Raw genomic sequence first — 72089 nt, 5'->3', positions numbered from 1 at the left:
AAGTATACAAACTGAACAGCAGCGCAGAGTGCACATCACACACTTTGTGGTAAAAGTTTCAGCTGCTCGGAAAGGGCCATGAGTATTTCTAGCGGTCCAGTCTGATTGATGAGATCCAGGGTTGCACTAATGGACATTCCTATCCTGTGCATCATTATGTGGGGCAGACACAGAGGTCATTGGCCAATAGAAATCAATCATTCAATCAGGGTTGGTGAAGTACAACTACTCACTAGTAAGGGTCTCAAGGTGCTGGGGGGCAGGGTGTGGCTGAGTTGAGTGCTGGAGTCATATGAAGAGCCAGATCTTGAGGTCCTTCCTGAACTCAGGCAATGTGGGAGATTCCCGGAGGTGGATGGGGAGGGTGTTCCAGGCTTTGGCTGTGAGGTAGGAGAAAGACTTTCCTCCTGTTCTGGTCTTGTTGATATGAGGGACGGTGGCCAGAGAGAAATGGGCTAATCGGAGGTGTCTTTTATGTGTGTGGAAGGAGAGGCCACTGTTCAGGTATGCGGTCCAGTGTTGTGATCGGCCTTGTATACGTGGGTGAAGAGTTTGAAGCTTATTCTTCTTTCAACTGGAAGCCAGTGGAGATCGTGGAGGTGTTGGTTGATATGACTGCGGTGGGGGAAGTCGAGGATCAGTTTGGCTCCAGCGTTCTGGACAGTCTGTGGTTTGAGAAGGAGTTTCCTAATGATTCTTGCGTAGAGAGCGTTGCTGTAGTCCAGTCTGCTGCTGAGGAGCGCGTGTGTGACAGTTTATCTGGCTGCAGAGGGTGTTGAGGCAGGTTGACGATACGACGTTGATCTGGCGGTTCATTGTGAGCAATGAGTGTAGTATGATGCCGAGGTTTTGTGTGTGGTCCATCGGAGTGGGGAGATTTCCATGGGCGGAGGGCCACCAGGAGTTGTTCCATGACGGGGGATGGAGCCAAGGATGAGGACTTCTGTCTTTTCTGAGTTGAGTTTCAGGCAGCTGCTCTTCATCCACTTGGCGATGGCTTTCATCCCTTGTTGGAAGTTGTGTTTGGTGATGTTGGGTTCATTGGCAAGGGAGAGAATCAGCTGGGTGTCATTAGCGTAAGAGACAATGTTGAGCCTGTGCTTCCTGACAATGGTTGTTAAGGGGGCCATGTAGATGTTGAAGAGGGCGGGACTGAGGGAGGAGCCCTAGGGAACTCCTCAGTTGGCCTCTGTCGGTTCCTAGAGGTAGGGGGGAAGTGATGTGCTGGGTTCTGCCTGCGAGGAATGAACATTTCCAGTCGAGGGCCTTGCCTTGGATGCCGGCATCATGGAGTCTGGTTGCTAGGGTGCAGTGGGAGACGATGTTGAATGCAGCCGAGAGGTCCGGGAGAATGAGGGCTGCCATTTCACCCTGGTGGAGGGAAAAGCGGATGTCGTCGGTGGCGGCTAGTAAGGCGGTCTTGATGCTATGGTTGCTTTGGAATCCGGATTGAGAGATGTCCAGGACATTACTGGCTTCGATGAAGTTCCCTAGCTGGGTATTGACGGCCTTTTCAATGACCTTGGCTGTGAAGGGAAGCAGGGAGATGGGCCTGAAGTTCTAGAGGTCCGTCGGGTCTGCGGAGGGTTACTTCAGGAGGTGGTTGACTTCGGTGTGTTTCCAGTTGTCAGGGAAAGTGGCGGTCTCAAAGGTGCAGTTGATCGTCTGATGTAGTTTGGGTGCGATGGCAGAGGCGGCTCTGTGGAAGATGAGGGGTGGGCAGGGGTCTGATTGAGCTCCAGAGTGCATGCTCTGCATGGTCTTCAAGGTGTTTTATGTTGTGAGCGGGATCCATTGGATCAGGGTCTGTTGGGTGCCGTTGCATGAGGGGGGAGCTGGAGCGGTGAAATGGTCTTGGATGTCGAAGTTGTTGTAGATCATCTTAATCTTGTGGTGGAAAAAGATGCTGAGTCTGTTGCAGAGGTCTTGGCAGGGTGGGATGGCTGTTATTTCACTGCAGGGTTTGGTGAATTCCTTGATGATGGAGAAGAGCTGTGTGGCAGTGTGTGCGCTGGTGAGGATTCTGTCTTGGAGGGATTTCTTCCTTGTGGATTTGATGAATTGTTGGTGTAAACACACATTCTAACAGAGGACAACCCAGGACAAGTACTGTCCCCAGCACAATAATTCAACTCCACCATCCCATTACCACCACCATTACTGCATTACAAATATTACGGTGACCATTCTACCAGCTCACAGCACCACCCACAGCATTACACTATTACCCTATCACAGCACTCCCTCCTCATCCCTCACTGCATTTTATTTAGTGTGAACTGTACTGAAAAGTCTCAGAGGCTTTACATGAGCACCAGTTGCTTTACAGACAGACACATTCATCTTTTTTTGTTAGGCACTGGGAGATTAAGGGATTTGCCTAGAATCACAGGATGTTAGTTGTTGCGAGACTCGAGCCCAGTTCCCCAGCTTTGAGGTCGACTACTCTAGCCATTAGGCCACATCTCGAGGATGTGCGGTTTCGTCACTACAGTATGCCACTGTGCTTCTGCTTACCGACATTGTCACTGCAGCCTCTCACACCACACGGTCTCTTCCAGTATTACACTACAACCCCCTCACACACACACTACTACTGCCACTCAAAATACCCCTCCCGAGCGTTATTCTCCATTCGTCAGCACCACACTACCACCACACCGTTAGCTTTAAAAGACACGTTGCCTCCGCCCCCGCACAAAACCCTCACTGACACATTCACTCGAATGGTGCCCACCTTCCTGAATAACCACCCAAATCACGTTCTACTGAACTTCCGCCCTCGACTACCACATCCAGAACTGCACTGCCAACCTCAGGGCCCCCCACCTGCCGCCCCCGCCATGGTATGACCGCCTCCACTCTGCTACCGCCCATTCACCGCCACTGGTTCCAGGCTATTACATTATGTTGTGTTACTTTTTTAGTAGAATTAGGGATGTGAAGTCAAATTGATTCATGTTGGCGCTGCGCTAAACCATGAAATATTTAACTCCGGGTCGATGTGTTTCGTTTTAGCGAATGACGCAAAAGTGGAGCAAAATGTATTTGAGGCAACTACTTCCGGGTGGATGCCTCAAAGCCACATGTAATGTCTCTGAGGGACAGATTTACAAGCCCCTTGCGACACTTCTGCGTCACTTTTAACATGGGAAAAGTGACGCAAATGTGGCGCAAGGGGTTTATAAATCTGCCCCTGAGTCTTCTGTTTTTGCAAGGAGTTTAAACCATTTAAACGACTCCAGGCGCGCGCTTGCCTCGGTGGTTGAGCGCAATGAGAAAAAGTGGAGGCGGCTCTCATTCGAAGACAGGCTCTTTGAAGCGCTACAAGGAGGAAGGGACCCAGACGTTAAAATACGGAGTGGTCAACTGGCGCATTGGTGGTTTTGTGCAACTGAAAGAACTTGTGTATAGCTTTACTGGATTGCGCTGGCTGCTGCTTCGTGGCGCTGTGTAACATAAACCGGCTCCTGCCAGATTAAACATGGTTAAACATTGCTGAGGGGATTATGGAAAAGCGGACCCTTAACCTGGGGGTGACCTGCAAATTATCGCCCCCCACCCCCATGCTCGGGCCTCTTGAGCCTAACACCATCTCCAGGCTTCGGGGCCCCCCAGCAGAGAGCTCCTTCTGGGACATTTGCAAGTGAAGCCTCCGCGGGACGCCGGAGCTGGGCGAGTCCCCGAGGGCATGTGATGAGCCCTGATGGCCAGTGACAGGAGGCGGGAATGTGTGGCTTCTGTGTGACTCCCCTGCAGGGGCGGGGCGCCCGGCCACTTTCAAATGCGGGAATGTGAGGGTGATTCCTGAACTTGATTAACTGGCAGCTGTCCTGAGGGGGGCCCACTGCCCAGGAGTCGGAGCGCTTGTGGGCTTAGAGTTTGGTCCATTGAAATGCACACACCTTGCCCCCCCCCCCCCCTTCCCCCCTCTACAATCTCCTCTTAATCTCGGAACACAAAGGGATGATTAAAAACAAGAGCCGATGTGTGGTAGGGGGTAGACCCCACCCCAAACACTCATGTGGCCTTCACTGCACCCAGAAACTCCTGGCACTGTCCTTGTCGAGACATCTGGCCATCCCGTGGAGACTCTCCCTGTCTGGGACCCTCTCTCACAGCCCAATGTTGCTGACACCCCCAAACCGTCACACCCCCAGGATCAAACACAGTTCAGAATATGCCCTCGGAGTGCCCTGGGGCCTCTGGTACAGCAGGCCTGATGCCGGGCACTGGCAAACATGCCAATGCTGAAACGCTTCATACACACCTTCCCCTGCCTCCCCAGGGTGAGGGCCCGGTTGACTAATCCATTGCCCCGCTTTTTATATTTCTATTTCTTGATGATGCTGAGCAAATACTCCCATTTACTGACAACTGCTTATTTACAAATAAATCCAACCCCCCCCCCCCAGCCCCCCCCCCCCTCCCCCCCCCCCCCGACGCTGTCCACCTCGCGGCCGTTGCTGCACCTATCAAAATGCTCTTCTGTCTCGTGCGACTATTCTTTTTCCACGGCTTCTGTTAAAGCCTCAGGCCACTGCCTGTGGGATTACTGTGCCATAGGCTCTCTGTTCTATATTCCTTCCTGGTCATTTCTCGTGACAATGAACCTACAGTGTTGTCTCTTTTAAACTGTCCCAGTATTTGTTTCCGGATCTCTCGTTTACTGTGGTGTGCCTTCTGTACACTGCAGCTCTCTTTGCCGCAGTAATTCTAGCGCAGCATTTCATTGTAAACAAGCATTGGCATTGCCAATAGGTCTCGCCTTTGGGACCTTATAAGTGTTTAGCCATGCAACAGTTGCATAACTAAATACTTATAAGGTCCCAAAAGCGAGACCTATTGGCTATGCCAAGCGGCCGCGAAAGTGAAAGTAATCGAGGTCAAGCGCGGCGCGCGCACCCGCGCACATGCACTGTAGCTCTAGGCTGGCCATGGTAGCACTTTTTGGAGCCCTCTCAAAGACTCTCGCCAGACCAGCGCATGCGCTGGGTCAGGCTTAGACCTAAAAACTCTTCCCTGGCATATCTGTCCGCGCACGCTTGAGCGCTGTCAGACTCTGTTCCCATAGGAAATACATCAATCAAAGGCTTTATTTCGATATAGATATATCTTAAAAGCATACATGTAAAATACACACATTAAAATTTTAAAAAACATCAGTACATTGCGAAAAAACCAAACAATTCAGATCCGCTACTGGTGTTGATAAATTAGATAAAAACCAGAGAACTAGAATAAAAACAAATTAAACGAGATAGGCAAGCCTAATTGATCTGATACGCCAAGCCCAACCAAGGAACTTGGCTAACCCACAAACAAAAAGGGGACGGGGGTCACTTTTTAGTATTCGGATGGCCTCTATATGGAACCTGGTGCCCAATATTCTGCAAAGAGGCTTGAGCCATCTCCTTCGGGGGGCTGAATAAGCCAAACATTCAAACAGTAAATGGGGCACAGACTCAAGCCTGTTTTCGCAAAAGGGACAGGAAGAGATTGTCTGGCTTGGGGCCTTCCACCTAGATGTCAGTTCACCAACAGGGAGTAAACCTATTCTAAATTGAAAGTACAAAGCCCTATCCTTGCGGTTTGTAATAATGTCCACATAAGGTTCGCAGAAACCCATATCCTTGATTAGGAGAAAATCCATGGATGTCCTACATAGATTGACATCACTATTTCTAGTACCCGCTACCCAGGCCCAATAAATCTTTTTCAGCTCCAACTTAGGAGGAGCAGATCTGTTGGTCCAATATTCGCCGAGGCCAAGGTTGTAGAGAAGACGCTTGACTTCCCTCAACCAAGGGATCTTGGCCCAGGCTGATGAACCCAGCACGTCAGTTAGGCCGTCTGCGTAGCTGGATAGTTCTGGCGTTCTCCAAATTCTTGCCCATAAGAGAAGAGGGCGAAGCCTTGCATGGTCTCTCAATGGGCGGATTCCTGTATCCAGGAACAAGGGGAGGTTTGGGGTACTATACGGAAGCCCCATTAGATCTTTTAAAAATTTGTTTTCTGAACGAGAAAGAAGATCTGCCTTTTGGACCCCCCAAAGTTCAGCTCCATATAGAGCGGCGCTTACAGCCTTTGCCTTGTAAATGTCCAGGGCAGCAGCGATAGGTTTTAAGGATGAGGCACGATGTTCCTTAAGCAAGGCCCCCACTACCCTCTTATGTGTCAACAACATCTTTTGGAGGTGGCAGTTCCAGCTCATAGAGTCACAGAGTCGGACGCCCAGATAATCGAACTCTGAGACTCTCTCCAGCGCGACAGAATCTAATGTCGGTGGTTTGGCCAGTTTTTTAGGGGGATTAAGGACCAGATATTTTGTCTTTGCAGTGTTAATGACCAACCCTCTTGCATCACAGAAGGACTTAAAATTGGTTAGCAAGCTCTGCAGACCTGCCGGGGATATTGAGATCAGGAGGGTGTCATCTGCGAATAGAAGGGTAGGTATTCTTTTGCCAGCCAGGGATGGTGCATCTGCTGGATGTTGGAGCAGGTGCTCCACCACTCCATTAACGTATAACGAAAACAAAGTAGGAGCAAGAACACATCCCTGGCGTACCCCTCTATTTACAGGGATGCATGCTGTTTTTTGCCCCTGGCTACCCCACCTGATCTGAGCAAAGTTGTCCGCATGTAGATTAATTAGCAGGTTTAGTAAATAGGGTGGAATACCCAGTTCGTTTAATACTCTCCAGAGTTGGCTACGGGGAACTAGGTCGAAGGCAGTCCGCAAGTCTATAAAGGCGAGATATAGACTGCCCCTAGCCAGGAGAACGACCTTCCAGTAAAGCATCATTAATCTGAAGGATTGCTCAATTGTCCCCGTGCCTACTCTGAACCCTGCCTGGAAATCAGAGAGGATGCCCTTGTCCTCCACCCACTGCAGTATCCTGGTTAAAACCACCTTACCAGCCACCTTTTGAGAAGTGTCTAGAAGACTTATTGGACGGTAGTTGGCCGGGTCGTTCCGACAGCCTTTCTTAAAAATAGGAACGACCTCAGCACCCTTCCATGAGGTCGGAAGAGATGCCCCTTCGAAGTTGGAATTTAGTAGGGCAGAGATAAGTTTTCCCCAATGATCTGGGTTAGCACGTAGCAGGTCTCCGGGAATTCCGTCCAGGCCGGCTGCTTTGGGGAACAACCTTTACAACGCAACTTTTACAACGCACTACCATTACAACGCATTTTTTACAACGCATAATCCATTACAACGCATGACATTACAACGCATGACACTACAACGCATTTTTAAAAACTACCTTTACAACGCATTCCATTACAACGCATACTACCATTACAACGCATACCATTACAACGCATAATATTACACTATACTATCCAACACTTACCCTACTGATGCACCCCCTGGAGTTAGAATAGTAATTTTTACCCCTACACTATCCAACACTTACCCTACTGTTGCACCCCCTGGAGTTAGAATAGTAATTTTTACCCCTACACTATCCAACACTTACCCTACTGTTGCACCCCCTGGAGTTAGAATAGTAATTTTTACCCCTACACTATCCAACACTTACCCTACTGTTGCACCCCCTGGAGTTAGAATAGTAATTTTTACCCCTACACTATCCAACACTTACCCTACTGTTGCACCCCCTGGAGTTAGAATAGTAATTTTTACCCCTATACTATCCAACACTTACCCTACTGATGCACCCCCTGGAGTTAGAATAGTAATTTTTACCCCTATACTATCCAACACTTACCCTACTGATGCACCCCCTGGAGTTAGAATAGTAATTTTTACCCCTATACTATCCAACACTTACCCTACTGATGCACCCCCTGGAGTTAGAATAGTAATTTTTACCCCTATACTATCCAACACTTACCCTACTGATGCACCCCCTGGAGTTAGAATAGTAATTTTTACCCCTATACTATCCAACACTTACCCTACTGATGCACCCCCTGGAGTTAGAATAGTAATTTTTACCCCTATACTATCCAACACTTACCCTACTGATGCACCCCCTGGAGTTAGAATAGTAATTTTTACCCCTACACTATCCAACACTTACCCTACTGTTGCACCCCCTGGAGTTAGAATAGTAATTTGTACCCCTACACTATCCAACACTTACCCTACTGTTGCACCCCCTGGAGTTAGAATAGTAATTTTTACCCCTACACTATCCAACACTTACCCTACTGTTGCACCCCCTGGAGTTAGAATAGTAATTTTTACCCCTATACTATCTAATACTTACCTTAAATGTAATTTAATATTATGCGTTGTAATGGTATGCGTTGTAAAGGTAGTATGCGTTGTAATGGTAATGCGTTGTAAAGGTATTTTTTAAAAATGCGTTGTAGTGTCCTGCGTTGTAATGTCATGCGTTGTAATGGATTATGCGTTGTAAAAAATGCGTTGTAAGTGCATGCGTTGTAAAAGTGTGCGTTGTAACGTCATACATCCGGCTGCTTTATTGGGGACCAAATTATTTATTGCCCCCTCCACTTCCTTAGGTGTAAACTGAAGCTCATCCTTAAATTGGGCAAAGTCGTAAGGATGACAGGGACTCAGGGTCGCCCCCGCTTCCTGAGGCGTTGAGTAAAGTTTAGTGAAGTGATCAACCCATGCAGTCTCTGGGACATTACAAGTAATCATTGAGTCCACCGGTTTCTCCCTGGATCTCAAGAGGTCCCAAAAGCCCTTTGCATCTTTTCTTGCGCTTGCGGCTTTGAGATCACTCCAAAACTGGTCTTCCCAATCTGCCTTTGCTTTTGCTAGAGCTCTCTTATAGTTGCCCCTGGCTATGCATACTAAATTTCTGTTCTTGGCTTTTACAGCTTTTAATAGTTCCCTTTTAGCTAATCGACAAGAGTCTGTAAACCAACCGAATGGGCCCTTCCTTGAGTCTCCCTTAGCCCCCTTACCCGCATTCTTAGCTATAAATAGGTCACCTATAGCCTTTGTGGTTTGGGCAAAAGCTACAGATACCTCTAGTGCACTTATGGAGGGAGAATCTAGGCGCAATGAGATATTAGCCATTACTAGTTGTGCCTCCCGCATCTTGGTCTCGTTACCACTGAACGTCTTCCACTTCAGGCGCCTGCCACAGTTAGTAGGGCATACTTCGTGTGAGGATTTCCACACATGAGGAAATAGAATAGAGGGGCTGCTCTTCCACAAATGAGAGAAGGATAAAAACAGGGGGTTGTGGTCACTTTCTATAGACGGACGAACCTCCATATCCTCCAGGAAGGGCCACAGGCAGAAGTTCAACATGGCATAGTCGATCCTGGACGAATGGCCTATTCTATTAAATGTATGTGCCCCCTTTTGATCAGATTTAGATCTGCCATTAGTAGCTCTCAAACCGTATTCTAGACAGAGCGCGTTAAGGTCTATGGCGTTTTGAGACCATCTTTTAATTGGAGCGATGGACAAAGATGGAATGCCTCTTCTAGCATCGTCATCTCTACAACCCAACACATCCTCAACTGCGAGCGGTTCGAAGGTACAATTAAAGTCCCCCGCTAGTAGGACAAGGGAATTTGAACCACAATTTTTGAGTTCCTCATCAATGCCAGTTAGGGGGAGAGTGGATCCTCCACCCCTAGAGCCTCTAACATAGATATTCAGTATTTCGAGTTCCGGCCCTCCGCTCGGGCCTCGAAGTGTTAGTCTCTGTAAATCTGGGGAGATAGTGGCAATGCTTTTAACTGAACACCGCAGGGAAATGTTTATCCAAATTAAGAGCCCGCCAGAAGGGCGGCCCTTACCCTCCTTGGATCGAACAGCTGGGACAAAATAGGTAGTAAAGCCCAGTTTATGCTGTGGTTCTAGACACCACGTTTCTTGGAACAGGCAAATCCCACAGGTTTCAATAAATGCGTTCCACTCAGGGATGGCTAAGTTTCTCGCCAGACCAGCAATATTCCAACTGGCAACCTTCAGAGGAACAATTTGGTCCTTTCCCTGGCTTGGAGTTGTTGCTCCTATATTGGGAGTTGGATTGGTAGTGTTGGTTACCTCACCAGCGCGTATGGCCACATCGTGAGAAGACGAGAGGCTCGGGCTCTTCAACGTATCCAATGAGTAATAAGAATAAATTTTGGGTGAGCTAGGGCAACCAACGAAAGATGTGGGGGCAGCCGTTATTAAAGTTGCGCATGGACTTGTGTGTGAAACCTGCGAGGGATCATAAATGGCCGGCTTCTGGATCGAGGGAGTGGAAATAGTGTCTGTAAGAATGTTTGGGTAATCATCAGTGGATAATGAAAAACTGGTAGGGATGTGGTCCAAAGCCACCATACTCTGGCTTATAGACGTTGATGGTCAATCCACCGAGTCCAGGCAACTAAATCTGTTAGACAATGGCAAGTCACTCCAACCTAAGGTGAAAGGTACCGTCCTACCCCTTTGGACCTGCCAGCCATCCCACGCCCTACTGCCAGCCCACTTGGAGTCCTTAAGACCATCCCTTAATAAATCAGGATAACAATAAGGGGGAGGATAGAAGAAGGAAAGCCTTCGTGTCTCAATTTCATCCTGCTTAGCACTTCTGGCACGGCGGCAGATATATTCCGCTGTGTATGGATTGTCAAAATTTACGACAACACAATCCCCGCGGACCCGCTTTTTTCCACCACCTACCCAGGACACCCTGCGTACCATTAGGATTTTACTTGCGCAAGAAGGTGGGAGCGGTCTGTTTTGGGTGAGCCAGTGTTGAACCTTGTTTTTTAGGGAGTCCAGGGGTTCCTCCATACTGGGCCTTAGGACTGGGACACCTGTCATTATGATGACATAGGGGTCAGCTTCAGGTGGTAAATTTAAGTGCTGGCCATTCGAATCCCTGTCGTTGTCAGAATTATTATTCGATCTCCCAGGGGATTTGGATGGAACAGAATTCAAATTAGCAACTGGGGGTTGGGGTTTGGCTGGTTCAGCAGCCTTCCTACAATCACCCATGAGGGGCTCAGATCCTTTATTCGAGTCATTAGATGATAATAATAACGAGCCCAACCCGGTGGGTGGGTTGAGGGGTTCCCTAGAAACAGTCAGCTCGCCGCCTAACCCTGCCTTAGGAGGTATAGTCGAGAGAGATTTATTCCCAGATGTCAACAATTTTTCAATGTTCAGGAGTGACAGTTCCAAAGGTCGTAAAAGAGATTTAATAAGATCATCCATTCTGGACAAAAGATGATCATTGGCCTCACAAATCCTGCACCCCTCTCCCAATCTTGTAGAAACCCCAGGCATAATTGAATTCAAAGGGGAGGCTGGAGCATCCAACGGTCCTCCCTGACTGAGGATACTGGTTCTGTGTTGGTGAGAAGTAGGGGCTATTTTGGTAGATTTGCATTTGCGCTTGGTTGCCTCCCTAGCTTTCTTAAATTTGGGGATAGCACCTTCCCTATTGCTCCTTGACACATTAGTAATCGGGGGCGCCTGGCCAGGGCTCCTCAGGAGGGCTGGCGTCCTAGCAAGGGTCGTGCTAGATTGTGAGTCTAAAGATGTTAATGATGCCGAGAGATCAACAGTATTAGGAACTCCGTGTGTCTCGGCCTGCACTAACATTAAGGGCCTAGACTCCCTTTGGTTTACAGGAGACTTGGATAGAGCTAGTGCCCCCAAGGAAGAGCGTCTTGCCATAGCCAGGTCTTGGGACACCCTACGCTCAAGAAGTGATATGCCTTGGTTAATGGCCTCGTTCGCTCAGGTGATATATTGATCGATTGGGCCTGTTACATGTGTGGGACCATTTTTGCTACCCCTCGTAATCATTATACTGCTTTACTAGGATAAGCTAAAACAGCTCAGGCTCAAAGTGGGGATAACAAGAAACCAAATATGAAGGGGAAATCAGTGGAGCAACAGTTAGAGGAATAGAGCGTCCAAGATAGAGGATACAAATTGGAGTAGCAAAAGTGAGTGTCCGCAAAACAGTCTTACCCGAACTTCTGGCGGGTTTGGGCAAGTCCACTGAACGGAAGTACTTGATAGTTGATACGTCCGCAGGGCGCTTTCTCACATCAAGTGTTATAGGCGATTTTTGTAGGACAATCTCCCTTAAGAAACCTGGCTCAACCTCTACAGTTGCTCAGAGTCCCTTGAGCGCGTTGGGCCGATGCTAGAGGGATGGCCCGGCCCGGTCTGGTCCGGTCAGTGACGGGCAAGGACGGGCCCGCCCTTGGCCCGGGCTTCGCCCGGGCGTGGCCCGCGCGCGTCCCGCGCTGCGGTGTTGCTGGTGGCCTGAAATAGGACCCGGGCGCTGCGTGCTGACGTCTGCAGCGCGCGCCGGGCGCTATGGCCTCTGGGTGATGTGGTCTTCCCGTGCCGTTCCCCTCACGGCGATAATGCAGGCAAGGATTGGGCAGGGATGACAGATGTGCCCCTCGCAAATGCCGTTCCCCTCACGGCAGGCTCGTTAGCAAGAAAGGGAATCCTTCAGCCAGGTAAATGCGCGTCCCGCGCTGCGGTGTTGCTGGTGGCCTGAAATAGGACCCGGGCGCTGCGTGCTGACGTCTGCAGCGCGCGCCGGGCGCTATGGCCTCTGGGTGATGTAGTCTTCCCGTGCCGTTCCCCTCACGGCGATAATGCAGGCAAGGATTGGGCAGGGATAACAGATGTGCCCCTCGCAAATGCCGTTCCCCTCACGGCAGGCTCGTTAGCAAGAAAGGGAATCCTTCAGCCAGGTAAATGCGCGTCCCGCGCTGCGGTGTTGCTGATGGCCTGAAATAGGACCCGGGCGCTGCGTGCTGACGTCTGCAGCGCGCGCCGGGCGCTATGGCCTCTGGGTGATGTGGTCTTCCCGTGCCGTTCCCCTCACGGCGATAATGCAGGCAAGGATTGGGCAGGGATAACAGATGTGCCCCTCGCAAATGCCGTTCCCCTCACGGCAGGCTCGTTAGCAAGAAAGGGAATCCTTCAGCCAGGTAAATGCATAATAAATGCGCCCCATGGCCAGAGCCTGGCACCCCCCAACCCCAAATATCCCCCCAGGCCTGTCACCAGTTGAAAGACCTTGGGTTGGAGTTTTACTACCAGATTTCTTATTGGACACAGGTCTGCACGAGCAGACGGTGCTTCTGGGGAGGACTGAGGTCCCCTGGCGGAGCTAGCTTTGGGGTTCAGTCCTACAATCACCAGTGTCCAGCAGGGCAGGACAGAGGTGCACTGATGCAGCTGTGTGTGGGCCTCGGTACTGCAAGAGCAGACGGTGCTCCTGGGGAGGACTGAGGTCCCCTGGCGGAGCTAGGTTTGGGGTTCAGTCCTACAATCACCGGGGTCCAGCAGGACAGAGGTGCACTGATGCAGCTGTGTGTGGGCCTCAGTGCTGCAAGAGCAGACGGTGCTTCTGGGGAGGACTGAAGTCCCCTGGCGGAGCTAGCTTTGGGGTTCAGTCCTACAATCACCGGGGTCCAGCAGGGCAGGACAGAGGTGCACTGATGCAGCTGTGTGTGGGCCTCAGTGCTGCAAGAGCAGACGGGGCTTCTGGGGAGGACTGAGGTCCCCTGGCGGAGCTACGTTTGGGGGTTCAGTCCTACAATCACCGGTGTCCAGCAGGGCAGGACAGAGGTGCACTGATGCAGCTGTGTGTGGGCCTCAGTGCTGCAAGAGCAGATGGGGCTTCTGGGGAGGACTGAGGTCCCCTGGCAGAGCTAGGTGTGGGGTTCAGTCCTACAATCACCGGGGTCCAGCAGGGCAGGACAGAGGTGCACTGATGCAGCTGTGTGTGGGCCTCAGTACTGCAAGAGCAGACGGTGCTTCTGGGAAGGACTGAGGTCCCCTGGCGGAGCTAGGTTTGGGGTTCAGTCCTACAACCACCGGGGTCCAGCAGGACAGAGGTGCACTGATGCAGCTGTGTGTGGGCCTCAGTGCTGCAAGAGCAGACGGGGCTTCTGGGGAGGACTGAGGTCCCCTGGCGGAGCTACGTTTGGGGGTTCAGTCCTACAATCACCGGTGTCCAGCAGGGCAGGACAGAGGTGCACTGATGCAGCTGTGTGTGGGCCTCAGTGCTGCAAGAGCAGACGGGGCTTCTGGGGAGGACTGAGGTCCCCTGGCAGAGCTAGGTGTGGGGTTCAGTCCTACAATCACCGGGGTCCAGCAGGGCAGGACAGAGGTGCACTGATGCAGCTGTGTGTGGGCCTCGGTACTGCAAGAGCAGACGGTGCTTCTGGGGAGGACTGAGATCCCCTGGCAGAGCTAGGTTTGGGGTTCGGTCCTACAATCACCGGGGTCCAGCAGGACAGAGGTGCACTGATGCAGCTGTGTGTGGGCCTCAGTGCTGCAAGAGCAGGCGCGGCTTCTGGGGAGGACTGAGGTCCCCTGGCAGAGCTAGGTTTGGGGTTCGGTCCTACAATCACCGGGGTCCAGCAGGACAGAGGTGCACTGATGCAGCTGTGTGTGGGCCTCCGTACTGCAAGAGTGGTGCCAGGTCAGGCCTCAGGTGCGCTGGGATCACTCAGCACAGCAGTGAGGTGCATTGACAGATCCATATGCGTCTCTGGTCATGATTGAGGTGCACCAGTAGAGCCACTTGTAGATATACAGCAATAGCAGGCATTTATGCATTATGGGTCTCAGTAAAGTACGTCATGGTTGAGGTGCACTGGGAGAGCTGTTTGAAAGTACACTGCAATAGAAGGCATTTATGCAGTTGGTGATTGTGCAGGTCAGTCCCGGTGCATCTGTATGAGGTTTTCAGTAGTGAAGTTCAGTGGTGCTGATACCCAGGATCTAGGTGCTACTGTGTAAGGCTCTCAGTCAATCAATCAATCAGTACTTATATTCCCGGTATCTGTGCGATGGCAAGAAGCGCAGAAGTTCCTGGGAGATAGGTTGGAGTTCAGGCAGTGGTTCATTTAGGCAGGTCCTTGGTCGGTGTAGGTCAGGAGCTGGAATTGGCTTCATATCTGGATAGGGAGCCAGTGGAAGTCTTTCAGGTGCTGAGTGACGTGGGTCAGTAATGAAGCACAGTACAGTGGTACTGCCGGTCGGGATCCAGGCGCTGCTGTGTAAGGCTCTCACTAATGAAGCACAGTGGTACTGCCAGTCAGGATCAAGGCGCTGCTGTGTAAGGCACTCAGTAATGAAGCACACTGGTACTGCCAGTCAGGATCCAGGCGCTGCTGTGCAAGGCACTCAGTAATGAAGCACAGTGGTACTGCCGGTCAGGATCCAGGCGCTGCTGTGTAAGGCACTCAGTAATGAAGCACAGTGGTACTGCCAGTCAGGATCCAGGCGTTGCTGTGTAAGGCTCTCACTAATGAAGCACAGTGGTACTGAAGGTGAGGATCCAGGCGCTGCTGTGTAAGGCTCTCAGTAATGAAGCACAGTGGTACTGCGGGTCAGGATTCATGCGCTGCTGTGTAAGGCACTCAGTAATGAAGCACATTGGTACTGCCGGTCAGGATCAAGGCGCTGCTGTGTGAGGCTCTCAGTAATGAAGCACAGTGGTACTGCCGGTCAGGATCCAGGCGATGCTGTGTAAGGCTCTCAGTAATGAAGCACAGTGGTACTGCTGGTCAGGATCCAAGTGCTGCTGTGTAAGGCTCCCAGTAATGAAGCACAGTGGTACTGCCGGTCAGGATCAAGGCGCTGCTGTGTAAGGCTCTCAGTAATGAAGCACAGTGGTACTGCCGGTCAGGATCCAGGTGCTGCTGTGTAAGGCTCTCAGTAATGAAGCACAGTGGTACTGCCAGTCAGGATCCAGGCGCTGCTGTGTAAGGCTCTCAGTAATGAAGCAGAGTAGTACTGCTAGTCAGGATCCAAGTGCTGCTGTGTAATGCTCTCAGTAATGAAGCACAGTGGTACTGCCAGTCAGGATCCAGGCGCTGCTGTGTGAGGCTCTCAGTAATGAAGCACAGTGGTACTGCCAGTCAGGATCCAGGCGCTGCTGTGTAAGGCTCTCAGTAATGAAGCACAGTGGTACTGAAAGGTCAGGATCCAGGCGCTGCTGTGTAGGGCTCTCAGTAATGAAGCACAGTGGTACTTCCAGTCAGGATCCAAGTGCTGCTGTGTAAGGCTCCCAGTAATGAAGCACAGTGGTACTGCCGGTCAGGATCAAGGCGCTGCTGTGTAAGGCTCTCAGTAATGAAGCACAGTGGTACTGCCGGTCAGGATCCAGGCGCTGCTGTGTAAGGCTCTCATTAATGAAGCACAGTGGTACTGCCAGTCAGGATCCAGGCGCTGCTGTGTAAGGCTCTCAGTAATGAAGCAGAGTAGTACTGCTAGTCAGGATCCAAGTGCTGCTGTGTAAGGCTCTCAGTAATGAAGCACAGTGGTACTGCCAGTCAGGATCCAGGCGCTGCTGTGTAAGGCTCTCAGTAATGAAGCACAGTGGTACTGAAAGGTCAGGATCCAGGCGCTGCTGTCTAAGGCTCTCAGTAATGAAGCAGAGTAGTACTGCTAGTCAGGATCCAAGTGCTGCTGTGTAAGGCTCTCAGTAATGAAGCACAGTGGTACTGCCAGTCAGGATCCAGGCGCTGCTGTGTAAGGCACTCAGCAATGAAGCACAGTGGTACTGAAAGTCAGGATCCAGGCGTTGCTGTGTAAGGCTCTCAGTAATGAAGCACAGCGGTACTGAAGGTCAGGATCCAGGCACTGCTGTGTAAGGCTCTCAGTAATGAAGCAGAGTAGTACTGCTAGTCAGGATCCAAGTGCTGCTGTGTAAGGCTCTCAGTAATGAAGCACAGTGGTACTGCCAGTCAGGATCCAGGCGCTGCTGTGTAAGGCTCTCAGTAATGAAGCACAGTGGTACTGCCAGTCAGGATCCAAGTGCTGCTGTGTAAGGCTCTCAGTAATGAAGCACAGTGGTACTGCCGGTCGGGATCCAGGCGCTGCTGTGTAAGGCTCTCAGTAATGAAGCACAGCGGTACTGCCAGTCAGGATCCAGGCGCTGCTGTGTAAGGCTCTCAGTAATGAAGCACAGTGGTACTGCCAGTCAGGATCCAAGTGCTGCTGTGTAAGGCTCTCAGTAATGAAGCACAGTGGAACTGAAGGTCAGGATCCAGGCGCTGCTGTGTAAGGCTCTCAGTAATGAAGCACAGTGGTACTGCCAGTCAGGATCCAGGCGCTGCTGTGTAAGGCTCTCAGTAATGAAGCACAGTGGTACTGCCAGTCAGGATCCAAGTGCTGCTGTGTAAGGCTCTCAGTAATGAAGCACAGTGGTACTGCCGGTCGGGATCCAGGCGCTGCTGTGTAAGGCTCTCAGTAATGAAGCACAGCGGTACTGCCAGTCAGGATCCAGGCGCTGCTGTGTAAGGCTCTCAGTAATGAAGCACAGTGGTACTGCCAGTCAAGATCCAAGTGCTGCTGTGTAAGGCTCTCAGTAATGAAGCACAGTGGTACTGAAGGTCAGGATCCAGGCGCTGCTGTGTAAGGCTCTCAGTAATGAAGCAGAGTAGTACTGCTAGTCAGGATCCAAGTGCTGCTGTGTAAGGCTCTCAGTAATGAAGCACAGTGGTACTGCCAGTCAGGATCCAGGCGCTGCTGTGTAAGACTCTCAGTAATGAAGCAGAGTAGTACTGCTAGTCAGGATCCAAGTGCTGCTGTGTAAGGCTCTCAGTAATGAAGCACAGTGGTACTGCCAGTCAGGATCCAGGCGCTGCTGTGTAAGGCTCTCAGTAATGAAGCACAGTGGTACTGCCAGTCAGGATCCAAGTGCTGCTGTGTAAGGCTCTCAGTAATGAAGCACAGTGGTACTGCCGGTCAGGATCAAGGCGCTGTTGTGTGAGGCTCTCAGTAATGAAGCACAGTGGTACTGCCGGTCAGGATCCAGGCGATGCTGTGTAAGGCTCTCAGTAATGAAGCACAGTGGTACTGCCTGTCAGGATCCAAGTGCTGCTGTGTAAGGCTCCCAGTAATGAAGCACAGTGGTACTGCCGGTCAGGATCAAGGCGCTGCTGTGTAAGGCTCTCAGTAATGAAGCACAGTGGTACGGCCGGTCAGGATCCTGGCGCTGCTGTGTAAGGCTCTCAGTAATGAAGCACAGTGGTACTGCCAGTCAGGATCCAGGCGCTGCTGTGTAAGGCTCTCAGTAATGAAGCAGAGTAGTACTGCTAGTCAGGATCCAAGTGCTGCTGTGTAAGGCTCTCAGTAATGAAGCACAGTGGTACTGCCAGTCAGGATCCAGGTGCTGCTGTGTGAGGCTCTCAGTAATGAAGCACAGTGGTACTGCCAGTCAGGATCCAGGCGCTGCTGTGTAAGGCTCTCAGTAATGAAGCACAGTGGTACTGAAAGGTCAGGATCCAGGCGCTGCTGTGTAAGGCTCCCAGTAATGAAGCACAGTGGTACTGCCGGTCAGGATCAAGGCGCTGCTGTGCAAGGCTCTCAGTAATGAAGCACAGTGGTACTGCCGGTCGGGATCCAGGCGCTGCTGTGTAAGGCTCTCAGTAATGAAGCACAGCGGTACTGCCAGTCAGGATCCAGGCGCTGCTGTGTAAGGCTCTCAGTAATGAAGCACAGTGGTACTGCCAGTCAGGATCCAAGTGCTGCTGTGTAAGGCTCTCAGTAATGAAGCACAGTGGTACTGAAGGTCAGGATCCAGGCGCTGCTGTGTAAGGCTCTCAGTAATGAAGCAGAGTAGTACTGCTAGTCAGGATCCAAGTGCTGCTGTGTAAGGCTCTCAGTAATGAAGCACAGTGGTACTGCCAGTCAGGATCCAGGCGTTGCTGTGTAAGGTTCTCAGTAATGAAGCACAGCGGTACTGAAGGTCAGGATCCAGGCGCTGCTGTGTAAGGCTCTCAGTAATGAAGCAGAGTAGTACTGCTAGTCAGGATCCAAGTGCTGCTGTGTAAGGCTCTCAGTAATGAAGCACAGTGGTACTGCCAGTCAGGATCCAGGCGCTGCTGTGTAAGGCTCTCAGTAATGAAGCACAGTGGTACTGCCAGTCAGGATCCAAGTGCTGCTGTGTAAGGCTCTCAGTAATGAAGCACAGTGGTACTGCCGGTCGGGATCCAGGCGCTGCTGTGTAAGGCTCTCAGTAATGAAGCACAGCGGTACTGCCAGTCAGGATCCAGGCGCTGCTGTGTAAGGCTCTCAGTAATGAAGCACAGTGGTACTGCCAGTCAAGATCCAAGTGCTGCTGTGTAAGGCTCTCAGTAATGAAGCACAGTGGTACTGAAGGTCAGGATCCAGGCGCTGCTGTGTAAGGCTCTCAGTAATGAAGCAGAGTAGTACTGCTAGTCAGGATCCAAGTGCTGCTGTGTAAGGCTCTCAGTAATGAAGCACAGTGGTACTGCCAGTCAGGATCCAGGCGCTGCTGTGTAAGGCTCTCAGTAATGAAGCAGAGTAGTACTGCTAGTCAGGATCCAAGTGCTGCTGTGTAAGGCTCTCAGTAATGAAGCACAGTGGTACTGCCAGTCAGGATCCAGGCGCTGCTGTGTAAGGCTCTCAGTAATGAAGCACAGTGGTACTGCCAGTCAGGAACCAACTGCTGCTGTGTAAGGCTCTCAGTAATGAAGCACAGCGGTACTGCCGGTCAGGATCCAAGTGCTGCTGTGTAGGGCTCTCAGTAATGAAGCACAGCGGTACTGAAGGTCAGGATCCAGGCGCTGCTGTGTAAGGCTCTCAGTGATGAAGCAGAGTAGTACTGCTTGTCAGGATCCAAGTGCTGCTGTGTAAGGCTCTCAGTAATGCAGCACAGTGGTACTGCCGGTCAGGATCCAGGCGCTGCTGTGTAAGGCTCTCAGTAATGAAGCACAGTGGTACTGAAAGGTCAGGATCCAGGCGCTGCTGTGTAGGGCTCTCAGTAATGAAGCACAGTGGTACTGCCAGTCACGATCCAGGCGCTGCTGTGTAAGGCTCTCAGTAATGAAGCACAGTGGTACTGAATGGTCAGGATCCAGGCGCTGCTGTGTAAGGCTCTCAGTAATGAAGCACAGCGGTACTAAAGGTCAGGATCCAAGTGCTGCTGTGTAAGGCTCTCAGTAATGAAGCACAGTGGTACTGCCAGTCAGGATCCAGGCGCTGCTGTGTAAGGCTCTCAGTAATGAAGCACAGTGGTACTGCCAGTCAGGATCCAAGTGCTGCTGTGTAAGGCTCTCAGTAATGAAGCACAGTGGTACTGCCGGTCAGGATCCAGGCGCTGCTGTGTAAGGCTCTCAGTAATGCAGCATAGTGGTACTGCCGGTCAGGTTCCAGGCGCTGCTGTGTAAGGCTCTCAGTAATGCAGCACAGTGGTACTGCCGTTCTTTACAGTTATCGATCTGAAGAACGCATTTTTCAGTATCCCAATACATCCAGACAGCCAATATCTTTTTGGTTTCAGTTTAAAAGGCCGCAGCATCAGATTCACAAGAGCACCACAGGGCTTCACAGAGAGTCCTAGCATCTACAGTCAGGCACTCAAACGACAACTAGACAGTATTCATATGCCTACCACTACAGCACTGATACAGTACGTAGATGACATCCTCATCACAGCAAGATCAGAAACTGACTGCGAAGATGCATCACTCACGGTTTTACACTTTCTGGCTGACAAGGGGCACAAAGTGTCCCCTTCGAAGTTACAATTCTGTGAACAGCAAGTGGCGTACCTTGGGCACTTGCTATCCAAGGAGGGTAGGCGACTGACACCGGAACGTATTCAATTGATTTCTGGCCTTTCACAGCCCAAGACACAAAAGGAGGTACGTGCATTCATTGGCCTCACTTCATATTGCAGGCAGTGGATTCCCCAGTATGCTTACATAGCCAGGCCCCTAATACAGTTGACGACACAGGAGGCAGATTCTACTAATGTCCTCCCTTGGACACAAGAACACACTGTGGCATTTGAAGAATTAAAAAGAGCTTTATGTCAAGCACCAGTTTTAGCGACCCCTGATTACAACAAATCTTTTATGCTTTTTGTGAAAGAGCGGGATGGAACAGCACTATCTGTTCTCACACAAGATCATGCAGGAAAACACAAGCCCTGCGCTTATTTTTCTAGTACATTGGACCCAGTAGCCCAGGCTTTGCCTGCGTGCCTAAAATCTGTTGCAGCAACGGCCTTAGCCATAAGACAAAGTGACTCGATAGTGCTGGGCCACCCCCTGACAGTACAAGTACCGCACGCAGTGGAGGTTCCCTTGAACCGGACACAAACCCAACACCTGACTGTAGCGAGACTGACAGGTTATGAGCTGACGTTATTTCAACCACACATAGAGATCAGACGATGCAACATACTGAATCCTGCTACTCTTTTGCCCTGCAGTACAGAAAACGTTCCACCACATGACTGTGTTGAAGTGATACATACCGTGACTAAACCAAGACAAGACTTGACAGATGTTGCACTCCCAGACCCTGACCTAACACTCTATGTTGACGGCTCATGCATGAGGACGGGGGCGGGAGAATTAGTGGCAGCGTATGCAGTGACCACTGCTACTGAAATCATAGAGACTAAAAGAATAGACATACTGTCAGCACAAGCAGCAGAGCTCATCGCTCTGACACAAGCATGCATAAGAGCTAAGCACTTGAGAGTAAACATTTACACCGATTCACAATATGCATTCGGGGTAGTTCACAATTTTGGAGTACTATGGAGAGAAAGAGGTTTCTTGACCTCTCACGGGGCCAAGATACAGCATGGCCCCCTTATACAAGCCCTTCTGGAAGCGATACATTTACCAACAGCCATAGCTATCCTGAAATGCAAAGCACATACTAAAGCCACAGATACCATTTCTCAAGGCAATGATCTGGCAGACCGAACTGCTAAACAGACAGCTCAGACCCCACTAGATATGACGAACTCACAGATACCATCAATGACCAAAGCCATGACAGTCAGGGATCCTTCCAAGGATGTACAAGACATACAGACACATGCTACTCTAGACGAATTAAAGAAATGGTTGGAACAAGGAGGGGTACTGACTGATCAGGGTTGGATGACTAAGGGCAAAGCAACATGGTTTCTTCCTGATTCGATGGTACAAGTGATTATAAATACCGCACATAGTCCTGCACACTTAGGAGAGAAAGCAATGCTAGACAGCTTACAGAATATCTGGTTCAACAAGCACCTGCGTGCAGCAGCGAAACAAAAAGTCAGAACATGTATGATCTGTTGCCAATTCAATCCAGGTAAAGGCATTCCGGTGGAACAAGGTGGGTTCTCTCCACCTGACCATCCTTTTGAAGTCCTCCAAATGGATTATATCCAAATGAACAGATGTAGAGGTTACAAATATGTTCTGGTAGTTGTATGTGCACTCCCAAGATGGACAGAAGCTTATCCAGTCCCTGATTATACTGCTGTAACTACCGCCAGACAATTGGTGCGAGAATTTTTCCCACGTTATGGATTACCGCGTGTCGTATATTCCGACAACGGTCAGCCTTTCTCCTCTGAACTCATGAAGCAGGTATCCCTTCTGTTAGGGTATACCTGGAAGTTTCATTGTGTGTGACATCCTGAAGCAGCAGGCCTTGTAGAAAGGCACAATCAGACCTTAAAGACAAAACTAGCAAAGATTTGTGCAGAAAAAGGTGTAGATTGGATGGTAGCCCTGCCGGTTGCCCTCTTTTACATGCGAATGGTAGCCCATTCTAGAACTGGCTTATCCCCTTACGAAGTGGTCTTTGGTAGACCACCGAATATGTGGGGCACTCCGATGCCTAAAAAGATTACTGATGTTGATAGTAACATGCTGACAGATTACCTGGCTTCCTTGATGTCTGCACTACTCTCTTGTCGTTTGCAGGTTGCCGCCGCCTTCCCTGACAACACCCAGGTCAAGGAACACTCCATCGCTCCTGGGGATTATATTTTATTAAGGAACTTTGACAGGACGAGTCCTCTTGAGCCGAGGTGGAAGGCGCCGAAGTTAGTGCTATTGACCACAAGGACAGACGTTAAAGTCGAAGGACAGAAAGGATGGCTGCATATACATCACTGCAAGCGCTACTTCGGGAATAACGACTCTTTTAAAAAGGAAACAAACTTTTCAGACTTTGAGCCCCCTTTACTAGAGGAGACTCCTCAGCAGGAGTACAAAGCTAAACTTAGATCTAGAAAGCCAGACCCCGTTTGATCAATTAAGTCCACTAGGTGGTGAATCGGTTGAACATGTATTCTGACTTGCATAAGATCTCGGACAATGATAATCATAAAAAGAGCAAGATGAAAAGCAAATACTGTAAAATATTACGTGGTAGATGTATAGTGACTTTGATTTTTCTATCTCTTCTGTGCATCACGATAGTATGTATCAGCTTAATACTACATGCTATTTTTCCTCCTATTGCCTAACTCTTACACTCCTCCACTAATGATACCATAAAGCATACATTTAGTGATCTGCCATCCTATGAGCTATCCTATCGACTTGCCCTGCGCAACAATACCTTTATTCAGATGCTGCACCATTCACATCAGACTAGCAATGCCACAGACTGCTGGGTCTGTGGCCGACTTCCCCGTATCAGAAGGTGAAGGGGGTGTTGCCTCTTTTCCCTTTTCCGTTCTCCCATAATGGTTCTTGCGGAGCATGGTTTGCCTTAATGACATCCATCAACGGTGATGCCAAAGAATGTCAAGACAAGGAGTGTAGGGGTGACTGGGTATGGGGTAACTTGAATAAAGTCATGAATGAAGCATGTTTCCCAGACGAAGAAGGTCTTCCCCAAAGAAAAGGTACAGATCTAGAAAATGAAGAGTATCAGCAAGGAAATGCGACCCTGGACTTTATAATGTTGAATGTCAAGCCTATACACAATGTAGGTCGATCCTCAATTACAATCCTGCCAGTAAAAGGGGACTTGTGTGTCAGAAAAGAAGGCTCAGTACATTTGGGGCACAGCGAGTGTAATACTATAATAGAGTTTAAAGACAAAGGAAAGTCCTATTTCAGAGCATCACGACACACCTACTTTATTTGTGGCCAGACAGCCTATGTACAGCTGCCCTTAGACTGGGGTGGGACGTGCTACATATCATTTCTTTTACCACCCGTTTTCTTGGCCCCATCGAACTATCATCAAGATCCCCAACTAGCACTTATCAGACACAGACGAGGGCTCGATGCCTCTGGCATTGACCAGACCGAGACAGCTTGGGAGCAATATACAGATTTCAACAAAGGATTCTTTTTCTTCATAGGTCCCGTCCAGAATAGTAAACTTATCCGCAGGCTAACAAGGATTCTAGAAAAAGTTGTAAATGAGACTGCATCAGCCCTGGGGAACTTGACCCAGGAACAGTCTGCTATGAGAATGGTCGTTCTTCAGAACCGCCTTGTTCTTGGCGTCATCCTGGCGGATAGGGGCGGGGCTTGTAGAATCATCGGCTCCAGCTGTTGCGTTTTTATTCCTAATAACGCACCATCTGTATACAAAGCAATAACAAGGCTCCACAAGATTGCCTAAAGCATACATCAAGACCCAGGCACGTGGACTTGGTCCAGTTGGCTCTGGGGAGTAATATCGGCATGGGGATGGAAAGTGTTGACCGTCTGTGGGTTAATACTACTAATGGTATTCAGTTGCTGTCTATGTCTGCAGTGTGGCCCGGCCATTTGCGGCCTGTGTGCTACTGCATGTGTTCCACGTCCCCATATACAAAGCATTGAAAATGGAAAAATAATGCGCAAGAACAGATCAACTGTCTCATGAGAATAGATGTGACATGAAGGGTCCACTAGGGGACAAGGAGGGAATGAGAAAATAAAGATTATGACAAGGCCTATGTGTCCCCTATGTGTTCCCCAACGTTTCGTGTACATGCATGTACGCCATGCATTTTCCCTCCATGGCCTGTCAACCATGATGCCTATGCTATAACATGGCCTGCCATCAAGTCTCCCATGAGAGAAAAGACAAATCTGCACTGAGGCCTACACATTTTGCATCATGTTTTCCTGCACTCGTGTCATTTTCATGAAAGCCCATTTTGTGGCTCAGCCGAGGCCCGAAAGGAGGTTTCAGGCCTCAGACGCTCTGAGAGCTGCAGCTGCATATCCTTGGCCTCGCACACTTGGGCCTCAGCCAAAGGGGCCCAGTCCGGGGTGCCGAGATAGTATTGAGCACGGTTATCTGCTTACTCCTACTGAATCACATTCCTGCCTGGAAAAGGAGGAATAAACAAAACCCGCCTGCAAAGGATAGAGCCTAGCCTTTCTGTCTCCTTTTCAGTGATTGCAAAGCTCACGTCAGTGAAAAGCCCATAGCCCCCATGTAAGGCCTACGCAGTGAATAAAGAAATAGAAGCCACATCGGCTCTTGGTGATGGGCAACCTATGTCACAGATCAGTTCCTGCTCCGGACTTTAGATATCAGATAATACAAGATGTGCTGGTCGTCCTGACACTGAAGGCCTCTCTTCCAGACTCCCCGGCTGCACAGCAACCTTCCCCCAGTTACACGTCATGCTCGAGTTGAGCACAAGTAAGGCAAAGTTCCAGTAAAGTTCCAGCTGATCACGCAACCCCCTCCAGGTACCCACCCACCTATGACACTCACCTATGACTCATCAAGTGGTCGCCCACATGGACGCCCACCTTCACGCCTACTTACATGCCCACATGCTCTTATCTCATTCTCTCTTGCTCTCTTGTGCCTGAAGCGCTCCTGCTTACGTATAATATTGAATGTATATATACTGTACTCTGTGAATAAAGTGGCAGAAGACCCTTCCTGATCCCTTGTGGTGATGGAACCATTCTCCCTATAACTCGAGTTATTGGAATAAAGCCCTTTTGAACCTGATACCACGGACTCAGCCTCTTGCTTTATGCATGATCCTATTGATACCTATAGAAATTATGAGTGCGTAATACTTTATTTACGACACTACCCATCCTTACTTTACCATTCTGTCAATCCATCTTTTCATCACTACACGCTTCCATCCATCCACATATTCTCCCGCTCACACTTCTAGCCATTCATCCATCCTTTTCCCATCCACATTTCCATTTATGTTCATCCCTCATTTCACCCTCTTTATCAGCTCACCCATCCACCCAGCCTTTCACCATCCTTGCTCTCATTCCATTTAACCTCCCACGCAAAGGTTGGTTTACGCGACATCCTTCAGTCATTTGACCCACGCATTCCTCTTCTAATGCTTTTGTCTGTTCCTTCTGGTCAAAGCTTCTTTCTTCTTTTCATATGTCCTCACTTTCCCTCTTCCTTGGAGACCGCTCTCTCTCATAGCTAGCGTAACGTGGGCGCTAATGCAAGGAAGGGATGCCCCCCAAAAGACAGGCTACCGCCCCCCGCACAATGCCCTCACCTACACATTCACTCCACTTGTGCCCACCTTCCTCAATTGAACTTCAGCCCCAGCACCCGACTACCACAGCCAGAGCTGCACTGCCAGCCCCAGTGCCACCCTGTCCCTGCCGCCCCCGTCATGGCATTGCCGCCTCCACGCTGCTGCCACCTATCCACCGCCACTGGTGCCAGGCTATTACACTATGTTGTGTTGTTTCTGTGGTAAAATTAGGGACGTGAAATCAAAATAGTGTATGTTGGCGCTGGGCTAAACCATGAAATATCTATCCCAGGATCGACACGTTTGGTTTTAGCAAAATGTACTTGAGGCGACTCCTTCCGGGTGGATATCTCTGTGCCGCGTGTAACGGCTCTAAACGCTCTGTTCTTGCGAGGAGTTAAAACCATTATGAGCGGCTCCAGACGCCCGCCTCGGTGGATGAGTGCAATGATAACATGTGGAGGCGCCTATCGTTCGAGAGCAGGCTGTTTGAAGCGCTGCAAGGACGAAGGGCCCCAGAGATGTTAAAATGTAGAGTAGTCGACTGGCGCATTGGTGATTTTGTACAGTTTGTGTATACTGTATAGCGTTACTGGACTGCCCTGGCTGCAGCTTCGTGGCGCTGTGAAACGTTAACCAGCTCTTGCCAGATTAAACATGGTTAAACATTGCTGAGGGGATTATAGAAAAGCTGACCCTTAACCTGGGGGTGACCTGCAAATTATCGCCCCCATGCTCGGGCCTCTTGAAGCTAACACCATCTCCAGGCTTCAGGGCCCCCCAGCAGAGAGCTCCTTCTGGGACATTTGCAAGTGAAGCCTCCGCGGGACGCCGGAGCTGGGCGAGTCCCCGAGGGCATGTGATGAGTCCTGATGGCCAGTGACAGGAGGCGGGAATGTGTGGCTTCTGTGGGACTCCCCTGCAGGGGCGGGGCGCGCGCCCTCTTTCATATGCGGGAATGTGAGGCTGATTCCTGAACTTGATTAACTGGCAGCTGTCCTGAGGGGGGCCCCCTGCCCAGGAGAGCTCTGAGAGCTTAGAGTTTGGTCTGTTGAAATGCACACACCTTGCCCCCCCCCCCCCCCCTCTACAATCTCCTCTTAATCTCGGAACACAAAGGGATGATTAGAAACAAGAGCCGATGTGTGGTAGGGGGTAGACCCCATTCGGGGGTCATTTACTGTACCCAGAAACTCCTAGGCCTCGCCTTGTCGACACCTCCTGCCACCTTCAGAACCCGCGGGCTCCCATGGACAGTAACATCAATGGGCGGAGCTCTGAAGGGGGCGGAGCCCCTGCCTGTCCAGGGACCTTCTCTCACAGCCCAGTGCTGCTGACACCCAATAACCTTCGCACCTCGAGGATCAAATGCAGTTCATAACATATGGTCTGAGTGCACTGGGGCCTCTGGTACAGCAGACCTGATGCCGGCCACTGGCAAACATGCCAGTGCTGAAACGCATCATACACTCCTTCTCTTGCTCCCCAGGAGATCAATTGCTATTGGCGGATTTTTCTGGCAGTGGGTAGCCTGGCGTCCTTCCACCCTGCCCAAACCCCTCCCTCACAAGTCATGCTGAGGTGGGCCAACCGGGTCGAGGGTGGCAGAATGTTATAGTTCCTTCCAGGACACTAGCCGGACCCTGCTTGTAGTGTCTCGAGTCCTTCAGCCGGCCCAACACCCCCAGGCACCTGTGGCCACCAGACCTTGGTCCTGGGGCCCCGCCTCCCGGCCCTGTCATGTTAATTAATGTTAATTACGTTAGCGCGCGACTCACCCCCAAGGGTTTCTGGGTGCTGCAGGTATTTAACACTCCTAGTCCAGCAGAGCCACGCCCCCTGACAGGAGCCCTCCGCCAATGCGGCCACAGAGCTCTGAGCGCGCACACGTGCAAGCCCCAGTCTCCTGCCCACAGCAGTGCGCCATGGCTCCTGCATCAGGACCGGACCGAGGCCATCAGAGGGCCACAACCAGAGAGAGCAGCCGAGCGCGGTGGCAGCGAGCGCATCAACCCTCTCAGCAGCAGACGGCCCCCCACAGCTCTACGGCCTGCAGCTTCAGTGACCTCTGCGCATCACTAGGCCAAGACGCTCTCTGGAGGGCCCTGGCCCCGCAGCAGCACCCGTCGAGGTGGCAAAGGTGAGTGTCCAGCAGAGCGCTGAAGTATGTCTGTGAGTGTCGGAGCGGGGTCAATTATGACTTAATGGGAACAATATTCATGATGGTTCACGTCCACACATGGGGGTTCGTTGGCCTTGGAAGCGGGGTCGGATCGGGAGGTCGGGCATCGCGTCAGTAATGAGGGCAAGCTGCGAGCCGGTGTGTTTTCCCCCCTGAGCCCTTTTGCCTTCTCCGAACCGATCACGTGCTTGGGCCTGAGCATTCCCTGGGAGTGTGGGGGGATAGGGTTCGAGGTGGAAGGAAGCAGCTCTGTTGCCCCGGCCCACTGAGGTTAATCTGGCAGTTATCACCCCCACTGGCCTCCGGTTCCTAGCAGCCCACGCGGAGTAAATGCAAGACCTAAGTTGAAGTGGGACGGGCCCGGTTAAACCAGTAAAGGTTCCTACAACTCCTATATTCACCCTCCTAACGGAAGAGAACACCGTTTTTCAACAGAATGCACAAGAACCGAGAAGGTCATACAAGTCAGTGATACCGTTTCAATTACATGTTACTCGCATGACCTCACCTGGTGTGGCATATGCAGGCCTGCTTCCTAAGAGTGTGCACCTTTCCTAGCTGCAGCTCGAGTCTTGTGCAGCGCATCACGCGAGCTGAGTTTATTTGTAAGGGTTCGGGAAGGCCAGATGGTGGAAGAGCTTCTGTCAAAATGGAGCTCCCCAAAGTTGAGTGCGAAAGCAGTGTGAGTCTCACTCTGTCATAGAGGTGTTCAGACAACACACTCATCCTGTCTTCGGCCTCTCTGCTGAGCACAGAAGGAAGGTCATATGTGTGCCACTTGGAAGGAATTAACAACTATTGCTGCGAGTGACTCATGGTTAGCCAAAAATGTAGGTTATTTCAGTAGTAAGGACGTGCCGCAGGTCAAAGGTGACTGGGGTGCCCTGGCAGAGCTGCGTGCCATTGCCGGGAATGAAGCGGGAGCTGCTGGGGTTGGTTCAGTACTGGACCACAGGCCAATGCAAACAATGCAGAAACTTGGTTTATTTACGAGTCGTGCATAGCGCACGTGCACCAGTTGATGCCCAGGCGCTGTGCACAATGAGCCCGTGCAAAACTGAAAAACAGGAACTCGGATTAAAAAGCAGCAGCGTAGCAGTGCAGCGCGTGTCGGCTCAGAGTGTGGCGGCATGCACCGCACACATGCACTTGATGTCTCCTGCCTTGGGGCGCAGCACCGTTCCATCGAGGTCAGGGTGCATCATTCCTTTACGGGTAGATGCCGTGAGCGCGGGTCTGCATGTGGGAAACGTGCACCAGGCCTAGATGTGCACTGGTACAAACAAGGGAGTGGGCGGCTCACTGCGGGTGAGAGCGGCGCTGCCTTTTCACGTTCACGCGCGTGGATCAGCGGATGCCCAAGAGGCCGCTGGCACTCTTCCTTCCATTGGTGTGCAGCTCTACTGGGACCAGCACTTCCCCCCCAGATACTGATCTTACTAATATTACTGTAACAGTGAGCACAGCAGACAAGATTACATTAGCGACCACCCCATGCAAGACCGCCATCAGTGGTCACCTCTACATGGGGGGGGGGGGGGCGCATATGAGCCATGGCTGTAATACCCCTGGTACCAAGCTGATAATATGGGTCGTAAGTCTCGCAGATTCTGAATGTGATTTGTCACTCAAATGTCAACTTTGAGTATATTTTACAAATGGTACTTTTCTCTCTAGGAAGCTGGGCTGCACACAGGAGACCTACCCACGGGTGCCGGCAGCTCGCGAGCTCCTCATTGGAGAAGAGCGGTCCTCGCGAATATCAGTGGAGACGGAAGACGCAGGTATGTCCTCACCTAACGTGTGCATGAGATGAGCGTGCAGAACTAGCCCCTAGAACTAATGGACTGTAAAGCGCGTCAACGCCTCGTCTGGGATGGTAAGCGCTTTATAATATAAATTCAGAACCCACAGGCATGCATTACTGCGGATCAAATGTACGGTCGTAATTTGGATGTTGGGATTGTGCTAGAGGTCACAGCAGGCTGGGGCATCCATGTTGTAATATTGCCCTTTCACCAGGGAGGGCGCCTTCCTTTTTCTTCTGCCCGTACAGTGCCCTAACCAGAGCACTTTCTTGGGTTATAGACTTTTATCAGAAAGTGCTTTCTAGTTTGGGTGATTGTATGGGACAGACCGTCTTCAGCCAACATACTTAAAACTTAGGATGCGTGTCTCCATCGGTAATGAAGTGTTTGCTTTCAGTGTCACAGTGCCCTGTATTTGATATGTTTTGTGAGTATGTAGGTCTGTCTCTCATACGCAGGGCCTCTGAAATTATGCGGCAGGAGAGGCCTAAATTATACGGCAGGGTTGAGCGAATTATGCGGCAGCGTGCTTCATTTTTTTAAAGGTTGTAACACTGTTTGGGAGTTGCGTGCACCTCATTAATATCAGTTTCACACCCACATATAGAAATAATGAAGGCAACCTGGTCTGCTGTGCGGAAACACATACCGCTGCTTTTAGTAACTGCCGATTATGCAGCAGATGGCGAATTATGTGACAAACGCGGCAGATCTATCTATGATAATGGAAAGTCTTCATGCCCGCACAATCGCATAATTTCAGTGTCCCTGCTCATACAGTCGTTGCTTCGGTTGATGAGTACATCTCTGTATGACAGGGTCATGGAAGTGTTCCTAAATCAGAATCGCGGGTGGGTTCCTGTGGTGCACGATTATTGGTTGCTAAAGCATCTGTATGTTACAGGTACCTTCTATGTCACAATGATTGTTTGTTAATCATGGCTGGATCCATGACACAGTCGTGGGTTTGTCCATTGTAGCTAGAATGTGTTTCCTCAGGTGACAGTGTTAACTAGTTTAATTATGCCCCTGCCCACTGGTGCCATGGGCATCGCATGCACCTTCTCAAGTAGGCTTCTCTTGTGTCCAATTTGTTGTCCTTCAATTGTTTCTATGTGTGGAGCCTCACCGGTTGCCCGGTGCCCAAACACCAGCACTTCCTTTGTTGTCACTGATAAGAAAGTGCTGTTCTGTTGGGGCATCGGTTGGCTCGGACCTATCCCGCGCAGTGTTGTATTGTATGGTCGTCGTGTGCGGCACTATTGGTTAATGGGGTCGCTGTTCCATGCTTGACTAATGTGCACGTGCTCGGTGTTTGCCAACCGTATTGTGCCCTCTGGTTACGCTGTCCCCCGTGCCACACTGGACGGGGTGATGTGCCTCGCCGTGCTCTACAGTGGGTGCTTAGTACATCACTCTTGCACATGGGTGCGGTGTAACCCGTGCTTTGCTGGAATAGGTTGTTGTACATGTCAACGCATACTGGAAATACATTTGAAAATGCCACGGTGTGCTTTCAGGTGGTTGCGCAAATGGATGCCGTGTCCAACGTGTACACTCTTCTTCTCACCCCGTGGACAGGACGTTCCACGCCGCGCGCTACGCACTGAGTACGTCAGCCTTGCACGAGGCGCGGTGTCAATTATCCTTGGGTGTTGTACTTGGACCAAGAGTTGTGTGTCACTTAACGCTCCACAGTGGGTGCGGTGCCACGCTATGATTGGACTAGGTCATACCGTGGTGGTACGGTGGCACTGACCACGCAGAGCCACTAGGACAGGTGTCTGCGCAAAGGGCGATGCTATCCAAAGACCCCCATCGGGTTCCCCTGTAAATGTGAAGCGAAGTCTGACATGCGATGCTGCCATTTTGCTGCTCTCGCGTCACCCAGACCAGGGCCCTCTCTTTTGCGCTTCAATGCGTTGAGAAAGTGCTTTCTAATTTGGGTGATGCTGGGGCAGGCTCTCTACAGCCTACAGATGTCACCACCCAAGATGGCCGCCAGCTCTGGTTCACGCAGCGCCCACACCGGGGCGCTCTCTCTTCCCATGAGAAAGTGCTGTCTAGTTTGGGCTCTGTGGGGTCCAGGCCTTCTTCAGGGCAGGAGCTGAAATGTCACTGGAGGGCATTTGTCTAGTCTCTGGCTGAACAAAACTCGAACTAGGGCTCTCTTCTCGTTTCGAAAGTGAGAAAGTGCTTCTAGTTTGGGTAATGTTCAGGGCCGGGTGTGCTCCACTACACGACAAGTTCCAATAATGAATGGATTGACTACTAACTTTGAGCTCACGAGTGCCGTGCTACTGGCAGTAAAGCGCTTCGGAACGCTTAGTCGTGCATAATTGTGGATCAGATGTGCAGTTTTAATGTCGATTATGTGATTTTGATAGAGGTCACGGGCAGGCTGGGTCACCCATGGTGTAATATTGCCCTTTCACCAGGGATGGCGCCTGCCTTTCTCTTCTGACCGTACAGCGCCCTAACCAGAGCACTTTCTTGGGTTATCGAGGGTTTTCAGAAAGTGCTTTCTAGTTTGGGTGATTGTATGGGGCAGACTGTCTCCAGCCAGCATGCCTAAACCTAGAATGCATGTTTCCGTCGGTAATGAAGTGTTTGCTTTCAGTGTCACGTATTATGTTTTTATGAGTATGTAAATCTGTCCCTCATTCGCAGGGCCATTGAAATTATGCGACAGGAGAGGGCTAAATTATGCGGCATGGTTGAGTAAATTTTGCATCATAATGCTTGCTTTTGTAATAATGTTCTTTATTTCGTGATTTTAAATTTTCGCCACACTGTCTGTGGGTCGGCTAGCACCGCACCCCGGAATGTTACCTGCAGCATCAACATTTTCTATGCTCCATTGAAGGCGTCTCCTCGCAGCACTGAACGGTGCCACGAAGTCGCTTCAATGCACAGCGCTTGTGTTGCACTTTGCTACCCCATAAGTGCTTTGCGTTGGAGTGATTTCAGGGTGTCATCTCGGCGGCGCCAAGAACACACAGTGCCCTGAGAGAAGCAGAGCGCGAGCAGACACCCCTCTGAGCTGCGGGTCCCCAGGGGTCGCCCCTCTGAGCTGCGGGTCCCCAGGTGTCAACCCTCTGAGCTGCGGGTCCCCTGGGGTCACCCCTCTGAGCTGCGGGTCCCCAGGTGCGGCGCGTGGCAGCCGCCTCGTTGATGTACAGAGAAGTCTACATGCCTCTGCAGCCATCTTACCATCCAGCGCAGGGCTGGCTGCGCGCGCAAACGAAGGGCAGCATTGGGATCAATTCATTTAAATGCAGATGCATTAGCAATGTTTAATTTAACATTTTGGAAATCCTGTTCACATTGTTTGGACCAAACAAACCTATTTTCACCCGTAAGAAGCTGCCTCGTGTGTAATGTTTTCTCTGCGAGCTAGGAAGATAATACGCAACACCTATCCCCGGTGCCCTCAGGTTCCCAACTTGAAACTGATGATATTACAATTCCATCACTACACATCTTCCCGTCACTGTAGCAAATAAAGCCTTTTCCCTTGTACAGATGATGTGACAGACTAGCTGTTACTCGGCCAGATAAATCCACTAAAATTACTTTCATATTTCACTACTAATTCACCACTAATCCTTCATGGGGTCTGGAGTACTGTGCTACTCGTCAGAAAAGCACTTTGACGCCTCGTCAGGGATAGTAAGCGCTATATAAATGCAAACATAGCCAACACTCAAATTACTTTCATATTTCACTATACTAATTCACCACTAATCCACTTTGGGTTCCAGAGTAGCGTGCTACTCAAGGAAAAAGCGCTTCGATGTCTCGCCAGGGGTAGTAAGCGCAATGTAAATGCAAACATATTTCCCTCTGTCCCCCTACTATCCTTCTAAATCCAAATAACTAACTAACATATCCACCACTCAAATTACATTCATATTTCACTATACTAATTCACCATTAATCGTTTATGGGACCGGAGTGGTGTGCTACTCACAGAAAATTGATTTGACGCCTCGTCAGGAGGAGTAATCACTCTATAAATGCAATTACGATACAGTACAGTACAAATACAATAACACATTGCATTGTAATGTCCTATATTTATATATAATGGAAGGAAAGACAAATTATTTGTCTCAATAGTAACTGTTGTTTTTTGTTTCAGAAGTGAAGGAGGGCATCTAAACCCTTGATTTCAGAGAGGGCCTTGTCATGTTGAGTACTGATCCTAAGGAGCAGAACTATATGCCAGCCAATGTGTGGCTGGGAAGGATTCGTGCCTGGTGGGAGCTAACTCAAGCCCGAAGAATACTACAGGAGCACATGGATGACCATATTGAAGCTCTTGGACTCTCAACATATTAAGGAGGTGTGAGATTCATATTTTAAATAGCATGCCCATTGCTCAACATCTTTGAATGTTGGACTATTTTACTGAGTTTTGGCCACTCTGCGCTCCGCTTGGAACATGGAGTGCTGGCAAACCTTCGCCAATAGCAATTATCTTATTGCGATTTCCTTCAAATCAAAATTTGGAAATCGCTATTTCTAGTGCATGGAACTCATAGTTTCATTTAGCAGTTCCTAGGGGGTCGCAAATCAACCTACCTCAGGTATGTCACAACTTGCGACCCACTAGGAATCAAAGTCATAAACAAGGGTCTGTGATTGCTTTTAAATAGGGCAGTATTTTATTTTTTTAAATGCAATCCCTTTTCCTTAATGCATAGTAGCACTGCTAGTCAGGATCCAGATGCTGCTGAGTAAGGCTCTCAGTAATGAAGCAGAGTAGTACTGCCGGTCAGGATCCAAGTGCTGCTGTGTAAGGCACTCAGTAATGAAGCACAGTGGTACTGCCGGTCAGGATCCAAGTGCTACTGTGTAAGGCTCTCAGTTATGAAGCACACTGGTACTGCCAGTCAGGACCCAGGCGCTGCTGTGTAAGGTTCTCAGTAATGAAGCACAGCGGTACTGAAGGTCAGGATCCAGGCGATGCTGTGTAAGGCTCTCAGTAATGAAGCACAGTGGTACTGCCAGTCAGGATCCAGGCGCTGCTGTGTAAGGCTCTCAATAATGAAGCACAGCGGTACTGCGGGTCAGGACCCAGGCGCTGCTGTGTAAGGCTCTCAATAATGAAGCACAGCGGTACTGAAGGTCAGGATCCAGGCGATGCTGTGTAAGGCTCTCAGTAATGAAGCACAGTGGTACTGCCAGTCAGGATCCAGGCGCTGCTGTGTAAGGCTCTCAATAATGAAGCACAGCGGTACTGAAGGTCAGGATCCAGGCGATGCTGTGTAAGGCTCTCAGTAATGAAGCACAGTGGTACTGCCAGTCAGGATCCAAGTGCTGCTGTGTAAGGCTCTCAGTAATGAAGCACAGTGGTACTGCCAGTCAGGATCCAAGTGCTGCTGTGTAAGGCTCTCAGTAATGAAGCACAGTGGTACTGCCAGTCAGGATCCAGGCGCTGCTGTGTAAGGCTCTCAGTAATGAAGCACAGCGGTACTAAAGGTCAGGATCCAGGTGCTGCTGTGTAAGGCTCTCAGTAATGAAGCACAGCGGTACTAAAGGTCAGGATCCAGGCGCTGCTGTGTGAGGCTCTCAGTAATGAAGCACAGTGATACTGCCAGTCAGGATCCAGGCGCTGCTGTGTAAGGCTCTCAGTAATGAAGCACAGTGGTACTGCCGGTCAGGATCCAGGTGCTGCTGTGTAAGGCTCTCAGTAATGAAGCACAGTGAAACTGCCAGTCAGGATCCAGGCGCTGCTGTGTAAGGCTCTCAGTAATGAAGCACAGTGGTACTGCCAGTCAGGATCCAGGTGTAGCTGTTTGGGATGGAAATGCACGTATACATTTTTGTGAATGTCACCACATTGGATACTGTCAGTCAGACTCTAGGTGAAGCTGTACAACTACAGAGGTCACAACAACAATGTTTATCCCTGCCAGGTTGTGTGTGTAACTGTGGGAGGATCTCAGTAACAGTTGAGGTTGAGGCACGTTAGCATCCATAGACATTGGTGAATTGGGGTGAGGGGTCTCATAATAGATGATCCCTGGTTTCTGCAGGTCAGGATCTAGGTGAAGCTGTAGAGCTGTACAAGTGGCAGCTACTGGTGCACGTCTCCAAGTGCAGCTCAGTACAGATCTCAGTAATGAACAATATTGGCGGTTGCGGGTCAGGTGCCATGGTGTAGTGTTGTCGGGATCTCAAACATGAGCAGCAATGGTTCCTGGTGGCCGTGATCTTGGTGGAGGTGCACAAACATCTCACTACTGGACTGTAGTGGCAGCTACTGGTGCACGTCTCCAAGTGCAGCTCAGTACAGATCTCAGTAATGAGCAATATTGGCAGCTGCAGGTCAGATCCAGGTGTCCTGGTGTAGTGTTGTGAGGATCTGTACACACTCTTCATCGTGGGAGGGGATGGCATTAGCTGCTGACTAGTCGGCTATATCTTCCTTCCAAAGCTGCAATGCTACCAGCGAATAAACGGTGGCAGAGAGTCCTAGGCGATGCCACAGAGCCAAAAACATTGTAGCAATGTATGTGCCACATCCAAAGAAGCACTGGTTTATATGAGGAAGCAGCTCTCCAGGGTGTTTATCACAGTAAAGCTGGAGACCAGGCAGGATCTTATGGTTTGGGGTTCAGGTGTGCGAATATGAGAGAGCGCATAAGAACGTGGTCAATTTAATAGGATTATTTCTATCAGGAGGTGGTGATGGTGCAGGGCAACAAAGCCTTTTCCACATCACTAATGTTGCACACACCCTTGCTCTGAGGCTAAAGGGAGTCCCAATTCCAGGGCAGAAAATGGCAAAATTGCAACATTATTCTCAACTAGAACTTCCCAGCTGAGTCCGGTCTCTAATTTTCGCCATCTTCTGAAGAGGTCAATGTCCTGCCAGTAGGAGGCACCCACCACCAGGGGGGACATAAACTTGTTTGGGTGATCTCTGGCACCGGGAGGTGGGGCTACACCTGGCCAGAGATGTCTTTTGAGATGGGAGCACTGCACTATAAAATATTGACATGGGGGACAGGACCATTGTGGGCACTGAAGAGCTGGTCTACAGAGAGGCTTTCCAAAGGCCATATCACTGGGTAACTAACTTTGAATCCCTACTTCGGCATTCTAGCACTGGGTCCTCACAAGGGACCGTACCAACCACCTTGGCCATCACATGCAGCGTCTCTCGTAGGATTCTCCTATGTCCAAGTCCAAGCTGTTGTCCTTCATTTGTTTCTATGTCTGGAGCCTCGCCAGTTTCCCGGTGCCCAAACACCATCACTTCCTTTGTTGTCACTGGTAAGAAAGTGCTGTTCTGTTGGGCATTGGTTGGCTCGGACCTCTACGGCGCAGTGTTGTATGGCTGTATTTTGCAGGCACTATTGGTTAAGGGGTGGGAGGGATTGCTGTTCCATGCTTGACTAATGTGCTTGTGCTCGGTCAGCGATCCTCTTGCCAATCGTATTGTGCCTTCTGATTACGCTGTTCCACTTGCCATACTGGATATGGGTGCCTTGCCGCACCGTGCTCTACAGGGGGTGCTTAGTACATCACGCTTGCACATGGGTGCTGTGACCCTCACTTTGCTGGATTGGGTTGCTGTACATGTAAACACATACTGGAAATAACGCTTGACAATGCCACGGCATGCTTTCGATTGGTTGCACACATGGATTCCACGTTCAACTTATTCGCTACGATACGTTCTAGTACATCAGGCTTGCATGAAGCGCTGTGTCACTTGTTCTTGGGTGTTGTCCTAGAATAAATCTCTTTACTACGCAAGCGATACATTGCATGCCATTATAACGTGGTTGTTACAACAACCACGTTGTTACATGGCGAACCACTACATCGCAAGTCGTTACAACGACTTGCTTTAAGGGGCGTGCTGGATTTAGGAATAGTATAATTTACTATTCCTACTCCAGTTTGTGCAACAGCAGGGAAGGTGTTGGATTGTAAATCCAATACAATACCTTCTGACCCCTACAGCAGGATGTTATAACAATTTGCGATGTAATGGTTTACGATGCAACCACACGATCGTTGTAACAATTGCGTTGTAATGGCATGCGATGTATCGCATGCGATCTAAACTCTTATCTCTCGATGTGTACGAGGACCAAGAGTGGTGTGTCACTTAACACTTCAGAGTGGGTGCAGCACCATGCTTGGACTAGGGAATACCGTGGTAGTACGGGGGTACTGAACCACGAGGAGTCACTAGGACAGCTGTCTACCCGACGGGCAATACATGAAGGTTAATCATAATATGTCTCGTTGCCCAACATTGGTATCTGCAGTGTATCAATCCAAAGGCACCCATCGGGTTCCCCTGTGATAGCGTGTACCATAAAGCGAAGTCTGACATGCGATGCTGTCGTTTTGCTGCTCTCGCGTCACCCAGACCAGGGCCCTCTCTTTTGCGCTGCTATGCACTGAGAAAGTGCTTTCGAATTTGGGTGATGCTGGGGCAGGCTCTCTACAGCCTACAGATGTCACCACCCAAGATGGCCGCCAGCTCTGGTTCACGCAGCGCCCACACCGGGGCGCTCTCTCTTCCCATGAGAAAGTGCTGTCTAGTTTGGGCTCTGTGGGGTCCAGGCCTTCTGAAGGACAGGAGCTGAAATGTCACTGGAGGGCATTTGTTTTGTCTCTGGCTGAACAAAACTCGAACTAGGGCTCTCTTCTCGTTTCGAAAGTGAGAAAGTGCTTCTAGTTTGGGTAATGTTTAGGGCCGGGTGTGCTCCGCTACCAGACAAGTTGGATCCTGGAAAGGGAAGGTGAGTCCAGACTCATCCATTCAGGTGGACTCGGGTGACCTGTTCTGTGGGGAGAACTCTTGAAGGCGATACAGGGGACAGTGCCTTTCGAACCAGACACTAAATATACTGATGGCTGCAACGTGAATATCTTACTGTGTTGAATTTTTTATGTAGTGGGTATTTACATAACATGTTTTATATTATATATATATATATATATATATATATATATATATATATATATATACGGTGCATATGCTTAGCATAAACGGTAACAATGCTGTATAGAATTAAATGTGGGTAGGGGAGTCTCTTTTGTCGCACTGCTTGAAGTAACGGGGTCTCAACAACCAGTGTGCTTTTTTTTCCTACTGTGGGGGGTAACTGTCACCTCTTAAATGCTGCTAGAAAGATTCTGCAAGCTCTTGTTTTGGGGCAGAATTTGAAACTTTCTGTCAACAGGTTAACATCCACAAATTGCATGCAAACATTGTCAACCTTAAGAGACTGCATGAATGACTGACCTTTCACCCCTCTGCTTCCTTCTACCTGTCTGCCTCGTCTGTATACAAGTTATCCAAATCCCATGTCTGCTATCTGCCTTACAGCTCTCTTTAGACACCAATACCATCTCGATTACTTCCAGCGAGGCATGGCGTCTCACATGGCCCCCTCTAATGATCACATCCCTGTCAACAATGTACCACAGAGAAACTGGCGTGAATGCATAAAAATGAGCATGCAAAACGAACCCTTATAAGATACTATTCACTGAAGCGCTTCGACGCCTCGTCAGGGGTAGTAAGCGCTATATAAATACAATTTAAACACTCCTTGTGGCCATTCAGAATCCACAGACGTGCATTACTGCAGATCAAATGTACAGTTTTAATGTCGATTATGTGATTTTGTGATAGAGGTCACGGGCAGGCTGGGTCACCCATGGTGTAATATTGCCCTTTCACCAGGGAGGGCGCCTGCCTTTCTCTTCTGCCCGTACAGCGCCCTAACCAGAGCACTTTCTTGGGTTATCGACGTCTTTCAGAAAGTGCTTTCTAGTTTGGGTGATTGTATGGGGCAGACTGTCTCCAGCCAACTGGCCAGCCACACTTTGGATGCGTGTTTCCACCAGTGATGAAGTGTTTGCCGTCAGTGTCCTGTATTTGATATGTTTTGTGAGCATTTAAATCGTCTCTCATACACTGGGCCACTGGGATTACGCGACCGGAGAGGGCTAAATTATGCGGCAGAGTTGAGTACTTTATGAGGCATAAGGCTTGATTTTGTGATAGTATTCTTTGTTTCGTGATTTTAAACTTCCGTCACACTGTCTGGGTCGGCTAGCACCGCACCCCGGAATGTTGAATTGAAGGCGTCTGATCCGGAGCCACGAAGTCGCTTCAGTGCACAGCGCTTGTGTTGCACGTTGCTACCCCATAAGTGCTTTGCGTTGGAGTGATTTCAGGGTGTCATCTCGGCGGCGCCAAGAACACACAGTGCCCCGAGAGAGAAGCAGAGCGCGAGCAGACACCCCTGTGAGCTGCGGGTCCCCAGGTGCGATGCGTGGCAGCCGCCTCGTTGATGTGCGGAGAAACCTGCCTGCTTCTGCCGCCATCTTACCATCCAGCGCAGGGCCCGTTTGCTGTGTTTATCGGGGATCTGGGAGGGTAGGGATTGGCTGGGGTTATTGTTATAACCACACAAGCATGTCGATCTGAACCCTAAACTAGCAAGCGGCCACGGCTTCCCGGCTTGGATATTTCCATTGCTGGATGAACGTGTCTTCAATTCGTCTGCGGTTACAGTTTTGTGTGTGTAAATATGGATGTATATAAAATGTTACAGCTGTGATGTCTAACTGGTGTTAAATACATTATATAAATCTCAGAATAAAAGAAATGAACCTACAGGCATGGCTGCGCAAATTACTCTCCATTAAGACAGTTACTTACTTGTATTGTACCTCGTTGCTCCACTCTCAAAAAGGAGGTTCATCTAGCAGTAATTTGGCTTCATGGAATGCCTGGTGTTAGACGACGAGGTGGAAAGAATGTCACAAATCGAAAGTTACAATAACAACTCCCTTTTTAGGTCGAGCCTGGGCAGTGCATGCGCTGCTCTGCGAGGCATGCTGTATTTAGGTATAGATATGAACCTCCGCCCATATTTTTTATTGGCTTGTGTCACTGTCCTTTGCAAACTCTAGCTTTTCATTGGTCAATCGGCTCCATAGACCCTCCTTAGTACCGCCTTGTTTCTTCTTGTTACCTCCAATTAGGACTGGCTCTCTTATGTGTGTTGTTACTCAGATGGCTTTAATTACAGCCTCCAAGCACTATTTCGTTAAATGTTTTTCCCTTGCCTGCTGTCACAGGCAAGGCATGCTCTCTCCTATTGCTTTTTAGGTCTCCCCTATGCAGCGCTGCATAAGAGGACCTTTATCCATTGTTCTGCTCTTCTTCAAAGCACATACTCGCGCTTGTGGCAGCGTACACCTTGCGGGAGCGTGCAGGGGCATGTCACAAGCACGAGTATGTGCTTCATTTTTGGGCTGTGCGCACACAACTCCCGGGCTCAACTCCTGCTCCCCCTCTCTCTCACGCACATTCCTTGTTTTTTTAAACTTTCAGCGCGAGGCGCGCACGCTTGTTTCTGTTCGTTGCAGATTTATTTAGTGCGTACAAGACCCAAAGGTATTAGCAATTAACATGAACTCCAGCTACATTACACAAGGAAATATTCAATGTAATGTAACTCTGTCCCCCAGGCTCTCCTTTTCCTCTTATCTTTTACTCCTAGTGACCAGGTATTACTCTGCTGAGACCACGCACTCACTAGTAGCCTTCAAATAAGTGAAGCAGACTTTAGTAATCACTGAAACCTTCTTGCGTGCGCTCCTGCTACCAACTACCGTGAGTCTGGCGCCATCTGCTGGGCAACATCACAAACTGCTTATCAAAAGCATCTAAAAAAGCAATAACTCATGGGTCAATTCAGCTTCGCTCTTTCAGCCCAGCCCTGGACAGTACGCAGATCAGAATCCATATATGTGAAGTCACCCGTGGGACTGACTGCCCTTGCCGACATTTGCGACTAATTCAAGATGCCTCATTACACGTTTGCCACATGCAGTTTTGCTGAATGATCGTTAACAGGGCACCATTCCTAAACAAGCATTTGCAATGCAATAGGTCTCGCAGTTGTGAGAGTTTGAGCTATTGGCATTGTAAATGGCAATGCCTTTTATTTACGTGTTGGTTTTTACAACACAAGTAAAAGGCATTGTCAGTTTTTGTTTACATTACTTTTGCTTTGTTCTTCAAGTTTTGCAGGCAACACGTGCTTCACCTCATGAAAGGAAGGGCACGGACTCGGTCAAGCCGCCAGTATGGTGGTTGCGCCGGTCCCCCGCATACATAGGAGGCGGTGCGCGCCGCGCGCAGCTGGTGATTGGCTGGTGCCCCACGTGAACCGAAATCACTTATTAGTGCCTCCGTGTCACGCGCTTCGACAACGTCGGGCAAGCCGGTCGGAACCGGTTTGCCCACCATTAAGGGTATAAGAGACTGGGGAGCGGAGCTGACGGCCTCTCGTGTTCGCCACTCCCCAGCCTGGAACTACGAACGATGGATCTGGGCTTCCGGCGGAGGCCCCAATGATTTTTTCGCCACCCACCATCCCCATAGGCAGACATTTTGGGTGTTTTGTATGTTTTCCATTTCAGGAGGAGTACTGTCTATTTGAAGGAATGGTCGTAGTATTGAAATAAAAGTGTTTTTTCTTATCTAATCTGTTTCAAATTGCAGGAGGTATATTGTCGTATTTTGTATGTGTTCCCTTGGTCAGGCGGTAAGGTCATGATTGGTGAGCATAGTTTTCGGTCCTTAGCGGGAATAACCATGGTCAAAATGGGGACGCCCGAGGGGGAGACAGAGGGTCTTTCATGGAACTCCAGGGGCAGTTACAGCCTGTAGGCTGTAAGGGTGCGGGGGGAAGGGAGGTCACGCTTCCTGTAGGCTGGTTGGCCAATCCCCGCATGCGCATGCGCTCAAAGGCGCATGGATGCATAACTTCAGCGGCCCAGTTTTATGGAGTTGAATTTTTAAGGGCTTGGGGGGTCCCGGTGGAGGTATCCATCCGGTAAACTGGACCCCCTGTGCAAGGTCACTCCGGTAGGAGGTTGGGACCTAGCTTGATCTGGACCTGGGGCCGCCAGTCAGAGCTTGCCATAGGCTCTAACAGGGATACGCAGAAAGAGAATATCTTCATTGCTTAGCATATTATAGGAATGGATATTTATTAGAAGCATGTTAAGGTGAGCCAATTGACATCTTCTTCCTATCAATGTATTGGACTTTCTGCGTATTGCGTGCATGAGGTAAATAATATTAATTTTTAATGTTTGCTTATCTTAGGTAATAAAATACGGCCAGGGTTTATGAACCCTAATTCAAAACAGTGTGGTGCTTGAATTGTTTGCCTTGGAGGAAAAGGGGGGTTGAGCCCCATGGGAGCCGGGAGGTTCCCACCCCAAGGGTTGTGGGTGAATAGGAGTGGGACTTTAGTCAGTACCAGACCATATTACTTTGTGCACAGACCTAGAGCCTGTTCAAGGCTGTAAGCGATGCCGTAGTCTCATTCAGTTTTGAGAGGTCAGAGCTAACCTAGGATAGCGGATTGGTCCATACCAGTGTGAATGTACCCTGAAAATCATACATGCGGTCCAGTAATAATCCCTTATAATAAGTATGGTCGACATATTTGTGGAGGTCCAGGGCCGGAATGACCATAGCATTTCACCAGGAACCTGGAAGGGTGGGGCTGTTTTTGCAGTGGGGGGGGGGGGTTGTTACTGTCATAATTGTCATAACCGCATCAAAAGACATTTCAATATCTTTGATTGCAAGTTTCCAACAAATTAGATAGAAAAGTTTCTGGGACTACCTTATTCCATTTTAGTCTGCAGCCTTGTTCGGTAGCCTTCACAACAATGCATGCAAGCTGTCCATGATAGATATCACCTTTTCAATACTTGAAGGCCAAGGTGAGAATGAACGGATCATCATCACTTTCCTGACTCCACATAACATTAAAATACTTTAATCATTTTGAAAGAGAGACTGAGATAAATGTAATGTCAATAAGTCCCACAGTTACCACCCCCTTCACAAATTTGCTGTAAAAACCAAGATCCAATCAGATATAATATATTCCCCATGTGACGTATGTGGTAAATATTCTACATAGCTTTTTTGTTCCTCAATGTCATAAATATGGCAGGATTTGGCATATAAATATATATTAAGGTCCATCAAAAATATCACTTGGTTGGGTTGCTGGGGCTGTTCCTACATTGCTCACGAAAGGTGTTACGCAAGTAAATAGGGAGAACCCATGTCTAACTAACCCTGGGCGTAGTTTGCGTAGTAGCGCTACGCGTAGTGCACCTCGCACTACACGAGATAAGCGTAGCGCTACGCGAACTGCGTAGTGTGCTGTTCGGGATGATTGCACAGCGCCAGATGCTTGTCCGCACTGTGCAATCATTGAAAACGGCATCTCGCACAGTGCGAGCTGTCGTTTTCTGCCGCTCAAGTAGATTTTTACTCGGGCGGCAGCTTTCTCAACGTGGACTGGTAGTTTCTCATCACGAGCGGTCGTGAGCACACGTGACCATTCGCAATGAGAAACCTGATCTCCCCGCGTTGAGAATCTCGCCGGGAGGTTTATTTTCCATACTCGCGATCGCCAACATGATGTTGCTGATCGCGAACATGGAAAAAGTCTCACCGGGATGTCATTTTGCTCGCTCGTGGTCGCCAACTTGACGTTGAGGACCGCGAGCGAGCAAAAAATGCCAGCTACGCTACGCGTTTTTGCACTGTGCACAACAGTTGAAGGGGTTGCCTCATTTCCAGCAGTTTCTAAAGGAAAGGCATGTTTTGTTGCTTTAATAACTTGGGCACTGTTCAACGAATCAGCAATCACTTTCCAGAAGGAAAGTTCATCCACCTTCATAAGTGTCAATCTTATCTGTCAAGCAGGGAAAACAAAAGTGGGTCTCCAATGCACGATTTGTTTTGTCTTGCAGAAAAAATGATTGAAAAGAATTGCACTAAACTTGGCAAAAAGTGCTAATTTTACTCAAAAATTCTATCAATGTTGGTGTCCCCTTGGGTTTTGAGAAACTGCTGGAAATGAGGCAACCCCTTCAACTATGGTGGACTAAAGAATTAATGATGACAACAGAAAAAATACAAGATAAACCAATTTTGACATACTTTAGAAAAATGAAAGTCATTATGGAACTCTTTAATAATTCCAGAAATTTGGAACATCTGAATCAATTCACACCTTATCTGGATGCCTACATACTCATCGATTGAAGGGATCAAAGGCACAATCACATCTTTAATTAGGGAAACAACACCAAGTCAATTCCCTCATAGATTCAGGATACTTATCTAACCTCAGGAGCACACGTATTTCACCACATTACATAAGTTTGCAGCTGTAACAGGGAAAGGGATTTGCTGCTTTTGGCTAAAAAAGTAGCAACTATTTTGGGGCTATTAGCAGTGCACAAGTAATGGGTACACATATACCCTCCACTGGGAATCAAACACCCCACTGTAGCGCTTGACTCTCTCAAGGGTAACAAAGGGGAGCAGTCCAATGCCTACTGGAGGGGGTGGTGTGGACTAGTACTCACCATTCACTGGCACGCATTAAAAACACTCAATAGATAATTGTCCAGTTTGTGCTTTTTCTTTAGAAAAGTACATTTATTACATACACACCACTCAATACTTTGCAGTAATTAACAAATATACATAAAACTGGTAAAAATAACTTTGGGAACATTACATGTAACCCAGAGAGGGCCATAACCCCTACGTTCACAGCAAACCCTACTTCATGAACAATATAGCACAGGTCATGATATTTCATTCCATCACTGACGTTGCTAACCATAGTCCCTCTCTTTGCACGTATTGTGATTATTCAAGCATTACACACGTGTGCCCACATTATCAGTAATAAAACAAGGCATCCTGCATTATCAACAATACAGCATGACATCCCATTTTGTCCTTATTATGAGTAATCAGGCATTGCAATAGGGAGCTAATATCATCATTAATAAAACAACGCAGAAATTCATGAATATGAGCTACTGTCGGTATTGACAACCCTTTTAGTAAAGAATTGCCATTGACATCTTTGAATTTAATCATCGTTTAAACTTATGGTGAATAATTCTCATAGAATCAGTATTGCCAAACCATCACAGAGAACACTTTGCAATAAAGCAGGATCAGATAATCCTATCAGAATAAAGCATTTCTAGCATTCACCATGTTTGTGTGTCTTCTCTAACCATTTTTTAGGCCAAAGAACCTCCAGCCATAACCTTCACCTCAAGAGAGTGCTACACTCCCAGCTGTAGAGCACATGCTTCAGCCTCGGGAATGTTAAAACAAGCATTTACAATGCAATGGTCTCGGCATTGGTAAAGTTAGAGCTATTGGCATTGCTCATGACATTATTTTTGTTTATGTTTTTGTTTTTAAAACATTTAAAGAAACGGCATTGTTATTTACAATGCCAATAGCTTAATCACTCTCAAATGCGAGACCTTTTGCATTTGCACTCACACAGAGCCACACACAGCCACCCACACACAGAGCCACCCACACACACAGAGCCACTCACATAAAGCAACCCACACACAAATAGAGCCACCCACAGAGTCACCTACACACACATATACCCACACACAGACAGAGCCACCATGCATAGAGCCACACACACAGAGCCACACACACAGCCACACACACAGTGGCTTCCACAAACCATCCAGCACCTGTGACGAGATAAGCAATAAATCATCAAAATGCAAGTTGGGCGGCACACTATTCTAAGCACAGCTGTTTAGCTTACGTGTTTTAAGCCACGCCCTTAATTACATTGACGACGCCCCTTTGAGACCCACCCCCCCACGCCCAATCTTTCATCCCACTGAAGGCCCTGCCTGTAACTCTTAAATTTCAACGGAATGAGAGTGAAAGGGGATACCGGAGCACAAAGCAATTGGGTAGAGAATGAATTGAATAGAGGGCTGCAGGGAACGTGAAAGAAGGGTAATGTCGAGAGAGAGAAGGAACATATGACAAGAGAAAAAGGATTCAGGTGGCAAACGGGGCCATCGCCTTGCTGTGATGCATGAGAAACAATGCCATTTATGCAATGTAAACTCTTAAATAGAGAGATCTACTACTGCCGCGGATTGAAATACTCTGATTTTAAGCTAACATATAATAAAAACATAATTAAACTGCTTCTTTAAAAAAAATGTTACGATCAGAATATTTGTCGAAAAGGCCGTTTGAGGTGCCTGCTACGTCTTGGAACCTTTTTTGGATTTAACCGTTGAAGTCTGACCAGAGCCTTAGCCCTAAAACAGTGTCAAGTGTACTTCTCACCAGTAGCTCTTTGCATTCTGGGACTTGTAGTTTCACTTGTAATACGATACAAGGTCTCAAAGTCTCAGCATAGAAAGTATTTTTTTCTAAAAACCCAGGTTTGGCTGGAGATGTAGCTTGTGACACGGTCACACAACAGCTATGTTTATAAGACTGAGACACCTTAGGTTTGTCTACGTCAGAATAAGATCGGACCCACTTTATTAGATGTGCATTTTGTTTTACGGCGTGGGCAAGTTGTTATACTGAGCGGGTACTGCGCCCCTACAAGGCAAGTAAGGTAGTAGCCTCAGGGCACCATCTAGTGGTAGCACTGAATGATTGTATGGGGAGCGCTCCAACATGCAAATTTGATTTCGCCTGGAGGACTGAAAATTGTTGCAACTTTGCTATGCAATTGGCTCTATAAAACTATACAAAAGTGGATAGCAAGGTCATCTCAGAAATGAGGGTTTAGGCGCTGATGGAATTGGCAAGGACGAGGTTGTGATATTTTTAGCCACATAATTTCAATTATTTTCACAGAGAGGGAACAAAGACCTCGCTCAAAGGCGGCCACTGCGCAACCTTTATTGAGGCGAAGAGGTGGCTGAAGTCCGTCCGTGAACACGCTGCAGGAGCTCAATGGGGGAAGGGGGGAAAGAGGCAATATTGGTTGGGGGGAGGCCCGCTGGGGCCGCCGACCCGCATCGGGCTCGCCATAGAGCGTCAATCCACGAAGAGGCGAGTCACCTTTGAAGCCAGGACCTGCCCCGCTGCGGTGAAGCACCGAACAATTTCCCATGTTAGGTGAAGCGGAGCTCGTCTGCATGATCTCTCATCCACCCTAAATGCGGCGTGTCCCTCCCACGACAGACGGCCGCGGTACAGCAGTTTTTAATTAAACTGAGACAAATGAACGCTATGAAGTAAAACACTACGGGGTGCCCCTGGGGCCAGAGATTATTACGCTTTTAGCATGGCCAGGGTACATTTTGCAAACATTATTTTACATCCCTCATCTCTTCACTACACAGGATAACAGACGCATACATTGGTGCCACTCCGCCCTCTCGTAGGAAACGAGACTGTTGCCGCGCTTGCTTCATATGTCTGTTGACTGTCTACTGTATGTTGGTTCTGCCACGATGACGTGGCCTCCAGTGTTTTTTAACTGTAGGGGCTTCTTAGAAGTTGCAGTCACTGCAAACATGAGGGACGTTTCGTTTTTCTGTCAGAAATGCGTCTTTTTTCCCTGTTGAACTATACCAGTTGCAAGTTTTTCAGAGAAGCAAGCAACGTGGTGGAAAATGTATTGAAATATTAAAATATTTTGCAGTGGTGACGCAGACCTTGAGACGCACGGTGGCGCAGAATTATAGTAGTTGAGCCCGGCGAAATGTTTATTTTACTGCTTTTCCATAAGAGTGCGAATACGAAGAAGTGGCCCGGGGACTGGGGAGCCAGGGTCAAATCCCGACCCCACATCCCTCGATCATGGGCCAGTCACCCAAACTCCCCATGTCAACAAGCACACCACTGCCTTTCTCCGAGGCAGAGCAGAAATGCCTCGGAGAAAGGCAGCAGCGGTTTCGAATTCGGGGGCGTGTTTGTATTTTCTCTCCTCCAGCCATTGGCTGGAGGAGATAATTAGACTTTCTGAAAAAAACACGCCCCCCGATCCGAAAAGGACGGGGCCTAAACGGAATGACGGACCTCTTCTCCTATGGCTGGCCAGCATTCAAGAGGCCAGCCAATGGAGAACAGGGGAGAAGAGGGGCGGGTTCAAGCCCCTCTTCTCCAAGTCATTAAATCTCCGACTTCCGGTTCTGCCTTCGGCAGACCGGCGGTCCTCGACCTAAAAAGGGAAGGGGATCCCTGGCTGATCACATTTCTTTTGACCATTTAAACTTAGGGTTGGTGTTTACTTTCACAACTTCTCCCCACTTTCTTCCACTTGTTAGTGGTGGCCCCGCACCACAAGCAGCAGAAATTGCTCAGTCAGTTGCAAGCCCTGCAGGGCATTATGGGGCGCTCCCTCGGGGGTAAGAATATTGCTCAGGCCACTTGCTTTTGTTGCGACGGGTGCATCCTTTGGTGGCCACCGGCTTCCACCACACATGGGCATGGGTAGCGTGGCAGGCTCACTACAGATGTGGGAAGTGTGGCAGCACTCCTCTGTCTCCTTCCATTTCTCTGCAGTCAAGAGTTGGGATCTCCAGCCCGCCTCCATTTCTTTCACTCGGGGGAAAGCGACCCTGCTCACCTGCTCTTTGGTGCTATCAGGGGCCAAACGTTGGGGTCCTCAGCCCTGTAATCCATGAACTGGCCTGGGGTCCCCAGGTCTCCTGAAGGCCATATGCCCTAGCCACCTGGAGGACTTTCCTTAGAAGTCCTGGCCTCTAAGGTGTCAAACTTTGCAGAGAGCCGGTTTGACTGGCTCCCTGCATCAATCTTTCTCTTCTTTCTCTTATGGGACTTCTCTCATCCTTGGTGCGGAAATCCAGCTCTTCCCCAACCAGTCCTTAGAGGTTGGAGGGAAGTTCTAGTCTCCCAGGAACTGGGGAGAGCTCCCACTAGTTGTTGGGGCAAATGTAGTCAAAGTCCTTACTCCAGATGGATACCGGGGGTTCCTCCTTTCAGATTGTCCTTTGCTGCAGCCTCCATTCCCAGTGTCCTATCAGAAAAACACAACCAAGTGAGAGGTCCCCCCTTATGCAAGACCTTTTAGGTGGGGGCTGAAGATCTAGAAGCGAGGCACCTCTGGCCTATTCTGGGGTGCCACATCACTCTGCACCCCTGTCCCAAGCCTCCTGTACAGCATGCCTGGGATAATTCAAAATGACATCACCCAGGAGTCACTGATCGCATCTCCTCTGGGGTCCTCAGCTCTGCCCCTTGCTGACATCACTTCCACGGCCTATCCCACCAAACCTCAAAGGAGAGCTTTCCCATGTGTTTTTGTTCCAGAGGTCTGGGTTACCTTCTTTGTTCAGTGAGCTTGGATTGACCCATCCCTGGTACAGTGTGACAGCTAATTTATTGATACAGATCCCCTTCATTCCCACCCCTTTCCTCTTCAGGAGCTCAAATTCATTTCATATTCTCCTATACTTATTGACCACTAATCCTTTTTGGGTTCCGAGTGCTACTTGTTGAAAAGCGTTTTGACACTTTGTCAGAGCTAGTAAGCTACATAAATGCAAATACAATTACAAAAGCCTGGCTTTGATCATGAGATGAGCCAGAGAAATTTGACAATCCTGGATGACCCATAAACTGTACAGATATCTTCTTTGAACTCTCAGATTTGGGTTTGGCATACAGGTTTCACCCCATTGTGATCAGTCAGATCTTTGTAGGCCAAAGCGAAGCGAAACTGCTCTCTAAGGCAATCTTTTAGCAGACAAGACAGTAAACCACACTGGCTTTTCCTATGAGTGTACATTAACATTAGGAGGCCTACCCCAGGTCAATTTCCAACTCTGCAGAGTCCCCTCTGCACCAGGCTACTTGTGTGCAGTTACTGGACTGTGCACAACAGGTCTCAAAGGTGCAGCCCTCACATGTGTGCACACACGTTCCTTATCTGAAAAGACGGATACTGGCAGTGAACATGCACATTCCAATTACTGTGTGTTTACCATGGGTGAGTCACCAATTTTGACTTATCCAACAATAAAATGGTAAAAAAACAGGTGATCAAAAAATAAAAAATCTGGGTGGATTTGATGAGCAGAACTCATCAACCTACAACTAGTGATTACAGTTCTAAAGTAACTGTAATGCCCAATAGCACATCACAACACAATAACATACCACTCAAAGCAATTTAATATTACAACAAAATCATAACTGTGAACAACACAAAAAAGCAGGCAAAACAGAATGCAACACAACAACAGTGCAGCAAGACAAACAATTGCAATAATGCACCACAAAACACAACAGTACAAAAACACCATCTAACAAAATGCAACATAAAAATACCCCCCAAAGTTATTGTTATATTGTCAGTGCTCAATGGTGATTTTTGTACCAAGAATTGCCTTGCCAGCATGACATGAAATAATGCCTATCAAAAATGTTTTGTGATCTGATAAGATATGCCATACATATCAGACTATATAGAATAATTTTGTAGGCTGTAGGCATCATACAAATGACATGATACCATTGTGTAACCAAACAGATGTTCTCATAGAGGTGAATGTGTTGAGCAGGCTGGCCCGTCTTATAGATTTTACCAAGTTGATTCATTAGGCATATAAAAAGGCACCACAGCTTGAAAGATGGTAGAAAAATATCAATCAAAAAACCAAAGGTTTAAGATACTGAAAATGAAACACAATATCATTGAATTCTACCTGCAAATTATTCTAACTATGGATTTCATAGTAGAATGTTGATATATTACATTTTTGACAGATTTTCTATACAGTGCAACATAATTTTCACTCAGTAAGGTGCAAATATAACCAGATCCAATTATCAATTATTTGTAATGAGATTATCCAGTACCTCAGAACTAACCTCTAGTATTACGAGGAAAGGAACAGGAGGTCCCTTTTGTAATTAATAACTCTGTACCACCAGGTTCAACATTGTCTTAACCAGTTCATTATTTCTATTGATCTTCTTTTGAAAAAAATATAAAATCTAAAAAAAAGCAAATCTTCATTATATATAAAAACCAACATATTTACATACATATCGCACTTTTCTCATAACCACAGACATCTTACTATGTCTAACGGCCATCAGATACCTTGGGCCTGATTCACAAAGGGCCACCGCACTCGTGGCAGAGGCCCGCCATTGTGTGGGGAGTCTTCCGCACTCGGGACGAGATCCCCGCAATGCGAATTCTCGTTACAGAGATTATGTGCCAAGTGTGTGACCTCCCCCACGACTGCGGGGCCTCCGCCACGAGTGCAAAGGCCCTTTGGGAATCAGGCCCCTTTTGTTAAAAAATCTGTGCACTCTATTTTCCTTTCAAATCTTTTAAAACACTAAACCAATATTATCACTCCATGATCAGTTTCACTATTAATATGGCAATTCAAAACTCCTGCATTGCTGTTTCACGACTTTACATGATTTACAGTGTCCTTTATCAGGACAAGAATTAGATATAGTGGAGAACTGCATCTACTACATGCGCTCTCATACATTACCCCCACAGGTATACTGTGATAGGTCAACAGCTATTAGTCAACAGGTTCCTTATTCATAGTCAGTCACAAGTAATCAATCTCAGTCAATAAACATTTCTCACTACTGTCTTTGCAGGCTTTATTCGGAGACCGTACCTCTATTTTCTGTTCATTCAAATGACCAGAGTTGGTCTCTGCATGGTGGTCATTCAGAATTTTTATACTTTTCTTGCAAAATAATAGCAATAAAAATGGTAAGCTATGAAAGACACTGGTATTACATTTTTAGCATATTCCTTTTCAATTTTGCAAAGGGAAAAAGGAAATATACGCAATTCTAGATGAAGCAAGAAAATGGAATTTAACCAGTGTGGAAAAACAGAGAAATGAGAAATGAATCTAACACTAATTATTATTCAGTATAATTTACACGGACCAGAGATTGCATAAGTACAATCTTCCTTAAAATAAGGTATGGCATCTTGTACAAAGTACACAAACTGGTTGGGCTTAAAAGTACTTTATTCCATATCTTGCCTGGAGGTACAACGGCACACAAGCACCTCTAGTCTCAGCCCGTTCTCTTCTGTAATGCCCCTGTGACAACCATTTATGAGCCCCCGGACCCCAGTGCCTTTAAATTCCACACCTGGAACCTGATAACATTACAATTCCATCACAACACATCCCACTTGTTATATAAAAAACAGAAGCTGCATTTACTATAAAAACTGTAACAAATATCTAAGCTTTGAAATTACAAATGCAATAACTGTAACTTAATTACATAGTTATACTCTGAATTGTATAAAGCTTGAGCATTACTGTGTACATAATCCTCCAATCATTTGGGTGGTTTTCTGGTCCTTTTTCCCACCACACTTCCATCCTTGTGTGCCAACAACCTTTCATTGTTCAATTTCCCCTCAACTACTTGTTCATTTCCACATTCAACTATCTCACCACTCTCCTCAACATTTTCTACAGACTCCATTATACTTCAATGCTCAACCCTAGGTTCTTTAATGACCTCTTGACTGCTAGAACATGCAAGGGCCTCACTTCCACCTTCCTGTATATTGATCTTCATACCAACATAGTCCTCCCACCAGCCGCTTTCCAACACCTGTGACCCACCACCAGATTCTAAGACTTGTGACTCACCACCTACTTCCCTTCAAATATCACTAAAACCAACAGCCACTCTCTTCATATTCTAAACCTTACCATCACTCAATCTCACTGAGTTAAAGAAAATTTCAACAACTTCTTTAGGTCCATAAAATGTAGACTCCCCCTTATGCACAAAAGCAGCCTTCTTTATTCCAACCCAATCAACATCTTTAATGTTAAATGGATTAGCCCCATTTTTTATGTCATAGTATCCTTTTCTCCTTTTGTGGTTAACCAACAAATTCCTTCGCACCTTTTCATCTGACCACTGTTGCACCTCCCTAGTAAAAACCCATCCAGGGGTAAATTTCGTTCTGGGACTCCTCCCCCTCATCATGATGAATGGTGATTCACCAATAATTGACACAATAGGCTCAAACCATCTTGCCCAAATGAACTACCCAGTTCTTGCTCTCCAAAGCCAATTGTATAACACCCTTGACTACACTGTTGAACCTTTCCAACCTTTCGTTCCCAGTAGGATTGTATAAAGCAGTGGACTTGTGCTTCACTCCAACATGCCCAAAATTCGACTGCGAATTGTGTGCTAACTCTAACACAGTGCAACCAAGGTTACTGGTGGAATCACCCTTTGTCCTCTTAAAAGTGTGTTCTTCTCTATGGATAAATCAGATCTGACCTCCCAAAAGGTCTAATGGACTGTGACAAGTCACTTTTATTTGGCCAACCCTCACTTTTATAAGTCCAGACTAACTGTAAAACGGTATCCTTTTAATAATCTTTGACTCATTCCTCACTCTTGACCGAAGGCATGCCACTATCATGCACTGGAGCCACCTGAAACTCATTCCACTTTTCATCCCCAAATTCCTCCATATGACTAGGCATTCTGAACAGAAAATCAGCCAAAAAGTTATCCTTGCCTGAGTCATACTTACACTGATATCCTGCATGCACATAGACAATCGAGCTAAGCTTGCAGATACATTTATCATTCTTGCAGCCGTTAGGATTTTTACCGAAGGTTTGTGATCACAGTGTATGGTTCATGGTTTCCCCACACAAAGGTTATGATATGATTCAATGCCCACGCACATGCTAAGGCTTCTCTTTCAATAATGGGATATTTTCCCTCGGCAGGCAACAGTGATCTAGATGCATAGGCAATCACACATTCATTGTTGTATTTATCTAACTGTTAAAACAGCATCAAGGCTCTTACTACCTGCGTCCGTCTTAATAATGCAATCACTATTCTGATCGAAACATTTCAATGCAGGTGCATTAGCAATGTTCAATTTAAAATTTTGGAAGTCCACTTCACATTGTGTAAGCCAAACAAACGTATTTCTACCCTTAGGAAGCTGCCTTATTTGGAATGCTTTCTCTGCGAACTCGTAAATTTACTTAGCATAATATTCTGCCATCCCAAGGAATGACCACACATCTTTACGTGTGGGTGCAGGTGTAACATTCTATACCACTCTACTGTACACCACTGCACTGTAAATCACTGCACTGTATGCCACTGCCCTGTATGCCACTACACTTTATGCCACTGCACTCTGCACCACAGCATACCATTAGTTGTTTTTGTTGTCATTCTTGTTTGCAATCTTTGGATTGCTTAGTTCCTATAGGCTCCTCTTCCTTTCTTGGGTTAGCTCCTCCCTGGGGCATGGACCAAGTACATGTATTCTTCCACGCCTTTTTCTCCTCCTCATATTTTGCAATGTACTATTTGTTTTATAAGCTCGACATGCAATGTGTATTCCTATTGTTAACAAAGATATACAGTTTATATTTATGTTGCTTTCACCCATGTGCCATCTCTATTGACAACTTACTTACACCCACAACAGTATTATTCTGTACCACTCTACTCTATGCTACTCCACTCTACAGCACTCCACTCTATGCCACTCTACACCACTCCACAATATTCCACTCTACTCTACACCACTCCATGTCACTCCACTCTTAGCTACTCAGCTATAAGCCACTCTACTTTACATTATTTACTCTACACAACGCCACTCTGCTCTTTGCACTCTAAGCTACACCACACCACTTCACTCTATTGCATTTTACTCTGCACCACTCCACTCTACTCTTTGCCATTACACTCCACTCTATGCCATTCCACTTTACGCCACTCCACAACATTTTACACCACTCTACTTCATTCTATGCCGTTCTATTGTACGCCACTCTACTCTATGGCACACTACTTTATGCCACTGTACTCTATTCCACCCTACTCTACGGCACTTCACTCTACTCCATTCCACTCTACTCTACTCCACTCTACTCCATTCTGTTCTAAATCACTCAATGGCACTGTATGCCACTCTATTCTACACCACTTTACTTCTATGCCCCTCCACTCTACACCAATCTACTGTAAAGCACTTTAATCTATGCCACTCCAATCTATACTGATATCTTTTACTCTACTCTACTCAGTCTACTCCCTGCCACTCTATTCCACTCCACTCCATGCCACTCCACTCTATGCACTGTACTCTATGCCACCCCACTCCACACATTGCCACTCTACAGCACTTTATGCCACTCCACTCTACACCACTCTATGCCACCCCAATCCATAGCACTCCACTCTACACCACTCTACTCTATGCCCCTCTATTCTATGCCACTCTACGCAAAACTACTCTATGGCACTTTACTCTATGCCACTCTATTGTACGCCACTCTACTCTCTGCCATTCTGCTGTACACCACTCCTCTTTATGCCACTCCACTTTTCTCCACTCCATGCCACACCACTCTGCGCCTCTAGATTTTATGCCACTCCACTCATTCCATGCCGCTCTACGCCGCTCCACTCCAAGCCATTCCATGCCACTCTACTCTATACCACTCTACTCCACTTTCCTCTATGCCACTCTATGCACTCTATGCCATGCTACTAGCTTTTGACCATTGTAAACAGCAGCCACACTACTGTACAGTATGGCTAAAAGACAATGGCAAAGCCAGTAACTCTTACATAGGTGGGACCTATTGGCTTTGCCAATGCTTGTTACTTTTGGACCGAAGGGTACACACTTGGATGCTAGTAATCTAAGTTAGACCACCTCCCAATGTAGATTAAATACCTCACATAGGCATTTAAAGATGTTTACAGATTGCTGCATTGCACAAAATGGGTAATTTCCCAAACTGATGTCATTGTTTTGTGTTCTACTCTTCTTAAACCGCAACTCAAAGTGGCACATGTACGGCTTTGAAATGTCACATATATACCCAATGAATGTGAGGTAATATCACTCATAGGCAAACATACTGAGGCTATACTTCCAGTACTTAAATTGGCGCTGATGCAAAGATTGATCGAACTCCCATTTGGGCTTGCAGTTATCTGGTCCAGCCTTGCCTTTTTGATATCAACTTCCATGTCTTCAGAACTCAGGGGGTACTATCAGCCACTGCACAGTGGGCACCCCCAACTTTCAATGTAAAGACTTAAGGCAACACAAATAATGTAATCACTTCGCAATATCATTTAAATTACAAAACAATAGAGAAATATAAAAGAAAGAACCAACAAATACTGTTTTTATCACAGAAATGAAAAATATGTTTTTATTAATGGTATAAAGAGTAATAAAATAGCCCATTCATACTATCTCACTCATATCAGCAATCATTCATCACCCGGAAAGGAACTCAATTATATACTTTGTGATACCATTGATAATAACAGTGAATTGATGATCAGCAATATAAGGAATAGTCACTGCAACATAAACATCATTCACCCTGGTATATGGTCGAGGCTTCTTTTTAAACAAAAACGCTGGTTGCTGCGAGGGCAACTCAATCCGTAAATCAGATTTACCAAGCCACTCAAGGCCGCCTTGTGTAGCCCTGTTTTACTTGGTAAATATGGAGAAATGCATGTCAGCGCAAGTCACTGCCTTGCGTCACTCTGCGCCAGGAAAGCGTTACTTGTGTGGAGCATGGATTTTTGGCACATTCCCAGATTTACCAAGACAGGTAAACCTGGGAATGTGTGAAAATGTTCTACCTTCCTGGTAGAGGCACAACAAGCAAAAATATTATTTCTCCTTGTTTTTCCTCTTTCTAAGTGTGCTGCACTCTGCCTTTAAGACAACCCTTTCTGCACAAAAATAATTATTCATGCAAAGCAGGCACACTTGTACCATGACGCCAGGGCAAGGAGAGATCAGGAATGTGCGATGTGTTTGTAAATATTGTGCATTCTGCTCTCTCCTGTGACTGATGAATGCATGTGAGATATGAGAGACTCCGTATTCTGCAGAGGGATCCCATCATTTTATTTTACACTACTGTTTCCTTCCTCAGTACCTTGAGACCCTCACGGGTGAGTAGCCACACTTTACAAACTCCTGATTGATTGATTGATTAATTGAGTAAGAAAGAAATTCTGGAGACAAGGTGCCCAACATGAGAATTGCGAATATTGGACAGGATGATAGTAGACAGCTCAGATGTTAACAAGGGCTACTGCTGCATGTAGAACAGGTTCACATGGGTTAGAGGTTTCATCACACCTCATTTCAGCAACTACATGCCACTTACACGTGTATTCAAGACCCTTACTTCTAGTTCAGAAGATGTTTGTTGCCTGAGTTAACCGAGCAGTCACAGCACTAATAAATACAAGTTTAGGCTATGGGCACCAGCGGACCAGCATGGCTGAAAGTTGGGGGTGTATATAATGTAAAGAGAGAGGCCCCCTGCTGGTAGGGTAAGAGATCCTTAAGGCAGGGATCAATGAATCAATGTAAGGACTTAAGGAAACACAATTAATGTAATCACTGTACAATATCATTTAAATAACAAAAAAAGTGAGAAATATAAAAGAAAGAACCAGCAAACACTGTTTTATCAAAATAGTACAAAATATGTTTTTATTAATGGTATAAAGAGTAATAAAATAGCCCATTCATACTATCTCACTCATATCAGCGATCATCCCTCACCCGGTAATGAACTCAATTAAAAACATTGTGATAACATTGATAATAACAGTGAATTGATGATCAGGTTCTACATATATAATAAAACACAACAATGTGGCACAGATTCAGTTGACTGTAGTAATGTTCTACACGCGTTTCGGCACTAGAAAGTGCCTTCATCAGTTAAAGGCCACCGTTAAATCAACGATGGTATCTGTAAATGAGAATACTTTATATAAATGGTTCTTTCTCAGGAGCATAACAAAGACATTTAATAGCAAACATTAATAACATTTGTTTGCATTAACAAAGACAATGAGAGCAACAGGGCATATAATTGAATAGAGATTAAAATTGAATCGTGACATATATGAAATGTGCAGCCATATTATGAATCTGAATGAGAAAAATAAGAAATATTATGAAAAGATAAGAGAAATGAATAGGGGTAGATAGTAAAGTTCTAAGAATGTGCTTGCTGAGAATCATTTCATAACTTCAGTTGCAAGGATGTGTGAGTTAAATTAGAAACTAAAAATCAACTTAACATATAAGTTGCACAAAAAATACTGGTAAGTAATTGAATGCATCTGAAATAATAAATCCTTTTCTTCTTCAGAGATCACCACCGACTTTGGCGTACCCAAATAATTGATATTGTGTTCACCATGTTGGAAAGTTATTCATTAAACACGTAATGTACAAAATCACTTTTATACTATGGTGCAGTTTGCTCATTCGATCAAGTAGGCAAATGAAAAACTTTAAAAGATGCCCGCAACATGGCCCAAAATCACAGGACGTTGAGGCAACACAATGACTCACAACTAACCAGGGATTTTGGACGCCAATGGCCAAGTTGATTGGCCACACTGTTTAATGTACATGCCCAAACTGACACCACTCTCACCCCTAACCCTCCATCTGTTCAATAGAGAAGAGTTTATAGCCCATCTTGATTGCCAGGCAGCAGACTGGGCCCACTTATTCAGAGGGCTCATGCCGAGTATCAACCCCCATCCGTAAGGACATTCACACTTTCCCGAGAGTTGTCAGAAAGCCACTCTTTTTCAGCTGAAGACTGTAGGTAAATCCACGCAGTGTTCCGTGGCCTCTGCCGATTAACATCAGATTATAAAGAATGTACGAGCGAAAAGTACTAATAATAACAGTATTTAATAATGAATGCAGACCACAATATCAGTAAAATTAAAGATTAATAGCTAAACTATTGAAACCACAACATCCTTAGCGTAAAAATGCAAGCTAGTTCTGGTGTGAACATGGGCTTCTATTGGAATTCTCAAGGGCATATTATCAAGCCCATTATCGCCGATTTAGAGGCAGTTTCCTTCCGCTAAAGCGGCGATAATTTTAACGCCGTCCTTGATAATATGCCTCTTGGTTTGTCTCTGTACTAAGCTTGGTATTAGGAGGAATACACTGGCTATACTATGGGTTTAGTTCCGGCAAAGGGGGCGCAGCTGTGCTGAGCATGGTGGCTCTTGTCTCTCCTGGACCCTTCAAAGTGAGTCTACTTTATACCCTCGGCCAACTATTCTCACTGCAACATCCCAACAAAGAAAGCAAATTCCAAGGATGGTGGACAGTCCTGCCACACAGGGTTACGAGCTCTGATACCCCAGCTACTCCACACCAAAAACCATAGTCCTGGAGTGTTTTCGCTCATTGAGACCCACACAACAGGGTCTCAGTACCATCTCCTCCATCATAAGAGGCCTCATTCACTAACACAGACCCTGTGACCAAATCAGTGTGGAGATTTCTGAGTGTTGAGAATATTGGCGCTATCCCTGGACAACCTCATAAATAGATTTAATAGATCATGGGTTGGGGGGATTTACCTAATGCCACCATCTACACGGAACGGTGCTGAGGCGTATACTGTCAGTGTAGCCTGGGGGTCAAGCTGCAGAAGAAGGTGTTCCTGTAATAACCAGTTATTTAAGAGGAATTTCCCAGTAGCTCCCAACATCAAGAAAATGATATCAGTGTGCCCCACATTAACACATGTGTGCCTGGCCATCAACTCCTTTCTCAAGCTGCAATTTATGCTGCGCTCTGCATCCACTTCAACAAACATACACCACATGAGTTCACAGGGATGCACAGAAAGAACCCCTGAAAACTAATGCCGATGCAAGTACCTCTCAAAGTTCCACTTCCCAACAATGTTTTCAAAATAAATGATAATGGGTGCGGCATGGAGTTTATAGAATGTCTCACGCCCGAGAAGTTTAAAGAGAATGTTTTGTGACAGGATTCTCGCCCAAAAAGTAATATAAGTCGAAGGATGGATCACAGTTTCAATATTTCCCGCTTAAACAAGGGGTGATCTGCATTTCGCAATTTCGAATCCCAGAAAGGTCGGCTCAGAATTCCATCTTTCTGAGATCGTTAATTCCAGCGCCATTAAAGTGAATAATAGTAATTCTGATTGTTCACAGAGCTTTAGAGCACAAGTGCAATGTGAAACGCTAATTAAAAACAAAGTGTAAGTTTAAGTAATCTCTTCTTGCCTCTGACACTACAAACGTCCAAGACATAGCGAGCATGCTCCAGACTCCACTGACTTACGCTTCTTTTTCAAAACAAAACCCCAGCGAAAGCCGCCCCTGTGAATACATGATCCGGTTTCCATGTGGAAAAGGTCACCGCTGGATTTTTAAGACTCACAGTTTGCTGTTTCTATGTAAAAACTGATGTGCACAGTTTCTCGTCACCCGAAGTCCGTCCTGCTGTCTGATAAACACATCCGGCAGGCATCTGAGATCCCACGACCGATGCCAGCTGGCCCTCACGGGGTACTGCAAAGGGGCATCTACGGCCCTGTGTAACAAACCCTGGTTTGGCTGCGCACCAATGACACGTGCTCTGTTTGTGTTATTTGTACAATGGAATAAACCAGGCTGACTCTGTCAGTTCTGTACCAAAGCTGCTCAGGGAAGAATGTGGGCGAGCAGCATTTCACACGCAGCGCATACCCACCCACTCACTACCCATACACGCCATGGTGGCAGCACCTAGAAGGAAAGATTCAAGGGATTAAAGAACCCTGGCAGACCGACCATGTCCCAGTCTAGCCATGGAGCTGTTGTGCCCACCCTCTATCTGTACCACAGGCCCTTTGTGTCTGTGACAGACGCACCGCTGTCCACGGGGAGCCGGGCTAGCAAGAAACCGGGAGTCACACACTAATCGTAGCAGGTCCGATGCCAGTTTAACCGCTGCCAATGTTGGCACGTCACATGATGCAACTCACCCAATCAGGCAAAGTTACTCGAAACTTTATTGAATCGTGCCGAGAGAGCAATCCTTCCATGATTGCTGATTTTAAGGTATAACTGCATTTTCAGTATCTTACTACAGAGATAACATCTTACCTAAAGAGGCTCTGTCATTGACGGATAATTTATATATATATATAAATACGCCCCTTTTTCCTCCCCTTTTTATCTTACACGATTATTTTCAACAGTACTTTTCAAGTGGTGTAAGTATTATATATATATATTCTCCCCAATAAGTTGGCCAGGCACTTAATGGTCTGAGACCCTATATATTTTAGTATATATACCCGCAATTAGGCAGAAACAAACTACATATTAATTATATATACATATCGTGGAGTCCTTCTATCAGAAGTATATCGGCACCTATAAAAAGATGAACACAGCTTAAAGTGTCCCCTTAGTTAAACAATCAGATTGAGTTGCTAGCTCCAGTCAGTAAGTCTCACTTGTGTTCCATTGGGCATTGACTATAAACCTCTTAGTGAAGACTCTCAATTTATCTCATACTCTTTTTATAACTGCTGCCAATCACAACACTCTATCCATCTAAGTACAGTTTGCAGTGACATTAACACCTCTATATTTAGACTTATGTTACATACATTCAACTAAGCACTACAGGATATGTCTGTATGTTAACAAAGATGGATTTTCTTTTCCCGTTAGAGTATCCCTACATGGACGAACTTAATTAGGTACTTAGCATAAATACTATAGTGCTTTTTTAAGCGGCAGAACATCCTTTTAAAAGCCGATTACTGGTCTTCAAGGTACTTACCGTCATAAGTCTATATCAATAAAAACACATCATAATGAAGGCTTCTAGCTGTCGATATGAACAGCTGTTATTTCAACTCATAGTTGGGACACTGTGCCTCGAAGAAGAGATCGAGCTGCACCATTATCAGACGCAGTATGGTCATTATCAATAACAAATATAGGGTAAACCATTGTCTATTTTAATCCTTTCATCAGCTCTGCACAGGGTCAACTGTCACAATGAGGTCTTAATCTAAACACATTCGGTTTTATTTTACTATCTACCCCTATTCATTTCTCTTATCTTTTCACAATTCTTCTTATTTTTCTCATTCAGATTCATAATATGGCTGCACATTGCATATATGTCACAATTCAATTTTAATCTCTATTCAATTACATGCCCTGTTGCTCTCATTGTCTTTGTGAATGCAAACAAATGTTATTCATTTTTGCTATTAAATGTCTTTGTTATGCTCCTGAGAAAGAACCATTTATATAGAGTTTTCTCATTTACAGATACCATCGTTGAATTAACTGTGGCCTTTTCCTGACGAAGGCCCTTTCTAGTGCCGAAACGTTCGTAGAACATAACAACAGTCAACTGAATCTGTGCCACATTATTTTGTTTTATTATATATGTAAAGCCTGATCATCAATTCACTGTTATTATCAATGTTATCACAATGTTTTTAATTGAGTTCATTACGGGGGAGGAATGATCACTGATATGAGTGATATAGTATGAATGGGCTATTTTATTACTCTTTATACCATTAATAAAAACACATTTTTTACTTTTTTGATAAAAACAGTGTTTGTTGGGTCTTTCTTTTATATTTCTCTCTTTTTTTGTTATTTAAATGATATTGTAAAGTGATTACATTAATTGTGTTTCCTTAAGTCCTTACATTGATTCATTGATCCCTGCCTTAATGAGCTCTTACTCTACCAGCAGGGGGCCTCTCTCTTTACATTACATACACCCCCAACTTTCAGCCATGCTGGTCCGCTGGGGCCCATAGCTAAAACTTGTTTTTATTAGTGCTGGGACTGCTCGCTTAACTCAGGCAACAAACTTATTGCATCTTCTGAACTAGAAGTAAGGGTCTTGAATACATGTGCAAGTGGCATGTAGTTGCTGAAATGAGGTGTGATGAAACTTCTGACCCTTGTGGACCTGTTCTACATGCAGCAGTAGCTTTGTTAACACCTGAGCTGTCTACTATCATCCTGTCCAATATTCGCAATTCTCACGTTGGGCACCTTGTCTCCAGAATTTCTTTCTTACTCAATTAATCAATTAATCAATCAATCAATCAGGAGTTTGTAAAGCGTGGCTACTCACCTGCGAGGGTCTCAATGCACTGAGGAAGAAAACAGTGGCATAAAATAAAATGATGAGAGCCCCCAGCAGAATATGAACAGACCCCACGGAGTCTCTCATATCTCAAATGCATTCATCAGTCTTGGGCTGAATGGGGGCCCTGAAGCATTGCTCCCCCTTGCACTGTGGGGGCCTGCATTAAGGACCAGGAAGGCAAAAGATCATTTTTTGGGATAGAGCCAGCCCTGTTTGAAGCAGCGCAACACAGCAAGACAAACATGCTGTGCTGTGCTGTGCTGCGTCAAATGGAGAGAGCAGAATGCACAATATTTACAAACATATCGCACATTCCTGATCTCTCCTTGCCCTGGCGTCATGGTACAAGTGTGCCTGATTTGCATAAAGAATTATTTTTGTGCAGGAAGGGTTGCCTTAAAGGCAGAATGCAGCACACTTAGAAAGAGGAACAAGCATTGGCATAGCCAATAGGTCTCGCCTTTTATTTAGTTTTGCAGCACAATATCATTGGTACAACAGCATCAACTGTTGCATGGCTAAACACTTTTAAGGTCCCAAAGGCGAGACCTATTGGCAATGCCAATGCTTGTTAACCCTTAAAGCACTATTCGTCGTGAGGTGGTATAATTGCTCCAAATACCGTGTTTTCCATTGGTCTATGGAATGGCATGACTTCGTATGAAGAATGTGACTAAGCCTCTGTGCTCGGATAATCTGATCATTGAGTTTTTTTGGGCTGATAAGCTAAAAAACAAACGCCGACTGCTATAGTTTTAAAATCACACAAGGTTTGTTTAGAGAATTCCTCATGATAAAGTAAATCAACGGAAATATTGGGAACATGCCCATGTCAGCAAGGTTTCAGTATTCTTCGCTGAATTTGCCCCACAATGGCTAACAGGATGGTTTATTTTTGAAGCACAAAACCCGAACTGTTTCTCACTCACACTTTTCTAAATAAGAGCAATTCTTACATGATTCTTCACATAACGTGAAACCATGTAGACTGATTCTAAGATGAGGGATATAGTTTAGAGGTCGTTGGAATCCTAAAAGAACGGCGTGATTTCTGCTCTTTGCAAAGTATGGCTAACATTTGGCAAGTGTACAAACATAGTATAGTGTTTAGGAAGTAGAGTAATGAATGTGAACAAAGTAGTACTTAAATGTTGTTTTAAGTACGAGGCTGGTGCAACTCCTAGATCGGCAGAAATGCTCAAGGAAAATAATAGTTCGAATTTTTTGAACACACCAATGTCCTGTACCTTGAATACAGCGGTGCGGTATTTGTGGAAAGTAACTTACAGCTGAGACAGAAGTTTAAGTGGGCACGCGTCCTGAGCAAAAGAGAGAGGGTCAAAAATACATCCTTTATTTCAAGCACCATCGGGTTTATAAAGGGCGGAGATTCCGGGATGATAACACTAGAGTGAAAAGATCCCTGCTGAAGCTTGGGAAAAGAAACCGCCATTAGAGAATAGTAGTGGTGCGCGCGACGGCAAAAGTTGTCCGACCTGGGTCTGGCCTTCCATTGCGAATTTTGGTTCTCTGGTGGCTGGCATCCTGGTATGGTGAGTCCAGTGTAAAAGCCCGCAGGCTCTGCTGTGGGAAACTACTCAGCTCCTCTACAGCTAAGTGAGGCGAGGGAACCAAGAGATGGGCGATTGGAAAAGCTGGCAGTTTTTAGCACATTACTTTAGTAAGCATCCAAATCCCAGGGGGTGATTCTATATTCAAGGCGTGTGATCAGGGAGAATCGTGACAGTGAGAAGGAAAGGGCGCATGCGTGGGGGAAGGGGGGCCAGGGTGTGAGTGGGAATGGCGAGGCGGAAGTAGAGGGAAGATGTCGGGGAGGGTGGTTTGCTGGGAGTACAGATGGTCAGAAGAGAGTGGAGATAAAAGTAGAGAAATGAGGATTAGATGAAAGAGTGGGCGGGAAGATAAAGGGAGAGTTATGGCAGAGAAGCGAGAGCGAGAGAGAAAAGAAACAAGCATGCGTGCCGAGTGAGTGGTGCGCGCGCGACGGCAAAAGTAGGCTGGCGAGTGGTGCGCGGGTGCCTGCTACAAAAGCATAAGAACAACGAAAGAATGACGAGGGAGTCAGAGAAGGGAGGGTGTAGGGAGAGGATTAGAAAAATCCTTAAAGACATTGCGCGGCCTTGAGCAAAAGTAAACAAAGCTGGCAGTTCGAACGAATGACGAGGGAGTGTTGCGGCGTCCATCTCAGGAAATAAATCATTGGTTGAGCACGTCATTGCACAGCAATGATTGTGGAGAGGCGGAGCAAGCGCTAGGCCAGCCAGCAGCACTTTGAAAACTCACCTACAAAATGTCTCTCCGTGCAGCGCATGCGTGCTGACTCAGCGAGACCTAAAAACAAGGAGAAATAATATTTTTGCTTGTTGTGCCTCTACCAGGAAGGTAAAACATTTCACACATTCCCAGGTTTATCTGTCTTGGCAAATCTGGGAATGTAATACAACAAAACAGACCTGGTAACAGCAAGGCACACCTTTAGACCAATTAATTACATAGGATTTCTAGTAGGGTAATGTAAAAGTCTATTACTCCTTCATTAGTAGTTCTTATCATGAACTATCATTAAATCCCTGGTGCCATACAACTTAATATTTATTAATTCCCAAACGGTGAAAATACCCAGCCATGTATAAAGTCACTCAACCAACATCTATGGTGCAAAAAAACAAAAAGTGAGGAAAAAATGAGAAAGTATCTCACGTGCGCAACACCAAGGGAGCTGCTGGCAGGTTCTCACCAGTTTGCTCACGATTTTATCATCATCGATATCATTCTCATAGGAAATAATTGTGTCCCATATAGGAAAGTGTGAAAAAGATATAAATGAATAGTTTTATGCCAGTCCTGAATGTGGTTACATGACATGACCGTGCTTTTAACCTTGGGATGACTCACACAACGGAATAAAGAAATTGGAATTGTATATGTGAGCCAGACCTAATTTTATTTAAGACTTCAAGGGTCTTTTTTTGCTCTTTTGGGGTTTGCATAAAACTATTCATTTATATCTTTTTCACACTTTCCTATATGGGACACAATTATTTCCTATGAGAATGATACCGATGATGATAAAATCGTGAGCAAACTGGTGAGAACCTGCCAGTAGCTCCCTTGGTGTTGCGCACGTGAGATACTTTCTCATTTTTTCCTCACTTTTTGTTTTTTTGCACCATAGATGTTGGTTGAGTGACTTTATACATGGCTGGGTATTTTCACCGTTTGGGAATTAATAAATATTAAGTTGTATGGCACCAGGGATTTAATGATAGTTCATGATAAGAACTACTAATGAAGGAGTAATAGACTTTTACATTACCATACTAGAAATCCTATGTAATTAATCGGTCTACAGGTGTGCCTTGCTGTTACCAGGTCTGTTTTGTTGTATTACAGATTGAGTGGAGGGTGGCCTGGTATACATTTTCCCTCTCTAACTCCTTTTTTGAATATAAATCTGGGAATGTGCCAAAAATCCATGGGTGGATGCCTGGGAACACACATGCTCCACACAAGTAACGCTTTCCCGGCGCAGAGTGACGCAAGGCAGTGACTTGCACTGACTTGCATTGCTCCATATTTACAAAGCAAAACAGGGCCACGCAAGGTGGCCTCGAGTGGCTTGGTAAATCTGATTTACGGATTGAGTTGCCCTCGCCGCATCCAGCGTTTTTGTTTAAAAAGAAGCCTCGACCATATACCAGGGTGAATGATGCTTATGATGCAGTGACTGTTCCTTATATTGCTTATTTCGCCCCCCTCCAAAACACACTTTGTGCATTTTCTTCTGGAGAGGCAAGGAAGAGGGAAGGGGAATCCATCTGTTTATTGCAGGCAGGACTCGTACAGCTAGCAAGCATATATGCTCGACTAAATATGAACACCTAAAATAGGTTTACAATTGTACAGGACTAGGGTAAGAAAAGAATAATGAGTTGGTATTACCAAGGGTGCCCTATATGGAAGGTATACTGGATGCTTAGGTGTTAAAAGTAAAAACATACCGAGAAAGAGTATAATCATGTCTTATTATCTGAGCAAATGCAAAATTGGGTAATGGTAAAAAATGGAATGTTCAGAAGGATGTTCCGAGAGCGATGTAAGGTGCCAACACTGTCAGCGCTTAATTTGTTCATGGATGAGTGTAGGGGTGGACGTAACTCGCGTAATTCTGTGTAGAGATTCCTACAAGATCAAGCAGAATTACACAGGAAGAGTAAATTCTGCATTTAGCGCTATTTTTTAGGGCAAAAATCACCCCTGGGCGCAAGGATGCATTTTACGCTAAGAAAAAGTTCTATTTGCAATAGAAAAGAAATAGAGAATGCAAGCGGCCGCGCTCACTCGTTAAATGAGTTCTCACTGTACAATGTTTCCCCCCCCCCAAATTACCGAGAAGCAATTGTGTAATTATCGGTAACTCCATGTCAAATATTAAAACAGAAATACCAAAAAATTGTTCTGATTACTCTGGCATAATTGAAATTCCACAAAGGCCTGAATGAGTGCCTGTGCCCGCAGCTCTGCTCAGAAGCTTGAGGTGGTGCAATGAAATGTTAGTGTGCCAAATACCAAAGCTGCACAGTCTTGATTTGACCTCACGCCTCTTTAATCCACTACCAGCCACTCTCTGCCCCTTTATCTTACTCTTCAGGTGAGTACTTTCTCCATTCGGGAAGGTTTTTGTTCATTCTCTTGCAGTCTCCTCTTCTGTCTTCCACTCTGTGTGTTTTTCCCTCTCTTGCCATGTTAAACATCTGATCCGGTGAAATAAGTGCAAGTCCCAAACAATAAGTCCTGATGGCCCCCACTGGCAACTCCCGGCTAAATTAAGCACTGAAGACTGGTAATGAGTAGGTGGTTAGGAGCACAGAGCTGAATCAAATGAACATGGACATGCACCCTAGCCGCACAGACTGGCGGGCATGCGGCATTTGGAAGGGGCTGCTCCGGTCTGGGTAAATGCAGGAGGTGGGCAGAGTGGACATCGCTGCCCCCAAGCCTATGCCAACCCCTGGCTTCTGCCTCCATCATGTCCATCTCATGATGGGGCTATCTGCAGTTCCCTGTCACAAGACACACTGAGCTCCACAGCATGCAGCGGCACCCAGGCTGTCACGTGATGCAGTGTGCTGCCTAAAGGCCCACTTTTCTAATTGGAAGTTGTAGCTGCCCCACGCATATTTCTTTTCTTCACTGTGCCTCATTTTGATCGATAAATCAAGCACCACCTTGAAAGAGCTCAGTTCTTCCCTCATACATGGCTTAAAAGTCGAATGTTTCTCCAAATGTGATACCTTCATGGTCCATGTATAGACTGCACATAACATGACAAACTGAAACCTCCTGAGTCTCGAAAGCCAAGGGCACTATATATAGTGTACAGGACATGACAAACATGACGAACTGAAAAGAACAGAATGCAATGTCTCTCAACGGTGATTATGTTAAAAAACATTTTACTTTTTACAGATGACAAAAGTGAATAGAACGGTTCAATAAATATTCTACATTTACTCTGAAAGAATATTTATCATATTTTGTTTTAACCGTTGCTCCACGATGCTCATGCTGAATCTTTGGTTAGCTTGGCTTCTGCTTTGGCTAACAGCCGGGCCAGAGGACTTGCTTGTGCCTCCATACCCGCTTACCCTCGGCCACACCGACAGGTCAGGTGGTGGGTGCAGGTGGCGGAGACGCCCTGCACCGAGAGCTGAACTCCCTCCGCGAGCCAGTGCTGCACACGCTGCTCCCATCAGCAAGGCCTCCTCCAGCTCCATGGCCAATAGCACACAGGGCACCACCAAAGCACGCATGACGCTCCGACTGTCACGTGGTGCTACTTACGTTCTAAGGACGCCAAAGGGTTCTTTTCGCGAATTGTTAGCAGATGCCACCTTCATATTATGGATAAGCTCTGTCTGTAATACACTCAGTCGACAACAGATATTGGGCCAGCTGTATCACAGTTTTTTGCGATTGCAAAGGGGCCAATTCGCAGAATCGGCCTGTTTGCAGATGCAAAAATGCGTTTTCCAATGTTTCAAACCGTTTGAATTCGCAATATGGGTAATCGCAATTATTTGTGATTACCTAAATTGCGAATGCAGTTAGGGAATCACAATTCGCGATTCCCTAAATGCAATTCAGGTAGCTATCACAAATTGCGATTTTGCGTTAAGGAATTGCACACTACCACCAACATCTGGTTGGTGCTAATTTGCAAGTTCCTGAAAAATGCACTTTTTTGTATTTTTCCAAGTGCCATGTGGCACACACACATGCCTTAGGGCATGTATGTGCGCCACATGTGCACACATGCATATTTCAGGGGTGCATCAGGGTGGACTTTTGGCCCCCTTGCACCCTTGAAATTGCATGCGCAATTTGCGAGTACTTGCGCATGCAATTTCTGTTCATTTCTATGGGCCTCTAGGCCCATAGAAATGAATGGGAAGCCATTCCTTATTTGCGATTCGCAATTTGCGACTCGCAATTAAGAAATGATTAGGAATCACAAAATATTTGCTGAAACCTACATACATTGCATTTTGCAAGTCTAAAAATGCAAAAACAACAGTTGATGGACAGAATGCAGAACAATGTCATACATTCATCCCAGTTCAGAGATCTGGGCCTAAATCCATCGTTTTTTTGCTCACCATGCCGTTCCAGTTTGAACCCAGCCATATGCAAATCAGTCTTGACCCTGTGCCTCATGGGAACAGTCCAGCCCGAACTGCCAAGCCAGGTCCTCTCTGGACTGGAAACAAGCATCCTAGGACCGGTTTCGGGATTTCACCCCTCTTGAGCCAGGATAGCTTGATTCCAGTGGCATGGATAGCACGGGACCCACGTCTGGGCATACCCTTCCCACTCGGGGTGACAAATGCAAAAACAACAGTTGATGGACAGAATGCAGAACAATGTCATACATTCACCCCAGTACAGAGATCTGGGCCTAAATTCGTCGTGTTTTTGCTCACCATGCCATTCCAGTTTGAACCCAGCCATATGCAAATCAGTCTTGACTAAGGGTGGGCGTAGTTCGCGAAGTAGCACTTCGCGAAGCTACGCAAAGTGAAGTTCGCACTACGCGAGCTACGCGTAGCACTTCGCGAACTGCGAAGTAACATGTTTGCACTGTGCAAGATGTTGTTTTCAATGATTGCACAGTGCGGACAAGCAACCGGCACTGTGCAACCATTGAAAATGGCATCTTGCACAGTGCGAGCTGTAGTTTTCTGCTGCTCGAGTAGATTTTTACTCGAGCTGCAGCTTTCTCAACGCGAACTGGTAGTTTCTCATCGCGAGCGGTCGCGAGCATACGCGACCCCTCGCAATGAGAAACCTGACCTTCTCGCGTTGGGAATCTCGCCGGGAGGTTTATTTTCCATGCTCGCGATCGCGAACAAGGAAAAAGTCTCGCCAGGATGTCATTTTGCTTGCTCGCGGTCGCCAACTTGACGTTGAGGACCGCGAGCAAGCAAAAAATGACCGCAGCACTACGCAACACTACGCTACGCGTGTTCGCACTGTGCTACGTGCAGTTCGCGTAGCGCGAAGTAGCGCGAACTTCGCAAACTACGCGAGCGTAGCGTAGTGCTTCGCCCAGGCCTAGTCTTGACCCTGTGCCTCATAGGAACACTCGAGCCCGAACTGCCAAGCCAGGTCCTCCCTGGACTGGAAGCAAGCATCCTAGGACCGGTTTCGGGGTTTCACCCCTCTTCAGCCAGGATAGCTTGATTCCAGTGGCATGAAGAGCACGGGACCCACGTCTGGGCATACCCGTCCCACTCGGGGTGACAAATGCAAAAACAACAGTTGATGGACAGAATGCAGAACAATGTCATACATTCACCCCAGGACAGAGATCTGGGTCTAAATCCATCGTTTTTTTGCTCACCATGCCATTCCAGTTTGAACCCAGCCATATTCAAATCAGTCTTGACCCTGC

The 72089-nt window shown here is 47.2% G+C and overlaps 1 protein-coding gene across 2 annotated transcripts; it reads left to right on the top strand.

Annotated features, from left to right (window-relative positions):
- Positions 1-27866: 27866 nt before the first annotated feature.
- On the top strand, positions 27867-63489 carry LOC146796891 (uncharacterized). Of its 2 annotated transcripts, XR_014969962.1 has the most exons (4): positions 27867-28344; positions 30064-30170; positions 34339-34542; positions 63271-63489. XR_014969962.1 is itself a non-coding variant. In XM_085630253.1 (3 exons), exons 1-3 carry the CDS (start codon positions 28064-28066, stop codon positions 34356-34358), a joined length of 408 nt encoding a protein of 135 aa, XP_085486379.1. In that variant the 5' UTR covers positions 27867-28063; the 3' UTR covers positions 34359-34555. The 2 variants fall into 2 exon arrangements, 1 of the variants encoding a protein (XP_085486379.1); XM_085630253.1 differs by lacking the exon at positions 63271-63489 and having other exon boundaries at positions 34339-34555.
- Positions 63490-72089: the final 8600 nt, after the last annotated feature.

The sequence above is a fragment of the Triturus cristatus genome, chromosome 10, assembly GCF_964204655.1.
Source record: "Triturus cristatus chromosome 10, aTriCri1.1, whole genome shotgun sequence".
NCBI lineage: Eukaryota > Metazoa > Chordata > Amphibia > Caudata > Salamandridae > Triturus > Triturus cristatus.
The sequence above is the reverse complement of the archived record's forward strand: the minus strand, read 5'-3'. Positions and strand labels throughout refer to the sequence as shown.

Bases quoted from the DNA above. Each gene is read 5' to 3' on its own strand.
- LOC146796891 (XM_085630253.1), top strand. From the start codon at position 28,064: ATGCGGCCACAGAGCTCTGAGCGCGCACACGTGCAAGCCCCAGTCTCC. The intron at 28,345-30,063 runs GTGAGTGTCCAG...TTTTCTCTCTAG, and splicing joins CACCCGTCGAGGTGGCAAAG to GAAGCTGGGCTGCACACAGG. The intron at 30,171-34,338 runs GTATGTCCTCAC...TTTTTGTTTCAG, and splicing joins AGTGGAGACGGAAGACGCAG to AAGTGAAGGAGGGCATCTAA.